At 38.3% G+C, this 60,948-nt stretch overlaps 1 protein-coding gene, 1 long non-coding RNA gene and 1 pseudogene across 2 annotated transcripts; 2 read left to right on the top strand and 1 right to left on the bottom strand.

Moving 5' to 3' along the window:
- The first annotated feature begins 6,354 nt into the window (after positions 1-6,354).
- On the top strand, positions 6,355-7,784 carry LOC112165770 (E3 ubiquitin-protein ligase RDUF2). Its single transcript, XM_024302413.2, has one exon. The coding sequence runs from the start codon at positions 6,432-6,434 to the stop codon at positions 7,506-7,508; it is 1,077 nt and encodes a 358-aa protein (XP_024158181.1). The 5' UTR covers positions 6,355-6,431; the 3' UTR covers positions 7,509-7,784.
- A 35,561-nt stretch (positions 7,785-43,345) lies between these two features.
- On the top strand, positions 43,346-43,747 carry LOC121053107. The gene is made up of 2 exons (XR_005810795.1): positions 43,346-43,395; positions 43,518-43,747. It is a non-coding gene; the product is annotated as an uncharacterized LOC121053107 (long non-coding RNA).
- Positions 43,748-44,488: 741 nt separating this feature from the next.
- Positions 44,489-57,268, bottom strand: LOC112165007 (annotated as a pseudogene).
- Between the last annotated feature and the right edge of the window lie 3,680 nt (positions 57,269-60,948).

Here is a 60,948-nt window from a genome sequence, read left to right as displayed (position 1 = left end):
TCAGAAGGAGAAGGAGAAGCCACACAGCCAGGAGGTATTTTGACGGATCCGGTTGAAACTATTAGCTCGCCGTATCCAAAAGCAGAAGCACCAGTTCCCATCACTCAGAATGAGGTTGAAGACCCAACTGCCCCTCCTACCATCACTTCTACCCCTGACCCACAGCTTCCTGGTACTGAAGAGCACCCAGTTGAGGTATGTCCATCCACTGATACTAGTAGTAGTGAGTCTAATGTTGAGCAATATGTGTTACCACATAGGACCACTCGAGGTCAATCAGCCAAAAGATATGAACCTACTCTTACTGCTAAATCAACATATCCAGTAGCCAACTATATGTCCACTAGGAGGTTGTCTAAGTCATATGAATCATTTGTGAATCAAATATCTGCTGTATCAGTACCTAACAAAGTGCAGGATGCGTTGGGGGATCCAAAGTGGAGGAAGGCTATGGATGAAGAGATGGAGGCGTTGCAGAAGAACAGTACTTGGCAACTTGTGCCTCCACCACAAGGCAAGAAGGCTGTAGGTTGTTGTTGGGTGTTTACCGTGAAGCATAATGCAGATGGATCAGTGAATCGATATAAAGCACGTCTTGTAGCAAAGGGATTTACTCAGACGTATGGTATAGACTATGATGAAACTTTTGCTCCTGTTGCCAAGATGAATACTATTCGGGTTCTGCTCTCGTTCGCTGCTAGTTTAAACTGGCCACTCCGATAGTTTGATGTCAAGAATGCATTTCTTCATGGAGAGTTAGCCGAGGAAGTATACATGAGCCTCCCACCAGGGTATGTAGTTGCTTCTCCTGGTGAGTTTGTATGCAAATTGAGAAAGTCTCTGTATGGTCTCAAACAGTCACCTCGTGCTTGGTTCTGAAGATTTTCACAGTTCATGCGGAAGGTTGGTTACAGGCAGAGCAACTCAGACCATACCTTGTTTCTCAAGCATCAACAGGGGAAGGTAACAGCTCTAATTATCTATGTGGATGATATGGTAATCACTGGTAATGACACTGTTGAGATGGATAGACTGCAGAGACAGCTAGTCTTTGAGTTTGAGATGAAGGACTTGGGTGAGCTTAAGTACTTCTTAGGAATTGAGGTAGCCAGGGGGAGAGAAGGAATCTATCTATGCCAGAGGAAGTATGTTCTTGATTTGCTGACAGAGACAGGTTTGTTGGATTGCAGACCTATTGACACTCCTATTGAGCAGAACCATGGTTTAGCGGAATATCCAGATCAGGTACCTACTGATCGAGCTTGCTATCAGAGGTTAGTTGGGCGCTTGATTTATTTGGCTCATACCAGACCAGACGTTGCGTATGTAGTGAGTGTGGTGAGTCAGTTCATGCATAATCCGAGTGAGAGTCACATGGATGCTGTTATGCGAATTCTGAAGTACTTGAAATCAGCTCCAAGTAGGGGAGTACTATTTTCTAAACACAACAACATTCTTGAGGTTTGTGGCTTCACAGATGCAGATTGGGCTGGAAATATCACAGACAGGAGGTCGACATCAGGTTACTTTACCTTTGTGGGAGGTAATTTGGTTACATGGAAGAGTAAGAAACAGAAAGTTGTGGCACGTTCTAGTGCTGAGGCCGAGTATAGAGGTATGGCTCACGGAGTGTGTGAATTGTTGTGGCTGAGAAATCTGTTACGTGATCTGGGTTTCATACTCAAAAATTCCATGCAGTTGTATTGTGACAACAAGGCGGCTATTGACATATCACAGAATCCAGTATAGCATGATCGTACTAAGCATGTGGAGGTTGATCGTCACTTTATAAAGGAGAAGCTGGATGCCAAAATCATTAGCTTTCCTTTTGTTCCAACTGAAGAGCAACTTGCAGATGTACTTACCAAAGGAGTTTCCAGGAAGGCGTTTTATAACTCACTAAGCAAGTTGGGCATGGTTGATGTATATGCGCCAACTTGAGGGGGAGTGTTAGTGTGAACCATCGTTCCCTATTAGGAATAGACTACAAGGGAATATATTGTTATAACTACTTACCTTGTATATGTTGTGTAGTACAGTATTACACAATAGTTGTAGTACGATTGTAATCTGTTTATATACACCACAGAATGGGTGTAATAAAATATCAGAAAAATTCATTCTCTCTATCTTGTCTAATTTGACTAACTCTCATCTCTTCATTAAATACGCATTTTGCTACTTACCTAACGTTATTCTATCAACATAAATACATTGACTAATTTAGATATCAGAGTAGAGAAGACCGCCAACCGCGGTTTCTCTCTGACATCCTGTGTATTTTATTTGACAGCTAGCGGAAACATCAAGACCTCTATAAGTAGCGGTCCGCCTCGCGGATCAGTATTAACCGAGGTTTAGCCACCGCTAAATCTCATACATTAACATGTATGGTGCTTTTATTGAATATATTTGTTAGCAACATATTTTGAACAAATAATTAAATCGTGCGTATGACGGGTTTTTATACTTATAATTCAAATTATGATCGAATCATGCCGTAAGAAATTTAATCAGATAAAGGATGAAATTAAATTGCATCTAAGGATTAATGCTTCTTTTGAGGTGGGTCTTCCACATTAGACTCGGACGATTATGGATGAGATCGTGGTTCCGTGGCTGGTATGGCATTGTGGTGCTCAAGCTTGACCTTACGAATTTGCCAGAAAATAGAATATAATAAGAATAAGAGTACCCCTTTTATCATTATGCATATTCGAGGTTGTGGAAATGTGTACTACTCTTTTCACGCATGCAACTGAAAGTAAAATAAGAGACACAAACATTGTGCCAAATTATTTCTTCTGATTGATGTGTCATCAAACATATGCTTTGTCTTTTGCACTAAAAAAACATTTTTTATTAATTTTAAAAAGGACAATATGATCGGAAGAAGAACAAGAGGAGCGTATTAAGGTTGGAAGAGAACATGGTTTCCATCATATTTACTTTTCGAGGAGTTAGCAATGGTTGCTTATCACCATAAAAAGTGAATAAGGTATTTAAAAAACATAAAAGTGAATGGTTTTATCTTTAAAAGCAGGTCACAAGTGACATAACAATGAACATTGTATAATGTATAACCCGTTCTTCTTGTTTGATTTTGACATTGGATGAATGCAAGACCGATCCTCTGCTTTAAACACATAGAATGACCTAGACTTTCAGCATGACCAATAAGAGCATTTCCGACCACTTTCACCCTTCACAACGAGACCTACAATGATAAAAGGAATACGCAACTCCATAGTGAAGTAGCAAAATTAATCATGTAGATTAAAGTGATTTAGATATTTAAATTGACATATAAAATATTTGAATCTTCAAAAAATCATAAATCTTAAAATCTGACCTCTAGTACGAATTCTTTTACAAACAAGTGGCCAAGCGAATATCTCTTTTAAAAAATATTCAAATTAAAATTTGAATCTTAAGACTATACATTTTCTAGGAGCTTAATCCTATCCCGAATTTTCTGGTATCAGCTGACTGATGAAGAAGATTTAACAAATAGTTAGAAAACTAATCAAAAAACCATTAATGACATGTGTTTTTTTTTTTTTTTTGTGGACAAAATTAATGACATATGTCTAATTTCGTTTTCTCATGGGAAACCATTTGGAATATTTATTCAGGATTAAATGAATCCAGCAAAACAGTACAGTTGGATTTGACTCCATAATTGCAATCAAGTGGGGCCCCAATAAATTAAGAGTCCATATTTGTAATCTTGTCCGTACTCAGACGCGCCTTTACTGCCTCGTTCAGGAATCTTCCTCCTCCTCCTCCTTCTTCATCTTGTTGCTCCAAACCGGCGGGTATTTGAATTTTCAAACTCGGCGTCCGACCTCGTCCAGTCAACGTCTCACACCCACGCTCTTCACGCGCGTTCAGCCACTAGTTTATCGTCATTTCCCGGTATTGTTATCATTTAATCACATGCCGATTTGATCAATACTTTTGCTCACTCCCACGGGAACACACGCGCCGCGGGACTTATTATGCTGCTTTTTCTTCCCTTTCCTTTCCGGGAAATTCCTTTACCCAAATGAAAATTAAGAAAATCATTCAAATCATTCACATATTCAAATAGTGCATTTGTACTTTCTAATTCTAACTTGTAAATAAAAGAAAATTCTTACGTGACTAATTAACATATATGGTAACTGCACACAAAACAGTGGACCTCCAGTAGGTTGGTTCCGACATTTTGTGGTATGAGGCAAGTGTGATCTTGCATTTCATGTAATTTTTTTAGATAACTAGTAATAATTTATTCTATTGGAAAAATAAGTTGTGTAAAAAAAAAAAAAAAATTTTAGACAACCTATTAAAGTTAGGATTAGTAGATTTGAAATGGTTTTTTATAAAGACCAAGAAAAGTTCAATGTAGAAAATAATTCTAGCCTAGCAAGTTGGCATATAACTGCTAGGGCAATCTTACAATCTAGAATATGGTTTCAAAAAAAAGAAAAAAAAATTACATATAGAATCCTTAAGTAAGTATATAAATTGAAGGCCTCCAACAGGAGACCTAAGACAGCTACCTCACTTGGCACTCCTCAGGGCCAACCATACTCATCATCATGTGAATGGCTACTGTATAAACATAATAAAAGGCTTTAACAAAACTACGAAAGTAAGTTTTTATCTTTATTATAACTTAGGAGTAGAATAGTTATTTTTTATTGATTTAGAATTTTATCCTATTGAATTTTATTCTAACAAGATTTTACTAGACCACCTTTCATTTTTGTTTGAGGAGAAGTGAAGACCTATTTTCACTTCTTCCGATTTATGGTTAAATACTTGTAAAAACTACAGACAATACTAGTTAGTAGTTAGTGCATTTTTATTTCTTGTCTTTCATATTAGGTTGTGGTTTCATATTCATCTAAAAAAAAAAATCTAACCTTTGTCTCATATTAAGGAGAAATTTTTAGGTGCTACAGTCAAACTAGCTTGAATTGCCAGCTGGTTTGACGCCTCAATTATATTTTGACACGTGGATTCACAAATATTTAATTAACTTATAATATTTGTAAAAAGACAATTTCAGGCTTTCTCTGTTCATCATCTTCTTCTAGCTTCCAGATCTTATTTGCTTTTCAACACCAGGTCTCAATCAATATCTAGTTATCCTCATAATCATGTTGAAACAATTATACTTTTGGCAATGGATATCGCGACCAATGGCCAATTCCAATTACAAATGACACTCTCTTCTGTTAGACCAAAATTGAGCTACCAACTTCCCCGTAGCAATGTCTTCTTCCACAGCCAAAGTCAACACCTCCTTCATCGCAATTCTCATCCTCCTCACCTCTCCTCTCTCCTCCTCATCTCTACCACACGAACCAGACCCAGTACTGACCCCATGGCCCCACCAATTCCACTCTATTATGGTGATGAACTACAGCGGAACCCTCCAGGTAATCGACCTCTGGTACGACTGGCCCAACGGTCGAAACTTCAACATCGTACAGGTCCAGCTGGGTTCAATCCTCTACGACCTCGAATGGAGAAACGACACCTCCTTCTTCTACATCTTAGACTCTTCCAAAAGTTGTAACAGCGTTCAACTTGAAGTAGGTATTCTCCGCCCAAATTGGCTCGACGGAGCTCAGTATCTGGGTCAGCGCCACGTGGACCATATTTCAATTGCTTCCACTAAATTTGCAAAAGAAACCTCAATTAATGGAGAAATGATGATGAGTAGATGCACAATGCTCAGTAGCAGAAGACCCAGATCGATGATGACGAAGACCCAAAAGGGTCATTTCACAAAATAACATTCAGAAGCTGACTTATGCCAAAATCCACGTGTCGATATATGATTGGGGTGTCAAACCAGCTGGCAATCCAAGCTGGTTTGACTGTAGCACCTAAAAATTTCTCTATCGGTCACTGAAATTAAGTGTATTAAGCTGATCAGTAACATTATTTATCAATTAATGACTCAACTTATTTTAGAACTTCTATATTTTCTTACAAATATGAAACTAATTTATTTGATGAAACTAAATAAGAAGAAAAACTCAATAAGCAGAAAATTAAAAGATGATAATAGCTATGACCGATCAGTTGACGAATGGCTTATTTTCATAAAATAACCCATAACCCAATGAAATTGAGTTTATCAGAGTAGTGGAGCAGTTATGTTACTGACGTTTGGTTCTATTTATTCTGTCGTAAATACTACCATTAGTGGCCTAACCCCGAAAATCCATCCTCTGATCGTTTTCTCATCGAAACTCCGCGTGTTACTTACGCGCCGCGTAAAGAACCCTATTTCGTCCTCTTTTCACATTCCACGCGTGCCTTAATAAAACCCTCCTACCCTCACTTTTTCATTTCTCATTCTTCTCTCTTCTTCTTCTTCTTCTTTTTCTCTCCAAAACTCTCCCAGACTCTTCCCCTCTCAGATCTACATGGCCATGTCATCGCCGTTGCCGACGACGTCGTATTGGTGCCACCGATGCACCCGCTTCGTCCGCCTCTTCGTCCAAGACGCCTCGGTCACCTGCCCCTACTGCGACACCGGGTTCCTCGAAGAGATAGAGACGACTCCGCCGCCGGCGCCGACTCATCGCCACCGTCGCTTCCCGCCCTCTTATGCTCACGATCAAGAACCGGGTCAGAACCCGGCTCCGACCTCCCGCCGGGTCCGCCGGAGCTCCGGCGACAGGTCGCCTTTTAATCCCGTCATCGTCCTACGTGGCGCGGCCGATGACTCCGAGTCGAGCTCGTTCGAGCTCTACTACGACGACGCTGCCGGGTCGGGGCTCCGGCCGCTTCCCCCCACCATGTCCGAGTTTTTAATGGGGTCGGGCTTTGATCGGTTGCTGGAGCAGCTGTCCCAGATCGAAATCACCGGGCTTGGCCGACCCGAGAACCCGCCCGCTTCCAAATCCGCCGTGGAGTCTATGCCGGTGATTAAAATCAACGAGTCCCATGTCGGGTCGGAGTCGCACTGCGCGGTCTGCAAAGAAGCTTTCGAATTCGGGTCGGAGGCTCGGGAAATGCCTTGCAACCACATATACCATTCGGATTGCATCCTCCCATGGCTCTCGATGCGAAACTCATGCCCGGTCTGCCGGCACGAGCTGCCCGTGGACCGAAATTCGGATTCGGGTCACGACGAGGAGACCACCGGGTTGACTATCTGGAGATTACCCGGAGGCGGGTTCGCCGTGGGTCGGTTTTCGGGCGGGAGAAGACCCGGGGAGCGCGAATTGCCGGTTGTGTACACTGAAATGGACGGCGGGTTTAACGGAAACGGGGCTCCGAGAAGGGTATTATGGCAATCGAGGAATAGAGGTAGAGAGAGCCGCGGGATTGGCTGGGCTTTCCGTAATTTGGCCTCGTTCTTGGGGAGGTTTAGGTCAAATTCGTCTTCGAGGACCGGGTCGGAAACCGGGTCCGGGGCATTTAGTCGGAGCCGGAGCCAGTCAAGGTTCGGTCGGTACGCGCAGCGCCGGAGCCGGGCCTGGGTCTTGGATGATTAGAATGGGAATGGGGATGAGAATTTAGGGAAAAAAAAAAGCTGAATTTTACAGCTAATACAAAAAGACCACAATTTTGTTTCTTTCTTTTGTTTTATTACAATTTTTTTTTGTTTTATTTAATTTTCGATTGGGATATGTGAAAAGTGTATTCATTCCAGACTAGTGATTGGTCATATTCATCACTGTATATACTTTTTCTCTTTTTAGGGCAAATTTGCCTCTATATGTAGCAGAAGAGCTGGACATTATTGTAGCATTTTCAATCTTATTGTATAATTCGAGCTCCAATTTGACAATTTCTTCTGGTGCAGAAATATATAGTTGCCTTATTTATTTTTTTGGTTCATGTCTGCCATGTGGCATTTTGGTTAAGAAAATGTGGCACTTGTTATGGAGAGGTCTTTAGTGGTCTCAAATAATTGAGATACACTTCAATATCTACAGTGTCACATCTCGTGAGTGATGAAAATTAGGTTTCACCATTAAAAATCTTTTGTGGCTTAGCTGGCTGATGGGCACTAACAACGTGCCCACTGATTGGTATGACGGTATGACTTATGAGTGACCTCTTCTTATTAGGGTTTCTCCCTATATCGGGCGGTCGGAGTCGGACAGTTTTGTTTGTTTAGTTGTCCAATCTACTAGGTGTGGGTGGAAGAATTTTCGCTAATATAAATGAATTGATCATATTGACGGATTAGAAAAATGATACGACACGTCCACCTCATTTAAATTTAGAAAATTATTAAGTTTTTAGATTCAATTATACATCTTTTAGTTTATTTATTTTGCTTTCTTAAACATCTCATTCAGAGTGTAAATAAGACACAATCTTTTTTTCATTAAGTCTCGTCCTAACATGTAGCCTTTTTGAAACTTAAAGGTCAGGGTGGAATAGACTAAAACATATGCAACCATTGAAGTTCCCTCATTCAAATTTTGGCCATCTACTGCAGCCAAGGTCCAGCCTACTCATGCCTAGCTTGTGCACACAGGTATTATAATAAATATCTAATGCAGGACCTTTGCATTTGATTGCAACTGGACAATAACACCAGTTCTTTATTTTCTTGAAAGGGATTTTCCCCATGAATCTGAAGTGCAATAGATTAAATTTAATTGTTTCACCAATCACTCATAAGACCTTATTGAACATCCTGGCCTCTATTATTCATCACCCAAAAGTAAATAAAAAACTTCAAGTGGGTATCTAAATGAAAAGGAACCTTAATCCAGGTTATCATACTTTTTTGAATACAAATTCTTCTTTTCAATTTTATATGTGGGAGTAGAGAAACCAGGTCATCATACACTAGACTCTGCAATGGGTTCCTGAGTACGTTAGGAATTCAGAAAAAGATTAAAAATAGTACTCCTTAATCCTTATGTAGCACTTGCCTGCTCAAAAACCAGTTTCAGCTCAAGAACCAGTCAACCAGCTCATATTTTCATCAAAATGCAACATTTTGTCTGATAGTTTTGTCCTAGTGCTTAATTCCATATGACCTGTTGATACTTTGTATGGATCACAATGAGTTTTTAATTGATAGTACTATCAACCTCCAATTGTTGTTGAAGTATACACTTTGCAATCTCAAAGTGAGCATAGTTTCAAAAGGGTCTCTCTAGCAGTTTCAAGTTTGTGAAGGGCATCCCTAAAGCTAATGCGTCCCTCTGGAGAGGCAACAGTGCAGCAAAGCTCAACCTCCATAACTGAGTCTGAGACCAAGCACTTCAATTCTTCTTCACGGATGGTATTCGAGAAGTGTGACAACTCAGGGCCTCGTACTTGTGCAATGTTATGGGGAAAAGCTAATTGCACCGATTGAATAACGTTAGCTTCTCCTATGAAACTTTCATCAGTTGGACATTTGCCAGTAAACAGCTCTAACAGCAATCAGCATTACTCCGAAACTGTATGCATCTCCAGCTGTGGATGGTTTTTGTCCAAAACCGTATTCTGTATTGTACATAGTTCATTCTAAGGTCAACAAATTAGGAAGCAATCATGTTATTATAGATAGTTACTATTCACACCCACAGAAAGTCATTCTAAACACCGAGTTCATGATGTTTTGAAATCACTCGGCACAAGAAATTGCAAGATGATTTTCTGACTGTACAAATAACACTTTCCTTACTGTTTTTTTTTTTATTTTTTTATTTTTATTTTTTTTAAGGGAAAGACGACCGAATTGTATTACTCAATCAAAGAGTACAATGAGAAGCCACAAAGCTTCTAATAACAGGAGGGACAAGCCCACTCCATGAAAGATTATAAGAAGAATGTAAAGCTAGTTTAGCTAAATTATGGGCAGCCATATTAGCTTCACGATACACATGTCTCAAGGAAGAACCCATCAACATCCCAAGAGGAAAGTTGATGTCCTCAATAATACTACCCAAGGATGAAGTCTCCTCCCCCTTAGCCTCAATAGCAGAAACTATACTCTGACAATCTGTCTCAACCATAATAGGAGAAAGATGACACTGTACTGCCAGGGAACAAGCAACCCTACAAGCCATGGCCTCCAGGGGCGGATCCATGAATGAAACCTTGGGCGGGCTGGATTTCTTAATGCTGCAGATTTGCAGAACAAGGAGACGGAGACTCGGAGAGAATGCTGCATACGTGAGAACTAGAGGATAAGAGAACTAAAGGAGTGGAAAAGAGAGAGCCGCAGGCAGCAGTGCGGCACTGGCGGAGGAGGAGAGAGTGAGACTGTGAGAGACGATTCTCCAATCTCCAGTTCAAAATTTCGATTAGCCCGTAGTCGATGAGTGGAAGCATGAACCAGAATTTGCTTGAATCAAGAGCTTGAAGTCTTGAAGAGGAAAATCAGGAAATTAAGAAACGGATGCTTGTCTGGAAATCTGGAATGATTTCTGATGAGATTGTGGCTTGGGAGAATGGGAGATGAGTCATTGCTTGATTTGCTTTAGGAAATGGACATCGATTTGAGGCTGGATGCCTGGATCTGAAATTGACGGAGGCTGGAGGCATGACTCATGAGGCATCTTCGAACTGTCGGGAGTGGGGACTGGGGAGTTACAAGGGCTGGGCTATTGGGCTTCTGGAACGGGCTACCCAATTAAAAAAAAAAAAAAAAAAATATATATATATATATATATACACACACACACACACACATCCAAAAATCTCGGACGGGCTCAAGCCCGTCCTAGTCTGTGCATAGATCCGCCCCTGATGGCCTCAACAATATATGGAGAGGCAACAAAGTTGACCTTTAAACAAATGTCACCAACAATAGCCCCCATAGCATCACGAATAACCACTCATACTCCACCATATTTGGAGGAGAAATCAAAGGCTCCATCACAGTTGGCCTTAAGCCATTCGGAAGGAGGCGGTGACCAAACTGTCCTACCCCTCAAAACAGTACTACGAGGTGTAGCCAAAATAGATTGAAACAACATGTCATATGATCTAATCTGAAACTGTAAGTGAGTCAAAGAGACAAACTAATTTGACCACACTCTCAGTTTGCGCTCTTTCCAAACAAACCATCCAACTATAAGCAATAGCGACACATTCTTTTTAGATAGAATATCAAAACAAGAGGCCAACCAAGTAATAATTGACGTACCTTCATTATAATCAATATGTAACACCCCATGCAGCTCCGGAAAAAGAGAGAGAAAATCCTGAACAAACTGGCAATCCCTTGTGATATGATTAATAGATTCATCATGATCATTACAAAACCAACAACCATCCTGAACAAAACCCCTTTTTTTTTTTGGGTGAAGAAACGTGAACACTTTTTATTACTCCAGCCAACAAAGTTACAAAGGAACCCGCCACTTGTGTGATCCTGATAAAATGAGTACCTAAACGTAACCATGTACTGACAAATACAGCATGCTCAGACAGTAAGGAAAGAGAGTAGGGAAATACTCAAAAAATGCCTCAATTGGACCCTAAACCCTCCCTCCTGAGCTCCGTTTCATTATTAAAACACAACAAAAAGAAAAATAAAAAATAAACAAAAATACTAAAATAAAAACAAAAGTGGGCTACTAAGCCCACATGCAAGCCCAAAGATAATCCTAGGGCATGAATCAAACCCTAGCTACCCTAGAAGTAGACTGACTTTAGCGCAGCCGTCGTTACCAACAGAGCCAACACCACCAAAAACCCTTTTAGTACGCAACAAAGCAGCTGTTGGTAGGATAGAAGAGCATACTTTCCACCAATGAACTTTAACCTTGACCGGTATTTGAGCAAACCAAATATGTTTCCAGAAAGAAGAAAGATTCTCCAAACTAGTAGCAACTTCTCCATAGTTATGAAGCTCCTCAAAAGCTAATACATAAGCACTCTTGGTAGAAAATCTACCTTTCTTATCATAATGCCAGATAAGACGATCAGGGACATCCGTCTGACTAAGAGGCATAGATAAAATCAAATCAAGATCATCAGCCACAAAATATTGATTAATAAGAGCCAGATTCCAAGAAAAACTTGGGAGTAACAAATCAGAAACTCTCTTCGGCCCGTTCTCATGCCGAATAATAGGGAGAAAAGAAGAAGGTCTCGGAATCCACGGATCCTCCCAAATCCTTACTTGCAGACCAGTCCCCACCTGCCAACGAACACCCCTCCTCAGAATGTGTTTAGCCGCATGGATACCCCTCCAGCATGCAGAGGGAGAAGAAGAAGAAAGCCCACTAGACTAGAAATCTCCATATGGAAAGTACTTAGCCTGATACAATCGAGCCAAAAGAGAATCCGGATTACGCACTAACCTCCAACCCTACTTAGCCAAGAGGGACAAATTATGTGCATATAAATCTCAAAAGCCCATGCCACCAACCTCCTTAGGTTGACATAGTTGGTCCCAAGACAACCAATGTATCTAACGGTTTTCACCCTTACTGCCCTACCAAAACTTGGCACACTTTTGATGCAATGAATCACATAAATTCTTAGGTAATAAAAAGCAGCTCATAGTATAAGTAGGAAGAGCCTGAGCCACTACCCATATAAGAAGGTCCTTCCCTACACTACTTAGTAACTTGCCTTGCCAACCCTCAAGTTTCTTATTTAAACTTTCCTGTAAATAAGCAAATGTTTCAGTCTTATTCCTCCCTAGATAAGTAGGAAGACCCAAATACTTTTCATGTTTATCCACAATAGCCACACCAAGTGAGTCTGCAATCTGCTGCTGCAAAGAAGTGCACACTTTTTTACTAAAAACAATATTGCTCTTAGAAAAGTTTACCTTCTGACCTAATGCTAACTCATAATCCAACAAGACATCTTGGATCTGAGAACTCTCCTCCAAACTAGCCTTGCCGAACAGAAGGCTATCATCTGCAAATAAAAGGTGGTGGATAGTAGGAGCCTCAGCGCAGATTTGAACCCCCTAAAGCTGCCCCTGAGAAACCTTATGCTCTAATAGAGCTGAAAATACCTCGGTACCGAGCAGGAAAATATATGGTTATAAGGGATCGCCCTGTCTTAGACCCCTAGTAGGTGTCAAATAACCTCTAGGCTGCCCAATAATCAAAAAAGAATAACGAATAGTCTTAACACACTGCATGATAACATGTATCCAAGTGTCATCAAAACCCAAATGAAGCAACACAGCCTCTAAGAAAACCCACTCCATACGATCATAGGCCTTACTCATGTCAAGTTTAAGAGACATAACTCCATCGTTACTCGACCGATTATTATGAATAAGTGGGATACCTCATTAGTGATAAGAGTATTATCAGTAATCAGACTTCCAGGAATGAAGTCACTCTAAAAAGGAGATATAATATGAGACATGATACTCTTCAATCTATGGGCAATCACCTTAGAACAGATCTTATAAATGACATTACACAGCGCAATGGATGTAATTCTGACATACAAGTAGGATTTTTCACCTTTGGGATCAAACAGACATGAGTGTAATTAATAGAAGCAAGCAACTGACCAGAATGGAGAAAACTCTGAACTGCAGCCACTTCATCAGTACTAATGGTGTCCCAATATTGTTGAAAAAATATTGGAGGCATGCCATCCGATCCAGGTGACTAGGTAGGGTACATTTGAAAAAAAGTAGCTCTAATTTCCATAGTCGTATAAGGAGCACACAGCATAGAATTCATTTCAGATGTGACCTTTGGCTGAACAAGATCCACTGCTGAATTCATATGAGAAAGATCCACTTCCCCTGCACTGAACATCAAACCAAAATAATCAGTGACCATAGCCTCCAAACCCTTCTCTATGGATTGCCAAACCCCATGATTATCAAACAACCCAGTCAACCTATTTTTGGCTCGTTGATTAGAAGCTTTCCTGTGGAAAAATTTGGTATTACTATCACCTTCAGCAAGCCAAGTAAGTTTCGACCTTTGCTTCCAGTACTCATGTTCCTCAGCTAACAAACCATCCAATTTTGAGGACATCTCCATGCTTTCCTGCAGATTACTAGTCGAAATAGGTAGTGCGAGAAGAGATTGTAGTCTGCCTTGAAGGAATTCAATCTCCCTGCTCCTACGTCCAAAAGTGGATCTCTGCCAATCATTAAGAGAAAAACGTGTATGCATTATTTTCTGGGAAACTTGAAACATAGGTTGGTTCCGATTATCACTAACTCACCCGGACTTGATCACTTCTGCGCATGCCTCATGACTCACCCATAAGCTTTCAAACGTGAAGCGAGGCTTCCGGCGTTAACCAACAGGAGGAGGAGGAGAACGATACGCGCCACGAAGCACCGGAATGTGATAGCCATGAATTGGTTTCAAATTTGAAACCCTAGCTACTGGAAAAATATCCGTCTAGGAGGCTGAACCCACCGCACTATCCAACCTACATTTGACTCCAGCCCGACACCAGGTGAAGGGCGATCCAAAATAGCCAAAGTCGAACAGGTCACAAAACGTCAACACATCCCTAAACTGTTGCATTTGACCCTTTCTACGTACACAACCTCCTTCCTTCTCAGAAGAATGGAGAATTTCGTTGAAATTTCCAATGATAGTCCAAGGTAGGGTAGATTACTCACAAAGCTCCCGGAGGAGCGACCATGTCTGGTGACGTTCAGAAAGGGTAAGGTGCTCGTAAAAACCAATCAGCCTCCATGCAATCCTAGAGTCATCATCCTCACGTACCTCCACGTCGATATGATGATTCGACTTTGACTGGAACCAGACATCTATGCCATCTCTCCAGAATAACGCCAATCCACCTGATTGCCCCCGGCTGAACACCACTTCACATTTGAGATACCCTATCTCCAGTCTCAAATATCTCATATAAGCAGGATCTGAGACATTCGTCTCACTCAGGAGGATGAAGGATGGATGATGTTGATGAATTATTTTCTAGCTTTAAACCTTGCACCGCAACATCATTGCCGATTCCACGGCAATTCCAGGCCAGAATTTCCATCTCTAACAGTAACGCCGATGAACAACATACGCAGCAGATGAGTAACAGGCACGACGTAAAACGACGACCCAAATTGTATCACACTCTTTGAGTGGATAAGGTGTCTTGGACAGTGAACGCCGCAGGAATGGGGTCGTTGAACCGGAGTCGAAGTGACTACCAGAGTGGCGACCTGCATAGGGCGGAAGCCTGATCTAGGTTTATGGAAAAAATTCTTTCGTGCGCATGAGGTGCGTGGATTTTTTGACTGGGAGAAAGTTCTTAATTCAGCTTCATGACCATGGTCCTCTTTCCTTATTGTTAAATGAGCTCATAATGTACTTAAAATAAAAGGGGATGATTGATTTAATACTAACCAGGTGGTATATATCCTATGGAATCCTTGAGGATATTTGTGGAGTTAAGAGAATGTTGAGTGCCTGATCTCTCTATCAGCAACTGAGCCAGCCCAAATCTCCAACCTTTGCAATTATGTTTTTGTCTGAAAGAATGTTGCTTGGCTTCAAATCACAGTGAGCCACTGGAACTTCAAAATCATTATGCAAGTAATCCAATCCACAAGCAACATCAATTGCCACATTCAATCTCTCCAAAATGCTGAACCCGGCTCCATCGCCATTTTTCCTCTTACCCTTAATCCAATCTTCCAAGCTCCCATTACTTAAATACTCATAAACCAAAGCCAGAAACTCCATGTTCTTGGAGTCCAAGCGCGAGCAGGATGTGATCAATTTGACAAGATTTCGGTGCCTCAAACTCCTTAATGCGTTACACTCTGCGAAGACTCTTCCAAGACCCTGCCGTTCTTATATTGAGCACCCAGCCTTGACTGCAACTTCAATTCCTTGGTCTTTAAGAAATCCTTTATATACAGAACCAAAGCTCCCCTTTTCAACCAAATTTTCCGGGTTGAAATTCCCTGTTGAGCCACGGAGCTTTTCACATGATACCATTTGATGCTGCCCTGTGACTACTAAGTCATCACAAGTTTCTGTAATTTTTGGTCTGTAGCCGTTTCTTTTCTTAGCATAGACCAAACAGCCCACTGTAACAGGGAATAGTATTATTCTTCACACATGCAAATTTGAGGCAAATTTTTGGGTTGCCTTCTAGATCAACATTAGTGAAATTTTTAACCAAGACATCACCATTAGGAATCACTAGCTCCTTCTAAGTGGTTAAACGATAGGTTCAAGTATTGAAGGGCATGTAGGTTTTGAAGATTTTTAGAAATGGAGCCAGAAAGCTGGTTTGAGGAGAGGTCTACAAACTCGAGGCCTCTCAATTCTCCTATAGCATTTGGAATATGATCCGAGAATATATTTCTAGGAATGAACAATCTCTCCAAGCTTTTACACTTTCCAATTGACCCCGGGATATCACCAGATAAAGCACTGTTAGAGGTCTATGGTGACTAGACTTTCTGGGACCCAATTTCTGCAGGCAAAGGTCCACTTAGAAAGTTTTTGGACAGATTGAGAATGGTGCTCAACCTACTAAACAAGGGAGGTTGAGAATTTCACTGGAAATGGTTCCGTTGAGCAAATTGTTTGACAAGTCCATGGCAAGCAGATTCCCGAAGTTTGAAAAAGAAGGTGTATTTGGCAAACAAAGTGATTCCCGATAAATCAATGTTGTTCAACTTTTTAAGGTTGCCCATGGAGTTTGGAATTTGGCAGACATTTCATTTCCTGCTAAACCAAGCATTTGTAGGTTTTACAATTGGCCTATTTTAGTGGGAATTTCACCAGATATTGAATTGTGACTTATATTAAGCCAGGTCAAGCTAGTGAGATAACTAACTGAGGTGGGAATGTTACCATAAATTCGATTCCCTCCCATGTACAATTTTGAGAGAACCTTGGAGAGATTGCCTAGTTATTCTGGAATGACTCCCTCCAACTCATTGTCGTCCATGGTAACAAACTGCAGACGACCGCTGTTTGTCAGAGAAGTAAGATAACTGAGACCAGTGTTGTCATAACTAATGATCCGATTAAAGCCAATGGTGTACATTTCAATGAATGGCAAATTTCCTAGCCCTGGTGGAACTGTTCCTTCCAGAAAATTATTTGACATTCGAATTATTGGATCCTGGTGATATTGTGCAAAGACAATGGATTTTCCCGTCATTATGTTAAAAACAGTTCCGATAGGATAAGAGGTTTGGAATGTTAGGATTTCTGGTTACTTACTGACCAAGTCTTAAACAACTTATCCCTACAGTTTCGTGTGTTTGTTATTCTTGTTAATAAAGCCCTGGTTTGTAGGGTATAGATTAGCCTTTGATTTATTCTTCCTTAGTATCAGCCACAATGTAGGTCATGTAAATCGTGGAAGCTTTTGTGATAATTCCTGCTTTGTAAAGGCTGTATAAAAGCCGACCTTGTGTATTGAATAAAGTTAAGCTTTGAGAGCTACCAAAACAACCATCTTCTAAGTTAGAGCTTTAGTTTACGAACAGTGGTATCAGAGCCCCATCATTGGGCCTGATTGAGTGAGGAAGAGAAGGAGTGTGTGAGTCAAACACTGAGAGAAAGAGAATGGCAGAAAGCAGCAATGGCAAGTATGTGCAAAATGCCATTCCCAAGTTTGATAGCTTCTATGAACATTGGGCAAAGCTGATGGAGAATTTCCTTCGCTCCAAAGAGTACTGGAGCCTTGTAGAGAATGGAATTTCGATAGTACCAGAGGGAGCAGAGCCTACAGAAGCACGAATCAAGCTGATTGAGGAGCAGAAGCTGAAGGATTTGAAGATAAAGAATTATCTTTATCAAGCCCTTGATCGAGAAATCATGGAAACCATCCTCCATGATGATACAGCCAAGCAAATTTGGGATTCTATGAAGCAGAAGTTCCAAGGCTCAACGAGGGTGAAGAGAGCACAATTGCAGGCTCTACGCAGAGACTTCGAAGTTCTTGGTACACCTGAATTAAGCGCACAAAATTACCCTGCAAAAGACAATTGTTAGTATAGGATAAGCAGGGATCGTTCAGTCCGGGGATTGAGGGTACACCTGTAATTGCAAAAATAAATTAATAAAAGTAAAAAGTATTATGTACAAAAATAACAAATAAAGAATTAAAATAATAAAGTAAAAAGTATTATGTACAAAAATAAAACAAAGAATAGAAATATATACGAGTTAATGTAAAAAGGGGGGATTGGAGTTTTCAAAACGCAAATAATAATAAAAGAAAGAAAATGTTTCAATTTTTAGGGATTCCAAATCAGATGTATGGACGTTGAGAACTTCGTAATCCACCACTAGCTAAGATAAGAGAAAGACAATTTAACCTAATCTTCAATTACTAAGGCATGTGAATGAAACCAATCAAGAACTTTAGGATCGCCGCTAAAGCCTTATTTTTCCCAAAATTACTTAGAACCGTAAACGCACTGCATCCTAAGCTTGCTTATATGCAATCAAGGTGTAGAACGCTACCCTATCAAATTAACTCATTAAGCACACATAAACACATTAAGCTCTTTGGAAAGATTGATTTTAGAGTACAAAACTAGTGAGGAACGCCATCCTAGCATGCATTCTATTTGTTTGATTTCACCTAACATGTAGGCTTTACTACTTGAGTGTTTTAAGACCGTGAACGCACTGCACCTGAAAACTAGCTCCAATTACATGCTCATATTTTAGGTGATCAATCTAAGACATAAACATATAAAAGATTTTATAAAACAAAACCAAACAAAGCATTCACAAAACCTTGTAATCGAAAAAGAGATTCAAAAGCTAAATATCCATCACATAACTAGGATTTCATACTAGTTCTCAACAAGAAAATTACTCACTCATAGTTTGGAAATCCAAAAACATATACAACCAAAAGAAATTACAAGGAAAAAGATAGAATTACACTATGAAGGGAGTGGATGATGAAAAGCTTGAGACGTTGATCTTGAATCTTGAAAGCAAGACTTCACTATCACGGCACAAGGTGGATGATGACGGCTAGGAGGCTTCATGGCTTGTTCTTCTCTTCTTCTCTTTGCTTGGAAATGCAGAAACTTGAAACTAGAGGATGGAAAGGAAAATGGAAAGGAAGTGGAGAGACAAAGAAGATGGAATGGATGAAGGAATGTGTTTAGGAAAATGGAAAGAAAATGGAGAGACAAAGAAGATGGAATGGATGAAGGAATGTGTGTGTTAGAATGAGAGGAGAAGGTGTTTATATAGGGAAGAAAAAGAAGAGTGAAATGATGAGTGGAAGAAAAATAATGAAAGTGGATCTAAGTTCACTTGTAAAATATGGAAAAGATAGAGAAATGATGAAATGAAAGCAAAGCATGAAGGTGCAGCAACATGGAAGTGATGATGATCTATTAAAGAGATTATAGAAGAAAAATATATCCAAGGAAAAAGAGAAAAGCATCTAGCTTTCTTCATGTGGGTAGGAAACATGAACATGTGAATATTGAGCTGGTTTTAGGTCAGTTTCTGCCCCTTTATTCCTTCAATTATTTCTCCAATAAGACTTCATTATATGCCTTCGACTTCGTCATATGAATGTTCCACTCTGAGTGTAGATCATCCTGACAAATTTTCAGATTTTTATTCCATGCGGTTGGGCCGAAAATGCTGCTGGACCTCTTACAGGTCCAGTTTTCCAGTTTTGCTTCTGTAGAAAATTGGGCTGATTGTTTGAAGGCCTTCCACTCATAGTTTGCTCTGGCACTCTTCATAAGAAATGATCCTTGGGCTTTCTAGAATGAATCTGGAAAGTTTCAACTCATTTGGAGTTCGGATGGTTAGTCTGCCACTCCTCATTTCTTGTCTAGCTCGCCTTCTCATTGGCTCAATTTCTCCAAGACATGCTTTGTCAGGCCAAAATGCTCATTTTGGGGCCAAACAGCTCATTTCATCATCATCTACTCCAATGTACCTAAAAAAATAGAAATTGAGTTAAAAATCGATTCGTTAAGGAATTAACTAAGCAAAATGAGAGGAATTAACTATTAAAATACCACATTAAAATGCTCCTATCAGTTCTCAGGATGAAGGAGGGAGAGACAGTCAATGCATTTTTTTGGCGTACTCTTGCTATAGCTAAAAACATGAAAGCTTGTGGTGAGAGTATGAAAGAAAATGTCATTACTGAGAAAATCTTGAAGTCCATGGTTCCAAAGTTTGACTATGTGGTGTGCTCGATCGAAGAATCCAATAACTTGGAGACAATGACAATTGATGAGCTGCAGAGTAGCCTGCTCATTCATGAGCAGAGAATGAAGAGCCATATTGAAGAAGAGCAGGCTCTGAAAATTACTCATGAAGATAGAGCAGGAGGAGGCAGAGGAAGAGCTGTGATCAGAGGAGGCCGAGGCAAGGGTAAAGGGAGATAGTAGTTTAACAAGGCTATAATTGAGTGCTTTAAGTGTCACAAGTTGGGACATTTTCAGTACGAGTGTCCCAGCTGGGAAAAACATGCCAATTATGCAGAATTTGATGAAGAACAAGAAATGCTTCTTATGGCCTATGTTGAGATACACAATTCTATAAGAGAGGAAGTGTGGTTTTTGGATTCGGGTTGCAGTAACCACATGAGTGTGACAAGGAATGGTTTGTGGCACTAGATGAGACCTTCAGGTAGCAAGTAAAACTCGGTAACAACACAAGGATGACGGTCATGGGAAAGGGAACTATCAAGATACGAGTACATGGAGTAACTCAAGTAATAACTGAGGTAAGAGTAATTTACTCAGTATTGGTCAACTTCAAGAAAAAGATTTGGCCATCTTGATTCAACATAATGTCTGCAAAATCTATCATCCAATAAGAGGGTTAATTATGCAAACAAATATGTCAACAAATAGAATGTTCGTGTTGCTTGCATCTATGCCTACTCATGCTCCAGGACCAGCTTGCTTTCAATTGACATATGAGGATACAACAACGCACTTGTGGCATCGGAGATTTGGCCACCTGAACTTGAAAGGGCTGAGGACGTCTTATAGAAAGCTGGTCAAGGGTTTACCAGTACTCAAAGCCTCATCCAAGTTATGTACTGATTGTGTCATTGGCAAACAGCACCGTGACCCATTCCCCAAGAAAAGCATGTGGAGAGCCTCTCAACTATTACAGCTTGTGCATTCAGACCTTTGCGGTCCGATTACTCCTGAATCAAATAGTCACAAGAGGTACATAATCACTTTCATAGATGATTATAGTCGTAAGATGTGGACATATTTCTTGCATGCTAAGTCAGAGGCATTTACTACATTTATGAAATTCAAAAGCATGGTAGAGAAAGAAACAGGGAATTACATTTGTTGTTTATGTACAGACCGGGGTGGGGAGTTCACCTCATTGGAGTTTAATAGTTATTGCAGTTCAAATGGGATTGGTAAACAACTCACTGCAGCCTTCACCCCTCAACAAAATGGGGTTGCAGAGAGGAGGAACTGAACTCTAATGAACATGGTACGATGCATGCTGAATGACAAAATGGTTCCCAAGGAGTTCTGGCCAGAAGCAACAAACTGGGCGGTGCATGTGCTCAATCGTTGTCCCACATTGGCAGCGAAGGACAAAACTCCCGAAGAAGCATGGAGTGGACACAAGCCCTCAATGGAGCATTTCAAAGTGTTCGGTTGTATCGGGCATGTCCATATACTAGATCAGAAAAGGCAGAAACTAGATAACAAGAGCTTCAAGTGTGTGTTTTTGGGTGCAAGTGAAGAATCCAAAGCCTTTCGGATGTATGATCCGGAAACAAAGAAAATAGTCATTAGTCGTGATGTGGTATTTGAAGAAGAAGAAAAATGAAACTGGGGAAAAACAGCTGAAGAGGCTCGGTGTGACATACTTGAGTGGGGAGACGAAGAAGAAATTGTGTATGAAGAAGAAGGAGAAGGGCAGATTGAGCAAGATGAGGTAGATGGTTCAAGTTCTTCCATGTCAACTGATTCAACAGAAGACACAGGTCCAGCTCAAATTCATACAACTAATCCTACTCAAGGGAGGGTCAGAAGAGAACCACCATGGATGAAGGACTACGTAAGCGGTGAAGGCTTGTTAGAAGAAGAGGAATTGCAGCAGCTGGTTATGTTTACATCTTCAAGTGATCCGACAACATTTGAAGAGGCTGTGAAGAGTGCTACATGGAGAGAGGCCATGGACCTGGAAATTAAGTCCATCGAAAAAAATGGCACATGGGAGTTAACTGAGTTGCCAAAAGAAGCTAAGAAGATTGGTGTAAAGTGGATCTTTAAGACAAAGCTGAACGAGAAAGGAGAAGTGGACAAATTCAAAGCTCGGCTCGTGGCTAAGGGATATACACAACAAGCCGACATTGACTACACTGAGGTATTTGCCCCTGTTTCTCGTTGGGACACTATTTGATTGATACTTGCAATTGCAGCTAGCAGGAATTGGGTAGTGTATCAACTCGATGTAAAAGGTGCTTTCTTGCATGGAGAGATTAATGAAGAAGTCTTTGTTGAGAAACCACGAGGATATGAAGTAAAGGGGGTAGAGAACAAAGTGTATAGATTGAAGAAGGCATTGTACGGGCTGAAAAAAGCCCCACGAGCTTGATTCAGTAAAATAGAGTCTTACTTCATCAAACAAGGTTTTGAAAGATGCCCAAGTGAGCACACCCTATTCGTAAAGTGTGGTGAAGAAGGAAGAATTCTCATAGTCAGTCTCTACGTGGATGACCTTATTTTTACAGGGAATGATAAGAAGATGTTTGAAGAATTCAAGGGCTCGATGAGGCGTGAATTTGATATGTTAGATCTTGGAAGAATGAAGTACTTCCTTGGAGTGGAAGTGGTGCAAAGTTCAGCTGGAATTTTCATCAATCAGAAAAAATATGCAAATGAGGTACTTGAAAGGTTCGGAATGGAGCATTATAATTTAGTGAAAAACCCCATGGTGCCAGGATGCAAACTCGTGAAAGATGAAGGAGGTACTAAGGTCGATCCCACCACTTATAAGCAAATGGTGGGCAGTCTTATGTATCTGACTGTCACCAAACCCGACCTCATGTACGTAGTGAGCTTGGTGAGTCATTTCATGGAAGTGCCAACTGAATTACATCAACAGGCAGTGAAGAGGATTTTCCGGTATTTGAAGGGAACAACTGAGATGGGGGTACATTACAAGAAAGGAGGAGGAGAGAATTTGATTGCTTTTTCTGACAGTGATTATGCGGGAGATATTGAGGACCGCAAAAGCACCTCTGGGTATGTGTTTAAGCTGAGTTTCGGAGCTGTAGCATGGAGTTCCAAGAAGCAACCAGTAGTGACACTCTCCACAACAAAGGCCGAGTTCATTGCTGCTGCTTCTTGTGCTTGTCAAGGAGCGTGGATGCAAAGGATTATGGGCAAACTTGGCCTTATGCAATGAAAGTGTACTATTTTCTGTGACAACAATTCAGCTATATATATTAAGCTTTCGAAGAACCCTGTCATGCATGGTAGAAGTAAACATATCGATGTTAGATTCCATTTTCTTCGAGACTTAACTAGAGATGGTGTAGTCGATTTGGTACAATGTGAGTCCAGAGATTAGCTTGCTGATATTATAACAAAACCTTTGAAGTTAGACTTGTTCTTAAAGATGAGAGAACAGCTTGGATTGTGCGATGGTCAAGGTGTAAACTGACTGTGTTTCATGCGGGTCAGTTTAAGGGAGGGTTTGTTAGGATTTCTGGTTACTTACTGGCCAAGTCTTAAACAACTTATCCCTACAGTTTTGTGTGTTTGTTATTCTTGTTAATAAAGCCTTGGTTTGTAGGGTATAGATTAGCCTTTGATTTATTCTTCCTTCGTATCAGCCACGATGTAGGTCATGTAAATCGTGGAAGCTTTTGTGATAATTCCTGCTTTGTAAAGGCTGTATAAAAGCCAACCTTGAGTATTGAATAAAGTTAAGCTTTGAGAGCTACCAAAACAACTATCTTCTGAGTTAGAGCTTTAGTTTATGAACATGGAAGTGTTTCACCAATGTCTTTAAGAATCTCACCCCTAAGTTGGTTTGAAGCAACAGTAAACAGAACCAAGGAAGTGATGTTGTATAAGGAAGGGGCAACAATCCTAGTGAGCTTATTCATCCTTGTTTTACATTTCACTTTAGATCGAGTTTCAATTTCACTCCCAAAGTAACTTAGTATCGCATTTTCAGTACTGTTTATCTAGTCAGTTGGTGTTCAAGTGTGGTCTCACAACTTTAGATTTGATATCAAGAAACGAGATTAAATAATTACATTCTAAATGTTTTAAGTTTAGCATTTCATATTATGCATGAGTCATGACTATAGGTTTCCATGTCATAATGTGACCAAGTAAACATCATTGATGATAAATGAGGTAATTTTAGTATATGACTATATGCCTGAAGTCCATCTTTAATGGTAAATCAGAATGCCCAAAAGTTGAAACTAGCTAGGACCTTTTGCATGATTGAAAATATTTAAGAGTGCAAATATGCTTGTACTGTTTTAGGGAATCAGAAATTGATAGAAAATTGTTGTGTATTCTCATTGATAATAGAGGCCTCTTTATATAGAGGATTATAAGACACAGAGTCTGAATTATACAAGGAAAGATAATCTCTAGGTTCTTCTAAATTAAACCCTATTACCACTAGGTCAAGTAACCTAGAGTTTGGGCCAAACACAAATTAGGGTTTTACTTGAACACTCCCCTTTATGTTGCCCAAACGTGGTGCTTCTCTCGTTACCCAGTTAAAAAACATTGCCGAGTAACAAAAACCCAGTGGGACAAAAATAACCTCGGTCGAAGGGAAAAAAAAGCACAACACACCCTTCATGTTTCGAGGTGAACATGTAGACATCTCCCCCTAATGTCTGCGTTTCCCCCTGATGACTACAATCATGGGAGTTCAGATAATTTTCGCAAGACAATTCTTGCCACATGTTTCTCGAACGTGGATTTGGTCAATGACTTAGTAAACAAGTCTGCCACATTGTCCTCAAATCGAACCTGGTTCACTTTGATCTTGAGGAGCTTCTGTTGTTGCTGATTGTAGAAGAATTTGGGCGATATATGCTTGATGTTGTCACCTTTGATGTAGCCTTGTTTCATTTGTTCAATGCAAGCAGCATTATCCTCATGGATGCTTGTTGGCTCATCTGTGGTAGACTTCAGACCACAATTGCATCGAACATGCGTAACTATGGATCGAAGCCATATACATTCACGAATTGCTTCGTGAAGAGCAATAATCTCTGCATGATTCGAAAATGTAGCAACTAAGGTTTGCTTTATAGACCTCCAAGATATCACGGTCTTTCCCATGTTAAAAACATAACCAGTTTGGAAGCGAGCTTTGTGTGGGTCAGAGAGGTACCCAGCATCAGCAAAACCTTCCAAAACACTTATATCATTTTGGGATGGGGAGAGGGGATGTAGTCCACCATTTATGGCGTCCCTGGTACTTGATGGGTCCGAATCCATCTTCTCTTTGTAGAGATAGAACAAGCCCATATCAATCATACCACTTAGGTATCGAAAGATATCTTTAACACCAGTCCAATGACGTTGGGTTGGCGCAGAGCTATATCTAGCTAGCAAGTTCACAGCGAATGAGATGTCTGGTCTTGTGCATTGTGCTAAGTACAATAATGTGCCTATTGCACTTAGGTAAGGCATTTCTTCCTCTAGCACTTCTTCGTCGTCATCTTTTGGACGAAATGGATCATTCTTTGGATCAAGACTACGGACGACCATTGGGGTGCTTGAAGGCTTAATCTTGTCAGTGCTGAAATGCCTAAGCATCTTTTGGGTATAAGCTGCTTGATGAATCAGGATACCTTCTCTACGGTGCTCAAGTTCCAAATCGAGGAAAAACCGTGTTTTCCCAAGATCTTTCATCTCAAACTCAGATTTCAAGTGTTCAGCGGTTTCCCTTAACTCTTTAAGGTGGCCAATTATGTTCATGTCATCGACATAAACCGCTACTATTGCAAATCCGGAACTTGTCCTTTTTATGAACACACATGGGTATAGTTCATTGTTGACATATCCCCTACCAATCAAGTAGTCACTTAGACGGTTATACCACATCCGTCCGAATTGTTTCAATCCATATAGTGAGCGTTTCAATCTAATCGCAAACGCACTCCGTGGTTTAGAGCCACTTGATTTGGGTAACTGAAGTCCATCTGAGACCTTCATGTATATTTCTGTATCTAGATCCCCATATAGATACGCAGTAACCACATCCATAAGCTGCATATTCAGTTTTTCGAAAACTACCAAACTGACAAGGCAGCGGAACGTTATTACCTCCATTACGGAAGAATAGGTCTCCTTGTAGTCGATTCCAGGGTGTTGTGACAAGCCTTGCGCCACAAGGCGAGCTTTGTACCTTACAATCTCATTTCTCTCATTACGCTTTCTAACAAATACCCATTTGTGACCAACTGGTTTGGTGTTGGGCAGTATTGGCACAACTGGTCCGAATACCTTTCTTTTCGCTAGAGAATCAAGTTCTGCCTAGATCGCATATTTCCATTTTGGCCAATCAGCTCTACGTTGGCATTCATCAACGGAGCGTAGTTCGATATCATCGGTCTCAATAATCTCACGCGCCACTGAATACGCGAATACATCATCAATGATGATGGAGCTTCTTTCCCACATCCCATGTACACTAGTATAATTCACAGAGGTCTCTACGTTCTCAGGGATATGTTCTGACATTGAGGCGTCCCCCAATGATGTCTCTTGGACATAACCATAATCCAGAACATTCTCATGGGACGGATTTTGAGTATTGATGATCAAAGATTTGTTTGTGCCTCATTCGCTCTCTTTCTAAGGCAAGTATCCTTCGAACCAATCGGTCTACAGCGCTTCCTTGAGGGACTTGTGGCCATAGACGCCACATTATTGCATACTGGGCAATGGTGCCATCTCCTGGTGTCATAAGAGTGGCGTGATGTCCAGTATTCGGGACATCGATTCTTGCAGGCACGTTTGCAGTAGGTATGTGTGATCTCGTCACTTTGGCAACATCATAAAAAGCATAAGGCAGAGTATATGCTATGTTCTGGAGCTCGATTATTTTTCGCACTTCAAGTTCAGACTGTGCGGTACGGGGATCGAGATGAGTTATAGTAGGGACAGACCACGACAATTCTTGTTGTTCCTATTGAACATCTATGTTCTTATCTCCCCCTAATGATGGGAAGACTGTCTCATCAAAGTGACAATCCGCAAATCTAGAGGTAAAGAGATCGCCTGTCAAGGGTTCAAGATAGCGGACGATAGTTGGAGATTCATAGCCAACATAAATGCCCATTCGTCGTTGTGGACCCATCTAAGTATGCTGTGACGGCGTAATAGGCACATTAATAGCACACCCAAAAATGCGTAAGTGCGAGATATCAGGCTCGTACCCAGTCACTAGCTGTAACGCAGAGTAAGATTGGGTTGTAGTGGGTCATAGACGAATTAGCGTCGCTGCATGCAATATTGCATATCCCCAAGCAGAAACAGGGAGATTAGTGTGCATAACTAATGTCCTTGCTATCATCTTTAGTCGTTTGATAGCGACTTCTGCGAGACCGTTTTGGGTATGAACATGGGGAATTGGATGCTTTACATCAATCCCCAGTGACATGCAATAGTCATCGAACGTTTTCGATGTAAACTCCCCAACATTATCAAGTTGAATTGACTTAATAGGATGGTCAGGGTAGTGAACCCGTAGACGGATAATCTAGGCGAGGAGTTTAGCATAAGCAGCATTTTGAGTGGACAACAGCGCGACATGTAACCAGCGTGTCGATGCATCAACCAATACCATAAATTATTTAAAAGGTCTGCATGATGGTTGAATCGGTCCACAGATATCCCCTTGGATTCTCTGTAAGAACGGAATGAGTATTTTAGGGTCTTTTGTGTAGGACGGTCTCGGTCCTAATTTCCCGAAGGAACAGACTTTGCAAAATGAGCGAGAGGCCTTAGAGGTAACTAATGAGGATTTTGGTTGAGCCTGAGCGTCTGTGGCGCTATTAGAAGCAAAGTGTGTGACTACATCTCCCATCATGGCATTGGAGCCATGGGAATTAGGATGTATGGTGTCATGGCCATTGGGAGGAACAACCATGGCGTCATGCTCATGGTTAGCGCCATTTATGGCGTCATCAAGTGGGACTTGGGTGGCCCTATGGTGTCCCAAGACAGCTGCAGCGCCAGTTGCTGCGGTGGTTGCTGTCTTACTAAGTCCTGGAATCAATTTTCAATTCTTGCTTCTTCTCACTCTAAAGAATGGATGTCCATGTGAAGTTTTTAGTATATGGAGCATCATATCACGACCAGGATGTCCTAGTCGGTCATGTTAAAGCCAGTATGTGTCAGAATCCAAGAGATCTTCTCCTATCACAGTATTGGATTCAATTGGTCGAATTGTAGTGACATAAAGTCCACTAGATTGACACATGAGCTTCTCTAAGATGCGCTTTCGTTCACAATTATTAGAGGTAATGCAAAGGAACTCTTTTCTATTCTTAGTATGCGTTTAAGCATGGAATCCGTTGGCTCTTATATCTTTAAAGCTCAATAAGGTTTGATTTGCCTTAGGAGCATAGAGATTTTCAATGACTTTAATCAAGGTGCCATTTGGTAATAGGAATTGGGTCATTCCATGTCCTTGAACTAAACTTGATGGCTCAGCCATAGTAGTCACAGAGGAATATGTAGGCAACATCTCTAAGAATAATTGCCTATGTCGTAGAATGGTGTGCGTAGTCGCACTATCCCAAGACATTGTAGTTCATCAATTCCTTGAAAAGTAGCCGGAAATTTTGACTGGAAAAGTTACTGTAGATGGCCGGAAAAAGGGTCACTGGAGGTCGCTGGAAACTGGTGGCAGCGGTAGTGGCCGGAGCTAGGCTGGGCTGTGCAGGGGCTGTCGACAGATGCAGCAGGGGTGTGGGTAGGTCTCGGCAGGGGCCTGTGCGGGATTGTCGGCAGGTGTCAGCAGGGGCCTGTGCGGGGGTCTCGGCAGCTCTCGGCAGATGCTTGCAGGGGCTGTCGGCAGGTCTCGGCAGGTGCAGGTACAAGGCTCGGCAGCTGTCGGCATGGCTCATAGGGGGCAGGCACAAGGCAGGGGCCGATTCGGATTTTCCGACGGCCAGTTCAGGGCGATTCCGCCGGTTCCTGTGGGTTTGCCGTCGGTTCTGGGCTCCTTGGGATTAGGGCTTCGATATGTGGGGTGGTGGTTGCCGGATTTTGAGGGTTTCGAAATTAGAGTTTTCAGGGTTAGGGCTTCGTGCTGATAACATGTTTTAGGGAATCAGAAATTGAGAGAAAATTGCTGTGTATTCTTATTGATAATAGGGGGTTTCTTTATATAGAGGATTACAAGACATAGAGTCTGAATCATACAAGGAAAGATAATATCTAGATTCTTCTAAATTAAACTCTATTACCACTAGGTCAAGTAACCTAGAGTTTGGACCAAACACAAATTAGAGTTTTACTTGAACATGTACTTATTTATTATTATTAGTAAAAACGTCAATAGACAACTGATAAGTAAAATAACAAGTTCATGACTTGTTAATAATTTTTATTTTGTTGATTACTTAATATTATTACTAATGTTTGTAGACCAGATACAATTAGGTTTGAAAAATATTACTTAACCAAAATACTTGCATAGCGGCGGAGAGCTTTTTGTTATGTGACCGACTCTTTCTGCAAATTTGCACTCGTTCGGTGGCGCACGATGTCGAGTGGGCCTCCGAACTCTACCGGCTTCTTTGTGTTGCTGCCATACGGGTGATCTAAGGGTGGCCTCCTGGGCGGCGGTTTTGTTGGACGGCGTGCTCGAAGTTTTGGTAGACTTTTCCTTGGCGGCTGTTTGGGGTGGCATCTTTGTGTTCGTGGAGGTCTTGTGCGGCATCTTCGTTTTGCGTGGTTGGCTGCTATGAATCTCGGGTCGGTGACAGCGATGGTGGCTCTAGGTGAACTGCATCGGATTGGTTTCTGCATAATCTCAGGGTGTGGTGTCTCGGGTTTGCTAAGTTTTCAAGCGTCTGGGGTTCACGGTGGTCAGAATTATTGTGATGGGGCTTTGGGTAGCAGCGGTGACGGCGGCGCCAGACAGGATGGTGAGGGGCGGCATCATGTGCAGAGGATGACGACTTGCGCCAGTTTGGGCTAGTTTGCTATGGCTTGGGTGATGCTGTCCTTGGGTTGTTCCCTTTTGGGCTTGATTAAATTGGGCCTGGTTGCTTTAGGCTTGCACTATGTTAGTAGCTTAGTTTATTTCCAATAATTCTTAAGTACTTTTTAGGGACTAATGCAGTTTTTGTGCTTCTAGCGGATCTTCTGGAGTAGTATCGAAGGAAGATTCATGTTATTTCGAATGTATTTAATGTCAAATGAGTGCCCTAGTTTCTACGTACCACTATGGGTACTACTGTACTAGTACAACTTCTTGCCTACCCCTAATTGGTAGCAGGATGGTATATAATGGTCATGCTGACTTGTGATCAATATAGTGGTTTTTTTGCCTTGATTCAAAAAAAAAAAAAAAAAAAAAAGAAGTTTGTAGACCAGATGATATTAAGTTAATACCTAATAACTTTTTTTCTCGAATACTTAATATTCTTAAAGCCCCGCAAATGTTATCAATTGAGCATACATGCATGCATGGTTCACATACATAGTCGATATGCTATGAGGAAGGTAAGTTCATGGTTTGAGATAATAAGTAACGCTTTAACAAGTGCTTTATAACTTGCGATGTAATTAATTACTCAAAACAAAATAGAAAAAAATATCTAATATCTGTTCTCTGGAAATATCTAGAAAAAAAATTATATAGACACACCTGTAAGTCCCAGGTGTGAAAGATCAAGACCAACAACTCTCTGACCCCGCCTGGCCTTGTTTGGTGCAATCGACTCCGGTCCAATTGCTGCATGGGGATGAATTCTGGTCCCAGCCGAAAGATGGGGGGAAACTGAGCAAGGCCCCCTTTTCGGCGGAAATGCTTGGAAATATGGCCGATTCTATGCTTATAAATATAGCAAATTACCGTCAGATACATTATTTGAAAAACAATTGCCACGCGCAGGGCTTGGGTGTAAAAGATCCATGGGGACAAAAAAGTTTCCCCAGCGGAAAGTCTAAGTCCGTGCGGGAATTTTTTTTATTTCTCTAATTTTTGCGTGCAAAATGAAATGACAGTAATATCCCTCTGGGTATAATAGATAAGGATGAATTATTTTTCTTTGGTATTCATCTCTTTACTGAGTTAGAGAGAGAGAAGCGAGATCCATAACTTGAAGGCAGATGGATCTTTAACCAGTAGCTGAATAGTAGATTACTACTAACCCTCAGTAGCTGTACTCGATTGCTATTGACCTTCAGTAGCTTTATTCAAATGCTATTGACCCTCAGTAGCTTTGCCCTAGTGTTATTAACTTGATGCTTGGTTGAACTACACTTGCTTGTAAACAGAGAATTGGTGAAGACTATGTTGTATTTACTATTGACAGTCATTATTAATACCTTATAGCAATAGACCATATCCTTTGTTTTGCTTATTGACAGTCAGTATCATTGTCTAGTATTTGCTATTGACGGTCAGTATCAGTATAGTATAGTAGTATTTTCTATTGAAGGTCAGTATAAGTGTCGCAATTTACTATTTACCATCAGTGACAACCTCTTTTAGCTCTTCAATTATATTATGTTCATAACTTTTTCATCACTTGCAGCTTCACACAATGCATACAGAAAGAAATGTTCAGAAGGTAAAAACGTAAGTCATGGAAAACAAGTAGAAAGTGTAAGACAAAGAGGATGGACGTACAAACAAACATAAACCTCAAGGCCAAGAAAAGTCGTTGAATGAAATGATGATGAATTATTGTTGTATTAGTTATTTTAAAAGTTGCTTGTAATCCTTTATGATAAATTATTAAAAGCACTTTGACAGTTTTGCTGAAAGCCTGAAACTATTCAATGTTGTGATAGTATTGGACATATTTCTAACTTCAAGGCGTCAGTTTGCTTAAACTAAAGTGCGGTGGCAATCTAGTAATTTCATGTTAGACTAAAGTGCGGTGACAATCCTGTAATTTGCATATAATTTTAATGTTCATTAATAAGATAGTTGAGTTCTGCCTTACCGCATGGTTAATTGCGCAGAGACTCTGCGCATGGGAATAAAAAAACTCCAAATTACCTTATTGGTAAATGCCTCTTATAAATATATGTGCCTAAAACAAGAACTAGGGTGAACCTTTGAGGAAGCAGCATAGTATGGCAGTGGGAATCCATATCCGTATCTTGGTGTGGATTAAGAAGCTTATCCACTGAAACTTATAAACGGGGGAAGAGAATGACACATTGGCTGTCTAGTCAAGTGGGGGATTTGTTGACTATTCTGAACTGGGGTTTCATTTAGTTAATGCCATTGCCATCAGGCAGTAGTGATCAAAACCCTCTTCCAAGTACCTTGAAACAGTCAAACAGAGTTGGCAAACTTCTAGGTGTGGATGATTGGTAGCAATGATTTTATTCTTCGATGTTAAAAAGGGGTTTTAATTTTGTAATGGAAGTAATTGATCTCCTAACTTGGAATAATTTCGGCTAATTTGAACACAACTCCTCTTTCTCTCTTTATTCACTTTAAGGAGTTTATACTGTAATAAGCCTTTATATTGAATCATCAAGTATTAATGAATAACAAGATGTGTTTGTAGTTGTGTAGACTGTAGACATAACCGATTTGATGCTAGGGCATCAAATTGGAATATCAACTAGCCAAGCGGGTTGTTGCTGACTATGGTCAACTGAAATATCATTTATGATCAACCAACCTAGCTACTTAGCTAGATTCACGAATGTCAATCATCTGATGAATCTATAGATATTCTTGTGCGTTAAGGAATCTATAATTGTTTCTAATCTCTAATGCTTAATTACAAAATACATCTTGTTACTTTGCATGGACAAGTACTCATTCCGTCAGTCATTACAATCAGTGCTTAGCTAGTAGTACCACCAGCCTCCGTTAGTTGTTGAAGTTTACACTTGGCACTCTCAAAGTTTTGTGAGCAATTGTAGCAGTTCAAGTTTGTGAAGCTAAAGTACTGATCATTACATCAGTCATTCCTCGAGCTAATGCGTCCATCAATCAGCAGAAGCTAAAGTGCAGGCCTGAGATCGGGCAATTCAGTTCTTCTTTAGGGATGGTATTCGACCCTTCGTTGTGCCCTTGTACGTGCTCATAGTGTAACAACTCAGAGTCTAGTATGTTAGAACTTAAAGTGAACTCATCATCATCTATGCTTAAGTAAACTGTTCTTGCTAAAGCGATATTCTAATTAATAGGAGATATAAGAGGAATGGTATACCTAGAGACCAAATAAGCTAAATATCAAGCTTTATTGGTTAGGGATTTATTACTTAGATTACAAGGAAACTGCAAATAAGTGATACATTAGGACACTTATTAGGATGACTTGATCCTTGAGAGATACTTTTATGGGAGGACTCTTAGGGTTAATCATCCGATATAAATTAAGTGCTTGAGGTCCCTGTTCTCTCTACAACAATAAGCATAAGTCCTGCCCCATTGAAGGAGCTTGAGATTAGAGAAGAGCAGAAGGCCTTGACCTGAGTAATTGTACGTGATCATTCAAGAAACAACTCAAGATGTCTTCAATTCAAGAATCAGGTATTTTGCTCAAACCATTTAGCATTAGTTCATGTTCATATTGATTCATGTGTGTGTTTATGTTTTGTGATTTGATCCTTGGATTAAATATTTGCTCATTCAGTTTTACAATTGGTATTAGAGCATTCAGGTTTTCACAAAACATAGATCAATTTTTGTTAATCAATTTTGAAAGAACTAAGGTTTTTATTTTATGTAACATATTTTAGAACCCTAACCTTGTTTAAGAACATCAAGCCACGTTTTGGGCCACTTATAAAAAATAAAAATAAAAAAGGATTTTGGGCCAAACCCGCAGCAGCACTGATCCAGACCCAAATACCCATTTAGTTACTTATAACGGTAAAATCAAAATTTGGAGTTTTAGGATTCTTGGCTCTGGATTTGGAAGTGCAGAAGATGAATACATCTTTTGGAATTCAAACTCCACATGTTGCGGATTAAGATGGCGAATGAATTTTGTGCTTTTTATTGCCTAAATTTCATGCTTCTGCTAACAATTATGCAGCAAATTATAAGGATTTAAGGTTAGGCTTTTCTGAAAATTTTATTTCGATTCAAAGTATATTTTTATCTATGTTCAAGCACAAGAACACTAGAAGCATTCCCGGCGTGCACCTAAGTTAGAGTAGATGGTGACCGGATGAAATTTACATACTATGGTTGTTCTGTGATTGAGTGAATTTTGAATCGAATGCTTGCATATCTGTGAACATGTATTGAAGATTATGTTTTAAACATGTTGTGAGGGTTCTATATCTGCAATTGAAATATGACGTGGATGATTAGAATTAAGATCTCCCTGTGTGTGTTCTGCGTTCCTTAAGAAAATTGCAAGTTATCAATATAGTGACCAAAATTATTTTGGATTGAAATATGGTTTGAAACCTCACTGTGGTCTGTGTTTTTCCAGTAAATATTAGTAGGTACATGTTGCGCAATGCAATTTTCTGTTAATATTTACAAGGAACTCAGTAAGTTTAAGAATGACCAGGTTGTGTTTTACCCTTTAAATCATATAAATTGTGTCTTCCAAAGAAGTTTTGAATTATAGAATTTAAATTGTAAAACAGCATTGTACATGTTTTTGAGTTCATATATGGATTTTAAAGACTTTTCTTCTGTCACTAAGATGATGACTGTCTTTAATATAACTTGAACTCACTTATTGTGGTCCAATGATCAAGAAACTTTATCTTGTCTTCTGCTATAAAAGTGTTGCTTGATATTGCCTTCAGTTTTTGGGGTGTTTAATTGCTTTTGATCTCTGACATTGTTCTGCTATGTGTTTTATGAGCTGCTTAAGAAATAACACTTAATGTGCAGAATGGTTTATGTCAAGATTTTCAGTTTTATTTTTGAAACTAAAACTTACAATTTTTCTTGTTTTGCTCTCTAGGAAATCTTTACATGAATTTGAACAATGTTTTGATTCTGAATGGAACTAATTTTAGAGCTTGGAGGAGTTCTCTGGAACACTATTTGATGATGCATGAAAATATGGATCTTTGTTCCACTGATGACCAACATGAACGCTTAACTGAAGAGAGTACTGTAGAGGATAGAAAGGAGGCTAGAGTTTGGTATAGGGCTAATAGGATGGCCAAAAATGTTATGAGGAATACCATGTCTGACACAGTGAGAGGTAGTATTGAGGAACCGGAGTTAGCCATTGATTATATGGAAGCCACAGAAAGAAAGTTTAAGGAAAGTGAGAAAGCAGAAGCTGCAAGACTGTCCAAGTCTTTCCATGATCTTAGGTACAGTGGTACTGGGGGAGTTAGAGAACACATGTTGAAACTTATCAATATAAATACAAGGCTTAGAGAGCTACTTATGGGAGTCAATGATGACTAGGTGGTGCATGTTGCACTGCATTCCTTGCCTAGCAGTTTCAGTGGGCTTAGAACTAGTTATAACTCTCAGAAGGGAACCTGGACTGTGGATGAGTTAATCTCAATTTGTGTTGATGAGGAGGATAGGATGAAGAAGGACAAAGAACCTGCTACTGCAGTCAATCTGGTAGAGAAACTAAATAAAAAGAAAAATAAGCTTAAAGCCACTAAGACCATTACCAAGCCATCGGGAAACACTGCAGTAAAAGCCAATAAGCCTTTTAAGTTCAAGTGCTACTTTTGTAAGAAAGTAGGACATATGAAGAAGGACTGTTCGGGATTTAAAGCATGGCTCGTGAAAAAGGGTAAGATTAATTCAGTTAATCATTTAGGGCCCGTTCGGTATCATTTTGCAATACTGTTTTTTGTTTTACGAATTCAAAAATTTATCTTATTTGCATTCGGTGCATTAAATTTGAAAAACAAGGAAAATAAATTTTAGGAAGCAATTCAGGAACTATCAATAAATATGGGAAATGACTTTTTGACGTTTTCATTGTTTCCTAAAAACAACTTGCCCTGCAATTAGAGAAAGTGATTTATTTTTTTTACTTTTAAGCATATAGATCCACAAACTCTTCTCCTCTCTTTTGATCTTTCTCTCTTTCTTTCCCACAATTTCCATTGAGACTTATCCTCTCTTCTCATGATCTCATCTACTTTGTCTACTGTTTGAACTTTCTTCTTCCCTGTCTTTTCAATCAATTGAAACTAGCAGAATCATGCAGTAGAGAAGAATGAAGGATTTAGAAAATCTCTCTTTCACGTGTCAGATCTAATTTATACGTACGGATGATTTAGGGTGAAAGCTTCGGTATTTTATGCTTCAATATAATTGGATTATCTCATGGGCAAGAGGAATTAACAACTAAGGTTGAGACATTTGATTGAATTATCTTTTTGAACTAAAGATTCAAGAGCTTGCAACTTCATATGATATATTTAATAAACAAATTTGAGGGATTTGATTCTTCTTGTTCAATCTCCTTCACAATACGCTCTATTTCTTTTCTCATAACAACCAATAAAGGATCCATAATCAATACAAACAAAATAGTCAATCTTTCATGATTACTGAGGAAAAACTAAACTGAGTGCTATATATATGTTTTTTTTTTTAAATGATAGATATGTTTTTAATATTTCAAGTTTCGAAATATTTGTACCGAACATGTATTTACATCTTAAAAACTTGTAGTTTAATTCTCCGTTTTCATTCTACAATCTAGTATTACAAAAATAGTTTCATAAAACGTTACAGGACACACCCTTAGAAACTTTTTCTTTAGAAGTTAATTTTGTTAACATAGAACCTCATTCTTATTGGTTAGACTCTGGTAGTCCCTTACACATTACAAATTCAATGTAGGGATTCATAAAGAAGAGGAAGCCAAGAAGTGATGAAGTCAACATCTGTGTTGGAAATGGAATGAGGGTAGCAGTCAAGGCAGTAGGCACTTTGAGATTAGATTTGGGATTAGGAAATTTTTTGGTTTTAGATAGTGTTTATTACATTCCCTCAATTAAGAGGAATTTGCTTTCTATTAGTCTTTTGGTCAAGAATGGATGTAACTTTTACATTGGTTCTAGTGGAATAAAAATTTTCAAGAGTTCTCTTAATTTTTTGCTTAAAGATTATTCAGTTTTTGGTTATGGTGTTATGATAAATGACTATTTGAAATTGAATTGTTCATTGCCTCAACGAGGAACTTTACTTGTTGAAAACAGTAATAACATATCAAGTATAAACATCATTACTGGTGTTAAAAGAACCTTGCATGATGAAAAATAAGAATATTTATGGCACAGGAGACTAGACCATATTTCAAAAGATAGATTGCAAACACTTGTTAAGAATAAAACACTGCCAGAATTGAATTTTACTGATCTTGAGAATTGTATTGAGTGCTTTAAAGGAAAAATGACAAACTTAAGAAAGAAATATGCTAACAGAAACAAGAAACTGTTAGAATTGATACACACAGATATTTGTGGACCATTCAGACATAGAACTATATGTGGAAACGTTTATTTCATCACATTCATAGATGATTTTTCCGGATATTGTTACATATACCTGTTATCAGAAAAATCACAATCACTTGAGACTTTTAAAATTTTCAAAACTGAGGTTGAACACCAGTTGGATTTGAAAATTAAAATTGTGAGGTCTGATAGAGGGGGAGAGTTTTATGGCAAATATACTAAGTAAGGACAACAAAAGGGTCCATTTGCTTTATATCTACAAGAAGTAGGCATAAAGGCTTAGTATACAACACCATATAATCCCCAACAAAATGGTGTAGCTGAGAGAAAAAATAGAACTCTATTGAATATGGTAAGAAGTAGGATGTGTACTTTTGGATTGCCTAAAATGCTTTGGGGAGAAGCCTTGAAAACTGCAAACTACCTTTGCAACAGGTCCCCAACCAAATCTTTGGATAAAACACCATTTGAAATGTGGTGTGGTAGGCAACCTAGTTTACATCACTGCCATGTATGGGGTTGTAAATCTGAGGCAAGAATTTACAATCCAAATCCAAATTTAAGTAAACTTGATCCAAAATCTGTGAGTTGTCATTTTATAGGTTACTGTGAAAAATCAAAGGGTTATAGACTCTATGCATCACATCATTCACCTAGAATTTTTGAGACACACCAAGTTAAATTCTTAAGTGAAAGTGTCTGCAATACAATTTTTGAAGATTTGTCTTCTGATTTTGAAGAAATTGCAGAGAATGTGGATAATGTTGCAATTATGCCTAGCAGTCAAGAAAGTTCATTAAGCTTGGATACAGTAGGAAACCTAGATCAAAATTCAGTCCCAAATGTAGATAATGTGATCTTAGAACCAGGAAACTTAGATTTGGAAATGGTTGAACCTGAAATTGGATTTGAACCGACAGTTGAATCTCAACCTACATCTGAACCTGAACCACAACCTGAGCAAGAACCAACTCAAAATCCAGTTCAGGAACCTAGAAGATCCCAAAGAGCCAGAAAACTAAAGTATGGTGTGAAGGTGACATTTATGAAGTTTATTTGAATGAAGTAGAAGCCACACTATCAGATGACAATGATCCCACCTCTTTCAAACAAGCAATTGGAAGTGAAGATTCTGATGCATGGACTCAAGCTATGATTGCAAAGCTTGATTCCAAGTACAAGAATGGAGTGTGGGAACTTGTGAGGCCAAAGGAAAATCATAAATCTATTGGTTGCAAGTGGGTTTTTAAAACCAAAAGGGATGCAGGAGGTAACATAGAAAGACTAGTTGCTAAGGGTTTCACATAAAAGGAAGGAATAGATTTTACAGAAACTTTCTCACCTGTTTCAACTAAAGATTCTTTTAGAATCATAATGGCTCTAGTAGCTCATTATGATATGGAATTACATCAAATGGATGTAAAAACAGCCTTCTTAAATGGGGAGCTGGAGGAGGAGATCTTCATGGCACACCCTGAAGGTTTCATTGAACCAGGAAAAGAAAATATGGTCTGTAAGCTTAAGAAATCTATTTATGGACTCAAACAAGCTAGTAGGCAGTGGTATAAGAAATTTGACTCAGTGGTTTCATCTTTTGGATTTTCTGAAAATCCAAAAGATGAGTGTGTTTATCTTAAAGCTTTAGTATCTTTCAGCAGTTCCAATGTCTAAGGGAGATAAACTAACCAAGAATCAGTGTCCTAAAACTGATGTTGAGAAAACTGAGATGGAATCAATACCATACGCTAGGCTAGTAGGGAGTCTAATGTATGCACAAGTCTGTACAAGGCCAGACTTGTCATTTTCAGTTGGAATGTTGTCCAGATTTCAGTCAAATCCTAGACATGAACATTGGACAGCTGGCAAGAAAGTTTTGAGGTATATGCAAAGAACCAAAAATCATATGCTGGTGTATAAACGTATGAATAGACTAGAACTAGTTGGCTTTATAGATTCTGATTTTGCTGGAAACTATCCTGTATCTGTGAAGTCCACTTGTGGCTATGTGTACATACTTGCAGGTGGAGCAGTAGCTTGGAAGACAATGAAACAGTCTTTAATAGCTACTTCCACAATGCAGGTAGAGGTGATTGCTATATATGAAGGTGTATGTCAAGGGCTATGGATCAGAAATTTTGTTTTAGAGACTAAAGTGTTAAGTGAACTAGTTGATGGGAAATTAAGGTATTAAGTGATAATGAAGCTGCAATATTTTTCAGTAAGAATAACAAGAGGTCAAATAAGTCCAAGCATATAGACTTAAAGTTTTATAGCATCAGGAAGAGAGTGAAAGATGGAGAAGTTGAGATTTCTGGAATTAAGACTGAAGATCAAATAGCAGATCCATTTACAAAAGCCTTATCAGTTGCAGTTTTTAAAGAACATTCTAAGAACATGGGGATTTTGTCATGCCTGAGTGATGCTTGAGTTCAGTGGGAGCAAAATGTTTTGAGAAAAATTGTTCTTAAGTTAGTTTTTTATTGGCTCAGTTTTAAATTTCTATGTTTAGTTATGTTACTGAAATTGATTGTACTGTATTTTGGAATTAATAAAATTAGGTATTATTCAAGTGATGTTTACAGCTTATTCATTCATTCTTTTGTTTTGAATATTGAGATTGCTGTTATTTTACCAGTTCTTTGATCAAGTGGATTGATATATGCATATATTCAATCTGGAAGCAAACTGCAATCCACTGGTGTTTGGGTAAATATGTTTGCATTATGTTTTTGGTAGTCAAAATGCTTAAGTTAGATTGTTATCAAGCAATATCTGCAGAATGATATGTTTTGTTGCTTGATTGTATCATATCAGGAAGTTAAAATAGTTCATGTGAAATGTAGTAGCTTTTACTTGTGGTCTTGAACAAGCTTGCTCTTTTGAACTTGCTTATTTCTGGATTCAGTATTGGATGCTGTGTTTTGACCGAATTGAATGAATCAAACTACACTTGTGTCTCAGTGCACACTTTAGCTATTGTTGGAATACGTTTTGTTCAGCACAGTGCATAGACTATGATGGTTCAAGTGAGAGATTGTTAGAACTTAAAGTGAACTCATCATCATCATCTATGCTTAAATAAACTGTCTTGGCTAAAGCGATATTCTAATTAATATGAGATATAAGAGGAGTACTATACCTAGAGACCAAATTAAATAAGCTAAATATCAAGCTTTATTGGTTAGGGATTCATTACTTAGATTACAAGGAAATCTGCAAATCAGTGATACATTTGGACACTTATTAGGATGACTTGATCCTTGAGAGATACTTTTATGGGAGGACTCTTAGGGTTAATCATCTGATATAAATTAAGTGCTTGAGGTCCCTGTTCTCTCTACAACAATAAGCATAAGTCCTGCCCCATTGAAGGAGCTTGAGATTAGAGAAGAGCAAAAGGCCTTGACCTGAGTAATTGTACGTGATCATTCAAGAAACAACTCAAGATGTCTTCAATTCAAGAATCAGGTATTTTGCTCAAACCATTTAGCATTAGTTCATGTTCATATTGATTCATGTGTGTGTTTATGTTTTGTGATTTGAACCTTGGATTATATATTTGCTCATTCAGTTTTACATAGTACTTGTGCAATGTTGTGTTGGAAAACCTCATGCTATTGTTGGACTTCACTCATTCAAATTTTGGCCATCTACTGCAGCCAAGTCCTGCCTATTCATGCCTAGCTTGTAGGGGTGGGCTCGCGAAACTGAAAAAAACCGCACCGATACCCGAACCGCAGCCGAAAAAAACCGCACCGAACATGAAAAAACCGCACCGCACCGAATCTGTTCGGTTAGGTTTTCGGTTTCGGCCCGGCTGAAACCGAACCGAACCGCAAAACCGAAATACTGTTCACTTAATACAAAACGACGTCGTTTTTTATTAGGGTTTGGAGACCATCTTACCTCGCTGTAGTCGCCCTACCTCGAGTCGAATCCTCATTTCCTCTCGCCTCTCTTTTCTTCTCTCGACCTAATCATTTCAGTCTCTCTCTTTCTTCTCTTCAATAATCTTCTCAGTTTTCTCTTCGTCATCGAGAATTCGAAATCGTCAAGGAGATTGCCAAGGACTGGAAGGGTCGTCAGTCCTCTTAGTTTTCTCTTCGTCTCTGGTCTCCGCCGCCACTCCAGTCATCTAAGCCCTCAAAGAGCTAGATTGCGACCGCAAGGTGTAGAACATCAAGCACAGCGGCAAGTTGACAATGAGGACCTGAGCGGGACCGTCGCTTTACCCGCACCTTTATTCTTCTTCATATTCTGCAGATCCAGAGCCTTTCTCTCAAGTACTCTCTCTATCTCTATATCTGTATATATCTATAGATCTTTCTACCTCTGTTTGATTCTAATTGATATTAATAGTTTTGTAATTCGTAAAAACTGAGAAGAAGGTGTTTGCTGCAGATCCAGCCATATTGCTGAAGACATCAAGCAGCCCCGGTACGTTTTGCTTTCTATGATTAATTTGCTTATTGTATGGTTGAACATATGGCCAAAGTTTGTGGCTTTATAATCGATTACTGGCTTACTGCTATTGATCTGTAAATTCACGCTCTATATTTCTACTTTACCATGTGGCTTTAGGCTTTCTTAATGGATTCAAATTCTTCATCTATCAAGGACAGCTTACTGTGGTTTGTGATTGAGCAGCCAAAAATAGTGCCAATCTAGTTAAGGAAGTGTAGTTAGACACACTGCTAACCTCTTTAGTACAATGATTGTTTGCTTACAGGTTTTTGGAACTATTCGTAACTGTTGTTTTGAAGCTGTGAGCGAGCTGCAGAATTTGCTTTTGATTTTAGAGTTTCTCTAGCCAGCTCTGCTTCTACCTGTTGCCGGTAACAAGGTAAGATAAGCACCTGCTTCTTGACTTTAGAACTTTCTTATCAATTAGGCTAAGGAATGCTGGACTCTTTTACTTTTTAGTGCAAGAACGTTAGATGAAAAGTATCCTTTATTTACTAAAACACATCATATGAATATTCTCTCCCGCATTTATCTCCTGACTTTTATTTTTAAAGAGTTATAGAATCTTCACAAATTTTGTTATAGATAGCGTTCTATAGTTCTATCTGCTTACGAGTTGCAATACTAAAATATAAAGAGTTCTGTTTCTTTCTGCTACTCTTCATTTTTTCTTTTTGTTTCCTCTCCTGTTGATATGGTGAATGGTACTTAGATTTACAGTCAGCAAGATAGATCAAAAATGCCACTTGAGCTTAGTAGTCCCGGAGGCAATATACATGATCACATTATAGGTCGACTAACTAACATTTCGTCTGAGTTCTTTCTAAGTGTGCTCTACATGCAGTAATTTATATCTTGACTTGTTTATTTAATGGATGGTATATGGCTGCATGCTTTCAAAGTTAAAAACTGATATCAAGGAATGTGATTCAATAACAAAGGCAGATATTTTAGCATCCAGCATATTTAGCATTCAAAGTTCATTTTCCAAGGCAGAAATTTTATCATAGTGAGATCTCATCTAGCATCATCATTCATCAGATCATAATGCTCAAAAGAAATCATATTTTCTTTTGGCCAAAAGTAAAAAGATATCTACAAAAAGAAAATGTGAATGTACTCATAGAGAGATGAAATAACATCTTGCATGCCATGTTAACGAAAAATAAAATAGGACAGAAAGAGGGGGGAGGGAAAAAGATAATATTTTACTAATCTATTACATTCTTTTAACTCATAAACTAAAATGTGATAGAAAGGCAGCCTTATGCCTCAAAAAGTTGCATCAAATATTGATCCACATGATACTGCTTTAGTGTACTGAATCTGAAGCAAAAACACATCTATGCTAATTTGAGCTTTTTCTTTTGTATATCTGTTCGGCTTTTGCAGGTGAAAAATGATGCAAGCACTAATGGTTTTCGTTTTTGTTACTGGTAAGTTGTTTAGTATTCAATCAGTTTGCTCAACTTATCTAATCTCAACTCATTATCCACTCAAGTTCAGTCTGATGTAATCTTGCAAGTTGCAATGCAGGCCTTGCTAACTCTATTGATAGATTATGGTTCAGCAGCAATGGGACAGAACCCAACCGAGGCTGAGCTCTAAGATATGATCAATGAAGTGGACTGTTAATGGATTTTTAACTTTCAAGCATTCTATTTGATTAATTGTAATCTATATATGTTGGTCATTGTAGATAATCATTTTTGCTAGATTTTGGATCTAGGTTTTGCTGGTTGTTGTTGGTTTGTGTTGAATTACTACTAGTTATAAGTTATGCCTTAACAGTCTGCAATTGTTGTGTGAAAAAAAAGACTAGGGAAAATTCAACAAAATAGGTTTTTGGTCTAAAGAGGTAAAAGTGGTAAGAAATCTGTTTTCCTTAAAAAAAAAAAAAAAAAAAAAAAAACCGAACCGAACTGGTCGGGTCGGTACAGTTTTCGGTTTCAAATTCTCAAAAAGGCAAAACCGAACTGAGTCCTAATTCGGTTCGGTTTTCGATTTAGGCTCAAAACTGAACCGTTCGGAACCGAACCCACCCCTACTAGCTTTTGCACATATACATAATATACTAAATATTTAAAGCAGGGCCTTTGCATTTGGTTAGAATTGGACAAGAATATATGGCAGTTCTTTATTCTCTTGAACGGGATGTTCCCCTTGAATCTGAGGTGGACTAGATTAATTGTTTCACCAGTTTGGAGTGAGACCTTCCCTTATGAACATCCTGGCCTTATTATTCATTACCCAAAACCTCAAGTGGGTATCTAATCATTGCTGAGTTTCCATGGTATCAAAAGGAAATTAATAGAATTCAAATATCAAGATTATATCGCTTTTTTTTTTTTTTTGTTTAAATAAGAATTCATCTCTCACATTATTCGTGGGAGTAAAGAATTATGTATGCCGTGCTTTCTCAATACATAATGCATGTGGATGTGGTGGTAAATTGCTGATGGCCAGTTTCAGCTCAAGATCACCAGCACATATTTTCATCCAAATTAAATGCAGCATTTTTTCTGATAATTAATTTATTTCATAGCGCTTAATTACAAATGAGTTCTTGGTACTCTGTATGCACAGGTACTCATTACTTCAGTCAATAGATTACAATCAGTTCTTAACTCAGAGTGCCTCAACCTCCGATTGTTGTTGAAATTTACACTCTGCAGTCTGCACTCTCAAACTGAGCAAGCTTAAAAAGGGTCTTTCTAGCAGTTTCAAGTTTGTGAAGGGCATCCCTCAAGCTAATCCTTCCATCAGAAGAGGTGAAGGTGCAAGAGAGCCCAACCTCGATAACTGATATCAAACAATTCAGTTCTTCTTCTGAGATGGGATTTGAGCCTTCGTCGTGCTCATAATGTAACAACTCAGAGTCTAGTACTTCTGCAATGTTGTGGGGAAAAGATGACTGCACCCACTGAACGAGGTTAACTTCTCCTATGAAGCTTTCATCGGTTGGACTTTTTCCAGTAAACAGCTCCAACAACATTACTCCAAAACTGTATGCATCTCCAGCTGTGGTGGGTTTTTGTCCAAAACCATATTCTGCATTGTATATATATTTCATTCTCAAGGTTAAAGACATAGAAAACAACCATATTATTATAGGTCAACAACCATAGAAAACAACCAAATGAACTAATAAACTACTTGTATAAGAAACCTGCTATCTCATTGATTTATTACTAACCTGGGGGTATATATCCTATGGAACCCTTGAGGACATTGGTGGAGCCAATAGAATGTTGAGTGGATGCTTCCTGTATCAGTAACTTTGCTAGCCCAAAATCTCCAACCTTTGCAGTCATGTCTCTGTCCAAAAGAATGTTGCTTGGTTTCAAATCACAGTGAGCCACTGGAACTTCACAATCATTATGGAGGTAATCCAATCCACAAGCAACATCAATTGCCACATTCAATCTCTCCACAATGTTCAAACCGTCTCCATCTGAATTTGTTCTCTTGCCCTTAATCCAATCTTCCAAGCTCCCATTACTCAGATACTCATAAACCAAAGCCAGAAACTCCATGTTCTTACAGTCTAAGCTTGAGCAGGAGGTGATCAGTTTGACAAGATTTCGGTGCCTCACGTTCCTTAATGCATTACACTCTGCCAAGAAACTCTTCCAAGACCCTGTTGTTCTTATATCGAGCACCTTGACTGCAACTTAAATTCCTTGGTCTCTCAGAAACCCTTTATAAACAGAAGCAAAGCTCCCCCTTCCAACTAAATTATCCGGGTTGAAATTCCCTGTTGAACGACGGAGTTCTTCATAAGATACCATCTGATGCTGCCCTTTTACTACTACGTTATCACAAGGTCCTGTAATTTTTGCTTTGCAGTCTTTTCTTGTCTTAGCATAGACCAAAGAGCCCACTATAACACATATGGTTGCTAAGACTGTTGTAATGATGATAACTAGGACTAGTATTTTTCTTCTTCGATGACCATCAGTATTCTTCTCACATGGAAATTTGAGGCAAATTTTTGGGTTGCCTTCAAGATGAACATTAGTGAAATCTGTAACAAATACTCCACCATTAGGAATCACTCCTTCTAAGTTATTAAATGATAGGTTCAAGTATCGAAGGGCATGTAGGTCTCGAAAATTCTCTGGAATGGAGCTGGACAGCTGGTTTGAGGAGAGGTCTAGAAACTCAAGGCCTCTCAATTCTCCTAGACCAGTGGGAATAGGACCTGAAATTCTATTTCTTGACATCAACAATCTCTCCAAGCTTTTACACTTTCCTATTGATCCAGGGATATCTCCAGATAATGCATTGTCAGAGAGGTCTATAGAGACAACACTTTCAAGGGACCCAATTTCTGTAGGCAAAGGTCCACTCAGAAAGTTTTTGGACAGATTGAGAATGGTGCTCAAACTAGGAAGGTTGAGAGTTTCACCGGAAATGGTTCCGTTGAGCTGATTGTTTGACAAGTCCATGGAAAGCAAACTCTGGAAGTTTGAAAAAGAAGAGGGTATTTGGCCGACAAAGTGATTCCCAGATAAATCAATACCGTTCAACTTTTTGAGATTTCCTAAAGAGTTTGGAATATGACCAGACATTTCATTTCCTGCTAAACCAAGCATTTGTAGGTTTTCCAATTGGCCTATTTCAGTGGGAATTTCACCAGATATTGAATTGTAGCTCACATTTAACAAAGTTAAACCACTAAGATGACCAACTGAGGCAGGAATGTTACCATAAATCCGATTCCCTCCCATGTACAATTTTAAGAGAACCTTTGAGAGATTGCCAAGTGATTCTGGAATGACTCCCTCTAACTGATTGTCGTCGATAGCAAGAAATTGCAGGTTGGTGCTGTTCGTCAAGGAAGTGATAAAACTGAGACCATCACTGCCTTTACTGACGATCCGATTGAAGCCAATGTTGTACATTTCAAGAAATGGCATGTTTCCCAGACCTGGTGGAACTGTTCCTTCCAGAAAATTGTTTGACATTCGAATTGATCGAATCTTGGTGATATTGTGCAAAGACGCTGGAATTTTCCCTGTCATAAGATTAAAGCAGTTCCGGTAGTATAAAAGGTTTGGAAGTGTTTCATCAATATTTTTGGGAATCTCACCCCAAAGTTGATTTGAAGCAACAGTAAACAGAACCAATGAAGTAATGTTGTACATTGAGGGAGCAACAGTCCCAGTGAACTTGTTACCAGAAAGATCAAGTTCCTTGAGATTGATAAGTAGACCCAACTCACTAGGTATGATCCCACTGAGGTTATTTGTACCCAAATTCAAATATGTGAGCGTGGATGAGAGGTTGCTTATGGATGAAGGAATTGAACCAAAGAAATTGTTTCGTCCCAGATTCAAGACCCGAAGTTTTCTTTGGCTAGATATCTCTTCAGGTAGCCTCCCTGTTATGTTATTCCCCGCCAAGTCGAGCATTTCTATTGCAGTCAAGTGGCTCATGTTTGAAGGTAGTGGACCCTGTATGGTGTTGGAGCTTAGGTTCAGAGATCTCAAGCGGAAAAGTTTAACAACTTGTGCAGGAATTGCTCCTGTTAACTTGTTGTTTTGAAGTTGAAGAGATTGGAGGAAGGATAAGTTACCAATGTGAGGGCTTATGGACCCTGTAAGCAAGATATTTCAAACAAATATCAACAAAACATAAACGATATAGAAGTGAAATTACATAAAATCTTCGAATTTAATGTGTAAAAAGAAAGACGTGTTATAAATATTATTATCTGTATGGCTGTCCACGTAAATACTCATTAGTTATGTATTTTGATGTAAACCCTACCTCTATATAAAGGAGGCTAATGAGACTCAATGAGAACACTTCTCTCAATGAGAACACTTCTACTTCCTCCCAACTTTTCTCTCTTTATATTTCCTCTATTTTATAACACGTTATCAGCATGTTTTACTCTTCTTCTTCTTTTTTCTTAAAAACTCGATGATGATCTAAGACGTCTTGGTGCAACGTGTGTTGTTTTTGACTATGATTCATGATCTATGAGTCTACTTTTTATAATTATAGCAGTTTTTTTTTTGTTTAACCTATATTTGATTCGCAGGTTGTGTAATTATGCAAACAAATTGGTTCGATTTTGCATAATATTACAATGTTTTCAAATCTTGATTAAGGGACAGCTAGCTACTGACTTGCCTATCAAAATCATTTGCTTCGACTGGCTTTAGAAAGCAAATAAAAGGGGCCTTTATATATTATCAGTACATCATGATATATTTGCATCTCCATGATTATCCACGGACCCTTTATCAGTGCTCTCACTTGTCATTGTTTGGTTTATCAATTTGCTTTGCAAATCGCCTTCTAAATATAGAATAATACATACACTCAGGAATATCAAATTTGGTAATTACAATTGTGATATTGTGGGAGCCAAGAGCAGTGGGTTGAAGTGATCTCGTGGGAGCCAAGAGCTTTTGTATATATATCAAAATTTATTGATAAGTTGAATTTGCTCTAATTTCCCGGTCTGATTACACTCCATATCTCTAATATCAATTGGTTGTATTTTGCCTTGTTTCTGTTTTCTAATCCGTAGACTTATCAAGTTGTATTAGATGCAATTTTTTTTTCAGTCCCTCTGTTATATCATATGAACTATCAATATGCTCAATATTATTTATGCTTTGTTCATAATATGATTAAATGTGAATATAATCACAATTGATCGAAACTTCATGTTTCTAGATTCGATTACATGAGGACCTGAAGTTCCTCCAGAATTATACAATGAGAAATTACGACATGGAGTACCTCACAACTTATGCAATTAACGAGGGCCAGAAGATCCTTAATGTTATATAAACTCATCTTAATCCCCAATTATAAGATGGCCTGAAGTTCCTCTAATTTTTTTTCAATAATGGGGTTCAAACCACCTCAAGAAGCTGTAGTTTGAGGATGGAGACTAAGTCAATGCTAGAAGCCTCTTGACTATATATTTTTTTATAAAGAGAATTTGTCCAAAAGACAATATTGCTTTCTTGTGCAATTTGAAGAGAGATAGAAGATTTTCATGAATCAGACCAGAAGTTCTGTGAATTCTCTTCATTACCGGAACCATAAGTTTCCATTATTATTTTATTTATTTTCTCGCTATCTATTAATTTCTTTTCTTTCATTAAGTCATTTTTTTGTTACTCATATGGATCAGCAGTCCTATACCTCGAACATATGAATTTTGAGTGTAATATTTTTGAACCAGAAGTTCAAAATTTCATAGCAGAACTTGAAGTTTTAATAGTAAAACTCAAACACGAAGCTTTGAGTATAAAATATAAATAAGTTAAAAGTGAACTTGAAGATTCACTTAGTCACCTCGAGCCTGAAGTTTTGAGCACCAAATTTATTTGAACCCGAAGTTCAAATTATGAAATCTTAGAACTTGCAGTTCATAAAAAAAAAAATAATTAAAAAAAAAAAAACTAGGTGACCTTCTAAAGTCCTTTACTCATAAGTTATGGTCATAAAGTTTCAACTCGATATTTCGAATAATCATTTTGACCAGAAGTTCAAAATGCATTTGATGTTATCAATCTACATCGAACAACAATACAATAATTGAATGTCATGTTTTACTTGTATAACATGAACTAGAAGCTTCGTGTATATCCTATGAGATCCACTGTTCAATTCTTGCAAATTTGATTTATGTCATCTTCAAACTTATGTTTTGAGTGATTTTCCGGCAATGCAATTTTATCCATGGTGTCCAGAAAATATTATTAAGGCTTATGCTCATGAGGCATATATAAAAATCATCTCAGATCTTACATATCTGATTTATGGATCCAGAAGAGCACATATTATTGTCTCTTTGCATTTTGTGCCTCAAATATTACCAGAGATATATAATCTCCCCATCTCATGGATCTCATTGTATAGCAAGAAAGCCAATTGACATGGCTACACCATGAAATGCCACCAGAAGTGGATCATGGCAAGAGAGAAATCAGGAGTCAAGGTAAATACTACCCTAACAGCCACACATGTGAGGAAATTAAAAATTGGGCGTGTGTCACCTATGATACACTATATGGTGGATGTTTATCAAGCCATTTTCAAAATGGCACTAGTCAAATTAAATTTCATTGACTAATAAGAACATTGAGATCATCACACATCCCTGATGTCTTTTGCTTACAATAAGCAATTTGAAAGCACTATTGTGCTACTCTATAGATTTATTGTAACCTCTTGAGTTCACATTGAAACTAAATGTTTCTTAATCCGATTATCTAGGAACCTGATGTTCTTTAAAAGGTTGTTTTAAATTGAAAAAAATTGAAACCTCAAGTTTCTTGGATCTCCAATTTTATGAGGGCCTGAAGTCCCTCCTCTTTATGACTATGTCATTTATATGTGACACAGAACTTGAGGTTCTCCACATGATGAAGTTACTCTATTATTATGGATTATAGTCTTCAACTTGAAATTCGGAATATATAATTTTGGCCAGCAGTTCAAAATGAAGTTGGTCTATTCCAATTATCAGTATTCCACAATTAATATTTACTGAAGCTAAAGTAACACCCATATCAAGAGTTGAAGATCTTGATCTATGGCTCCGAATGAGCGACTATCATGTTACCAAATTTGAAATCATGTTGCATTAATTACCTCCTATACGGTTGGAGAAGACTTTATGCCATCAGATATATACTGTATCGAATTTTCTACAATAAACTAAGGCATATGATGTCATGAACCTGAAGTTCCTTCAACCAAATACACTATTTGGCTTGACCGGTTACATCATGTTTTGTTTACCATGTTGCATGGAATCACGTACAAGTTTTGATGACTGCTAACCTTATATACAAGCAAATTATTTATTTACCGCATATTTGCGAGTTGTCACTTTAATGAGACAATCTTCCTGCCATGAGGGGGAGAAAGATTGTTCCTGAAGAACGATTTGAATTGGTGTCAGATTTTTATCCACCGTCTCATTTTGACTTCAAGAAATATCAAAACTAGTGAATTGATAAAAGAAAGTTGACAAAATTATATGCTAAATGCAATGACACTTGCTTGGGTTAAAGTCCTTGAGACCAACCATATTAATACAAACAATGTAGACTCAATTTGATTTGTGGGATGCAAATGTATCCAATTGACATGGTTCTCCTGAAGAGAATGTCATTAAACAATATTACAGCTCCTAATATGGCTACACATACAGAGGGTGTAAGTACGCCATTAGGAAATGATGTCTTAGTGATACAATAATAAATCAATATGGTTGATGCTAATGGACAAAATATTTTTGACCTAAAACTTGGTTTGGGTTCGCCACCAGCCAATGAACATCTTCACTTCAAAGAAAGTGATAGATTTTTGAATGCATCTTTTGAGCATGGTCATAATAAGACAGTCTTCCCGCCGTTAGGGGGAGGAAAGACTATTGTCATTTGAATAACGGCGTGAATTTGTGTGGATTGTATCCATCAGGTCTAAAGTTTTAAACTTCCAAAACAGGGAAGATTATACAAGCCCAATAATGCTCTATATGAGATTATAAGTAAAAAGATCCACATTCGCTACATAATTCATCTATGAGAGATGATTGTCCTAGAAGCGACAATGTATGCATGGGTACCCAATATCAATAAGTTTATTATAGCTAATGCATGCATATAAGAATGTGTGGGATCTATGATTGTTGATCATCGATGATAATTTACATTTGGTAGCTACCAAAAATCTTTAAGGGCTGTGTGAACGCTACACCACGTTTCACCATGAATGTCGACAAAGTATATTATTGGCCAAATTGGAAAGAGGCAATTCCAATGAAATTGAATATTTGAAACGTGATGAAATACTTGGACCTTTAACCCTACATGATACAAAAGGGTATTTATCAAAAGTGAAGATAAATCACTATGACACAATGTCTATTTATAGAGACATGAGATTATGAATATCTTCCCTTATATGAAAGACAATTTTCTCTAAGTATAGTGTTACATATAGCAGTTATATTGACGAGAGATTTATGGCACTTTGTCATCGTATATTATGAAGACACATTGCTAAAAACAAAATCTCAAAAGCAAAGTGTCATAATAAGTGTATTTCTTATCAAATCCTCAAGGGATTCAAATACATGAATAATTCAAATGCAAGTCCATGAAAGGTTGAAAGAGCCTGAAGCTCACTCATGGAATCAAAGAGTCTAAAGTTAGCTTATATGTACTCATTTCGTTCTAGTCAACGAGATCTAAATTGCCTTAATGAGTACTATGACGAGACCACTATCGAATTTGAATTATGATTATAATGTTGCAACATATTCTAACTTTCGCAAAATTATGAATTATTTAGAGCTCTTGAAGAGCTTATGAGACATATCAATACACAAAGATATTGACGTGTATGGCTAGGTATGCCATGATGATTTTTCAATGTTTTAAACTATACAAAGATAAATGTATCAATTTCTTTATATTGTCTAGCTTTTTTAGTATTGCTTTAACGACTTTGCAGGTATGAAAATTTGATGCAAAGCACACATGGTCGCACCTCAGTGATAGACACATCAAACCACTATACATGGTACATGTAGCTTATCACATACATAATTAAGGCTTGCAACAATCAGGGGGAGATTTTCATCAGGGGGAGCATCCGGAAGTATGCTACCTAGGACATATGCGCGTTGTGCTCTTTTTGTCCTTCGACCAGGGTTATTTTTATCCCACTGGGTTTTTGTTACTTGGCAAGGTTTTTAACGAAGCAACAATAAGCGCATCCAATATCATCATTCATTAGTGGACATCCAAGGGGGAGAGTTGTGAATATTATTATCTGTATGGCTATCCACGTAAATAATCATTAGTTATGTACTTTGATGTAAACCCTACCTCTATATAAAGGAGGCTAATGAGACTGAATGAGAACACTTTTACTTCCTCCCAACATTTATCTCTTTATCTTTCCTCTACTTTATAACAAGACGGTAATTATACATGGCACCCTCCAATACTTCATTCGTGTTTTTCACATTGTACCCAAAAAAAAACTTTTTTCAAATTTTTTTTTTTGAGAATATAAGTAGGTATTTTAGCAGATTTTTAATTTCATGGGACTGCAAATGACCGTTGTTGATGACATTTTCTATAACCTCTAATTTCATGGGAAATTGTCATAAGCCCTAAGGTATGATAGCCCAAGCGCTATCGGGTCTTGGATTTTGTTTTAAAAAGAGCTAGATGTGCACGGTTGGGACGTGCACGGTTGGGCCAGCCCTTTCACAAATATGGGAATCCCAGGCCTTAACTGTGAGTCGATGAACTTGAATTTAGACCTCTCAATAGATTGGATTTTAATAAGGATTTGTGGTTATTGAATGAGTTTGGATTTAAAATTTGATTAGTTTATATGGTAATGGTTTGGATCCGTTAATCCGTTTATTTAATTGATCAAATATGGATTTAGGTTGATCTAATCCGTTAATGATCCGGTTCATTTATATAATTATTTAATTTTTTTATATAAATATAATATTTTGTATCTTAGTGTATTATTCTAAGGAGTATTTTAGGGTGTGGCTATTGCCACCCTACTATTTATCCTAGAAGATTGAATTGGTGTCCTCATTAACATGGACAAAGCGCATCCTGCTAGCACTCCCATGATCGGTCGAAGCTTGGATGCAAAGAAAGATCCATTTCGTCCAAAGGAAGATGACGAAGAGGTGTTGGGAGCTGAAATTCCCTATCTAAGTGCAATAGGCGCATTATTGTACGTAGCCCAATGTACTCGACCGGACATTGCATTCTTAGTGAACTTATTAGCTCGATTTAGCTCAGCGCCAACGTAGTGTCACTGGAATGGTATCAAGAATATTTTCCGATACCTAAAAGGAACCATTGATTTGGGACTGTTCGTTCCCTACAGAGAGACAAGAGGGACCGTAGATGGAACTGCAATCCCTAAAGGAAATGTTGATAGAGAAAAACGCCACTCACTACACTAAAACGCCAAATGACGTTTTGGTCGGTTTTGTTGATGCTGGATACGTCTCTAACCCACATAAAGATCGTTCCCAAACTGGTTATATATTTACCAATGGGAACACGACGATATCTTGGAGATCAACCAAGAAAACCCTTGTGGCTACCTCCTCGAACCACTCAGATATCATTGCTCTACATGAGGCGGTTCGTGAGTGTGTATGGTTAAAAACTATCATTACACATATTCGAGGGACTAGTGGTTTGAGTTCTACCACTGAAGAGCCTACTTGCATTTATGAAGACAATGCAGCTTGCATCGAACAGATGAAGCTAGGTTATATTAAGGGTGATAACACAAAACACATATCGCCAAAATTGTTCTACAATCAGCAACAACAAGCTCTCCTCAAGATTCAAGTGAATCAAGTAAGGTCTGAGGAGAATGTGGCAGATTTGTTCACCAAATTATTGCCCAAGGCCACATTTGAGAAACATGTGAAAAACATAGAATGTGAAGTCTTTCCAAACTCCCTTGATTAATGCAAGTATCAGGGGGAGGTGTAGACGTCAGAGGGAGTCTAACACACATATGTCATCCTCAAATGTAGAAGGTGCGTTGTGCTCTTTTCCTTCGACCAAGGTGTATTTTTTGTCCCACAAAGTTTTTATTGTTACTTGGTAAGGTTTTTAGTGAGGCAACAACTCATGCACCTTTCGTCTTTGACTTGGCACAAGGGGGAGTGTTAAAGGAAAAACACATTATGTGTCTTCGTCAAAGCAACTGACGAGGAGGGAATCAAGGAATTACAATCACAACTCAATCAGCATTTAGTATCATTAATGTAATCGATATTTCCGTTGTAATTCTATCCCTATATAAAGGGACCATGAAATGAAATAAAATGAGTAGACCAATTCCAATTGCATTTTACTTTTACAGATTGTGTTTTAAATTTTACTTTCGCTGTTCACAAAGGGTATTGCAAAGATTTTGATGAAGTTAACATTAATAGTTTTGTGAATTGAATAATGAATTAATGATGAGGATGTAAAAAAAAAGGAATAAATTCAAATTTGGGTGGAGAATATGAAGATTATTGTTATCCAATGAGGAATTAAGTAGTTTTTATATTTAATTAATTGGTTATCTATTTATTTTTCTTACAGATTTGGATTTTAGAAAATCAATGAAGTAGTAGTCAGTTTGTACTTGGGTGATATAATATTTTTATAATTAAAATGTTTGTAGGGTGAACTAAGAAAATAGTAGGGTGGCAATAGCCGCACCCTATATTTACTTATCTAACCAATTTCTCTTTCCAGAAGTATCCTTATATGACATATCCAATTAAAGAAGATTTTTTTTTTTAACGAAAATCTCTAATTTAATTTTTACCAATAAAAAACTAAAATATATTAAAGTTTCCTAATAAAATCATAATCTAATTTACTTCTATGTTTTCAATTATTTTCTTTCAGTTTCAATTTTCATCTATTTTAACCGATGTTAAAGGATTAGTAAGTTAACAACTATGAGCAATGAAGAAGAGATTGATTTTTTTTTTGTGTGTGTTTCACAAAGGGTATTGCAAAGATGATAAAGTTAAGACTAATAATTTTGTAAATTGAATCAAAAATTACGATGAGGAGGCAATAAAAAGATTAAAAGAAATTAATAAATTCAAATTTGGGTGGAGAATATGAAAATTAATGTTATCCAATGAAAAATTAAGTAGTCTTTGTATTTAATTAATTGGTTATGTATTTAGTTTTCTTTATAGATTTGGATTTAAAAAAATTATTGTACTTATTTATTAGTCATTTTGCATTTGGGTAATATAATCGTTCAATAATTCAAATATTTTTAGGGTGAACTAAGAAAGTGATAGGGTGACAATAGCCACACCCTTTAGTTATTTAATTCAATATTGATACTCTTCATTTTGTTTTAATATTTTATTAAAGTTTTATGAAGTATCATGATAAAAAAAAAAATTATTATTTAAAATTTAAGAATGTTCATTATATAATAAACGGATTAGACTCGTGGACCTAGTATTTGTTAACCCGCTGGATTCCGATTCAGATAGAGCTATTAATGATCCGTTGGGTTATCGGATTAGGTTGGGTTGAATTTTGTTGTTACTAAACAGATGTGGATTTAGGCCGATCCGGTCCAAATATGATCAATTTATAGGTCTAACTGTATTTTGACAATAACTTGTGAAATAATATTAGTTTCTTAAATTGAACCTAATTTCTTAAATTTTAGTTTTTGAATTAGCTGCCCATAATAATAATAATAATAATAATAAAAATAAAAATAATAAAAATTATTATATTATTATGGGCGGCTTGCTGGAGTGGGCTGTGGTTGTGGTGGCAGGGATCGAGGCGGCATGTGGTGGATGGAGCTCTGCCTGGCGGTTTCGTACGACGGGGAGGGGACAAGCAGGTGGACTGGACCTTGACCTTGCTGATGGGCATGGATGGACTTCCTTTGGTGGATGCCCTAGTTGGGCTACTAGTTTTGGGCTGGGATTTTGGATCTAGGTCCTTTTATTTAGTTTGGTCATTTTGATTAAATTAATTCTCTACTTTGTTAGGGAGTTATGCTTCTAGTTTTTTTTTTTTAGTGAGCGTCGAGTTTAGTTTACTTGGCCTATTTACTATGTAGTAGTTAATAGTTTATAGGCTTCCTTTCAAAGTATGGAAACGTCAAATGATTGAACCTAATTTATATATCATTGTGCTACTACCACAAACTCTTTATCTACCCTTTGATGGCAGAGGGAGGATATATAATGGCCCTTTTTGGCTTTCGATGAATGATAGTTGACCTACGCATTGTATAGCTATTGCAAATGTAACTAGCTCAAAGAAAATGTAAAAAATATCTAATATCTGAAGTCATACAAAAATGCAATAAGTGGAATATTGAAATTAAGATATTCGATAATATCAGACAATACCTGTAAGTCCCAAGCCTGAAAGATCAAGAACAACAACTCTCTGACTCTGACCACGTTTTCTGCAAACAACTCCGGTCCAATTGCTGCAAGGGGATGAATTCTGGTCCCAGCTTAAAGATGGAGGGACATCGAGCAAGGCCTCCTTGAATGAGATCAAGGCCTCCTTGTCGGTGGTAATGCTTGGAATTATAGCAGACTCTGCGCTCAGAAATGATATGCATAGAAGAAGAGCTAACATGGAAAACTGAGGAGGCAGTAGAGTATGGAAGTGGGAATCCATGGTTTACGAGGGTTATTGTGGAAGAAGAAGTTTAACCACTGAATTTATAAACGCGGAAGAGAATGACACATTTTGGAGATTTAGTCAAGTGGGATTTTGTTCGTTTGTTGACTATTATGAACTGGGGTTTCATTTCTTTCTGGTAGGTCGCATTGTCAACAAGAACAATATTTAAACCCATGTCTTAGGAGTCTAAGTTGATAGACGTTGTTGAAAAGTAGCAATGCTCGGATGCAATATTGCAATAAGTTTTTACATTGGACGTAGTCGATACTTGGCTAGCATTTTCTGCTAATCTGAACACATGTAACTCTTTATTTGGATCTACTCTAAAGTTTACGCCGTGACATACAAGTTAAGTCTTTAAATTGAATCATGAAGTATGAATAACGAGAGGTGCTCCTAGGTGCGTATTCGGAAGGTTGTCATATTGGTTGGCCTGTTTGACATGGTAACAGTAGAGTTTAGGATTTGATGAGAGGAGACATGATTGATTTGATGCTAGAGTCTACCATGTCTTTGAAATAGCCTAAGTTGATAGACATTGTTGACATGTAGACATGCTAAGTTTTCACATTGGACTTAGTCGATGCTTGGCCTAATCTGAACACTTGTAACTCCTTATTTGGATATACTCTAAAGTTTATGATGTGACGTACAAGTCTTTAAATTGAATCATGAAGTATGAATAATGAGAGGTACTCATCGGTGCGTATTCGGAAGGTTGCCATATTGTTTAGCTTGTTTGAAGGGGTAACGGTAGGGTCTAGGAGATATGATGAGAGGAGACATGATTGGTTTGATGCTAGAGTATACCGAGTACCGGGTAGACATGATTGATTTGAAGACTCCTGCATCATCGTGGAACATCAACTCCTTGTTATAGTCAATTTTTTGTTGCAGTGTTCCATAATTGCCAGGGCTCCAAGTCACTTTGTGACCCAGATCTGTTGAAACCAGACTTTGTCATTTCCACCCAAGATTTGGAGCCCGGTCTTTCAGAGACCTGGGGCTCGGGCCAGACACAACAACTAACCCAAAGAGATTGGTCCCTAGTCTAGCCCAAGACAAAGATGAAGCTGATGCCAGCAACAGGTTAAGGAGGTGACGTGAGCGCGAAGCGCGTTTTGGCCCGTATTTTGTCGCATAGCGCATTTCTGACGCGAGGGGACCACATGTCTTGTTACAGTGGGCTGGTTGGAATTTGAATCCAACAGTCAGCAGATCTGGATCGTTTATTTTGAATTGTTTTTCAATCTGACGGCTATAATTGATTTAATTCCAACGGCAAGAAAACTGGATAAAAAAAAGGGTAAATTCCTCCTATGGTACTTGAGGTATTACTACTTGGACAGTTTGATACCTGATGTATTAAAGGAGACAGTTTGGTACTTGAAGTTAGACTCCGTTTGACACTTTGGTACTTCTGTTAATTTTTCTGTTAAATGTAAGGATAAAATTGACATTTAGAATATATGTATAAAGCATAATAAAAAAAATGAGTTTGTGGGTTGATTTTCTTCATAATTTTATAGGTATGAATTAATGCTTATGGGTTATGTTGAAGGTGAAATATTCAAATTTTATGTTTACTATATAGTAATCATATAGTGAACACCCATGAGAGTACTCAATTGAAACTAGTCTCATACAACTAAATTTTTTTAACATAAAATTCAATTATGTCAACTTTAACATAACCCAAAAGCATTAATTCATTTTCATTCTCCTAAATGACCCAAAAAATGATGAAGACCTAAAATAATACCAAATAATATCATCGCATTGTGTTTATGAAGAGGAGGAAAAATCCAAGTTTTGGAGGAAAAATTAGTGGATTCATAGGGAATAGTACAAAAAAAAAATCTGATTATTATATTTCTTTAACATAAAATTCGAATATTTCACCTTCAACATAACTCATAAACATTAATTCATACCTATAAAATTATGAAGAACAGCAATCAACCCACAACCTCATGTTTTTTTATTATGTTTTTATACATATATTCTAAATGTCAATTTTATCCTTACATTTAACAGAAAAATTAACAGAAGTACCAAAGTGTCAAACAGAGTCTAACTTCAGGTACCAAACTGTCCCCTTTAATACATCAGGTATCAAACTGTCCAAGTAGCAATACCTCAGGTACCATAGGAGGAATTTACTCTAAAAAAAATAGAAAATTACATGTAAGTGTCATTTTGAGACTTATATTAGTCATAAGGCCACATAAACTTTTTTGTACAAATAAGGCAACTTTATGACTCAAAACCATCAACTCCTTTTTTTGTTATACCTATTTTACCCTCAACTCTCTCTCTCTCTCTCTCTCTCTCTCTCTCTCTCTCTCTACGTTTTGCTGGAAGGACCATGCGTCTCTGCCGGCGCACATCTTGTCTCTGCCGGCATCCAATTGCTCGATCCTGCGCCTTCGCCAGCGCACCGTCGAGTACGCTTTGGGAGATCAGGTTCAAAACCAAACCCTAGAAAAAGCCAGATTTCCAATTCCACTAGATCCATCCACCTATATTTTTCTATTTCTCTAATAATTGACCTTTGTGTGAACAGATCGGCGTCGGTGGCGGTCTTGCCTAACGCATCGTACAAGGCGACCGTGACGATGGCGGGAGCGGTGGATTTGTCCTTAAGCTCCTCCACAAGTATCGAGATCTTCAAGCTCGATTAACAGTCGGACGATCGTGATCTTCCGGTAATGGGCGAGTCAACAAGCTCGGAGAGATTCAATAGTTTTTTGCAGTCCAAGCCCGCTGCTGGATCAGGATATCTAGAATCCACTCACTCTAATCTGGTAACTCTCGCCTTGAAATTTTGTGTTTCCTTTTGGTTTGGATTAGGATTCAATTGAATCTTGGAATTTATGCGGTTTCGGAATGTGGCTTTCTTTGAATGTTGTGGTAACGTGGCTTGCTTATAGTTAAACTTGTATGATGAGGAAGAGAAAGCGTTTTTTTTTTTTTTATCAGATTTGATTTCTTTGGGCCTATCTTTGTGTAAAAGGTTTTGCTTATTTGCCTATTTGGTGGTTGGGATCTGAGATTGGATTTTGGTGCGAGGAAGTGGGGGCATTGGATCTAAGTGATAGTTTGCTATTTGTTTGTTATTTTGGAAATTGATTATTGAACTCATTACAAGTAATCCCATCCTGTTTTGTTTATTTTTTTTCTCCATAATCTGGTTATGTGATTTGGATCAAACATGTTGGCGGAACCATTCTTTCCTTTTTTTATTTTGTTGACCATAGTGTCTTGAAACATAGTAAGTGTGAGTTCATTTCAGTTCAATAAATGACATTCATGCTAGATAACAGTACTCTCCCAAAAAGTGAGTGTTTCTAGAAATTAATCTTTTAAAAGTCTTTTATTTTCTGTTGCAGTTAGTTACGGTGGCTTTTCAACACAATGATAGTAGATTTCTGTGCTTATGTTAATACCTTTTTAAGCTAATGTCAGTAGCTTATGTTTTCATTTTAATTGATTTCAAGTCAATAGCTCTCTATAACTGTTATAGTGGCTTTTCAATACAGCGATAGGTTTTTTTATCCTTATGTTAGTATCTTTTCACGTTGAAGTCCGTAATTTTTTTGTTTTCATTTTCATTGATTTCAAGCCAGTAGCTTTCTGTAAGTGTTATAGTGGCTTTTTAACACAGTGATAGTAACTTTCTATCTCTATGTTAGTATCTTTTAAATCTGATGTTAGTAACTTTTTTGTTTTCATTTTGCTTGATATCAAGTGGTCTTT

Source organism: Rosa chinensis, chromosome 5 (genome assembly GCF_002994745.2).
Source record: "Rosa chinensis cultivar Old Blush chromosome 5, RchiOBHm-V2, whole genome shotgun sequence".
Taxonomy (NCBI): Eukaryota; Viridiplantae; Streptophyta; class Magnoliopsida; order Rosales; family Rosaceae; genus Rosa; species Rosa chinensis.
Note: the sequence above shows the minus strand (reverse complement) of the source record. Positions and strands in the feature narration are given on the sequence as shown.

What these genes read in the sequence shown, in the direction of transcription:
- LOC112165770 (XM_024302413.2), top strand. Translation starts at nt 6,432, where the DNA reads ATGGCCATGTCATCGCCGTTGCCGACGACGTCGTATTGGTGCCACCGA.